At 38.9% G+C, this 62,550-nt stretch overlaps 6 protein-coding genes and 1 non-coding gene across 9 annotated transcripts; 4 read left to right on the forward strand and 3 right to left on the reverse strand.

The window, feature by feature from the left end:
• Positions 1-8,464: 8,464 nt before the first annotated feature.
• Positions 8,465-18,396, forward strand: LOC131314876 (uncharacterized). 2 transcript variants are annotated; one of them, XM_058343787.1, is made up of 8 exons: positions 8,465-8,989; positions 10,673-10,733; positions 13,352-13,581; positions 14,183-14,387; positions 15,382-15,513; positions 15,643-15,743; positions 15,853-15,971; positions 17,962-18,396. In XM_058343787.1, exons 1-8 carry the CDS (start codon positions 8,621-8,623, stop codon positions 18,050-18,052), a joined length of 1,308 nt encoding a protein of 435 aa, XP_058199770.1. In that variant the 5' UTR covers positions 8,465-8,620; the 3' UTR covers positions 18,053-18,396. The 2 variants fall into 2 exon arrangements, with proteins under 2 accessions (XP_058199770.1, XP_058199771.1); XM_058343788.1 differs by having other exon boundaries at positions 17,986-18,396.
• On the reverse strand, positions 9,606-9,713 carry LOC131315387 (small nucleolar RNA snoR100). The gene has a single exon (XR_009196721.1). It is a non-coding gene; the product is annotated as a small nucleolar RNA snoR100 (small nucleolar RNA).
• A 1,310-nt stretch (positions 18,397-19,706) lies between the features above and the next one.
• On the reverse strand, positions 19,707-31,845 carry LOC131314872 (receptor kinase-like protein Xa21). Of its 2 annotated transcripts, none has more exons than XM_058343784.1 (5): positions 31,437-31,845; positions 28,866-29,153; positions 28,316-28,344; positions 20,547-22,518; positions 19,707-20,369 (listed from the first exon to the last, which is right to left on the reverse strand). In XM_058343784.1, exons 1-5 carry the CDS (start codon positions 31,747-31,749, stop codon positions 19,990-19,992), a joined length of 2,982 nt encoding a protein of 993 aa, XP_058199767.1. In that variant the 5' UTR covers positions 31,750-31,845; the 3' UTR covers positions 19,707-19,989. The 2 variants fall into 2 exon arrangements, with proteins under 2 accessions (XP_058199767.1, XP_058199766.1); XM_058343783.1 differs by having other exon boundaries at positions 28,316-28,371.
• A 134-nt stretch (positions 31,846-31,979) lies between these two features.
• On the reverse strand, positions 31,980-32,342 carry LOC131314084 (LRR receptor-like serine/threonine-protein kinase EFR). The gene has a single exon (XM_058342576.1). It carries the CDS (start codon positions 32,340-32,342, stop codon positions 31,980-31,982), a length of 363 nt encoding a protein of 120 aa, XP_058198559.1.
• Positions 32,343-36,646: 4,304 nt separating this feature from the next.
• Positions 36,647-43,513, forward strand: LOC131314875 (probable LRR receptor-like serine/threonine-protein kinase At5g45780). The gene is made up of 11 exons (XM_058343786.1): positions 36,647-37,115; positions 37,615-37,747; positions 37,941-38,012; positions 39,566-39,709; positions 39,816-39,887; positions 39,979-40,038; positions 40,678-40,751; positions 40,827-40,973; positions 41,064-41,402; positions 41,625-42,016; positions 42,885-43,513. The coding sequence occupies exons 1-11, from the start codon at positions 37,016-37,018 to the stop codon at positions 43,203-43,205; spliced, it is 1,854 nt and encodes a 617-aa protein (XP_058199769.1). The 5' UTR covers positions 36,647-37,015; the 3' UTR covers positions 43,206-43,513.
• Positions 43,514-45,832: 2,319 nt separating this feature from the next.
• LOC131314873 (pentatricopeptide repeat-containing protein DOT4, chloroplastic) lies at positions 45,833-49,315 on the forward strand. Its single transcript, XM_058343785.1, has one exon. It carries the CDS (start codon positions 45,934-45,936, stop codon positions 48,568-48,570), a length of 2,637 nt encoding a protein of 878 aa, XP_058199768.1. The 5' UTR covers positions 45,833-45,933; the 3' UTR covers positions 48,571-49,315.
• A 6,207-nt stretch (positions 49,316-55,522) lies between these two features.
• On the forward strand, positions 55,523-58,879 carry LOC131314085 (uncharacterized). Its single transcript, XM_058342577.1, has one exon. It carries the CDS (start codon positions 55,523-55,525, stop codon positions 58,877-58,879), a length of 3,357 nt encoding a protein of 1,118 aa, XP_058198560.1.
• Positions 58,880-62,550: the final 3,671 nt, after the last annotated feature.

The following is a 62,550-nucleotide window of genomic DNA, read 5'->3' on the forward strand; positions in this document are numbered from 1 at the left end:
GCGGGGTAAGGCTCCCAGAGTTAAAACTTATATTCATATGACACCTAATTTTGAGCAATATTGATGTTATTAGCATAATAGTTACTCATAACCTTAATAATTTTGGTTTAATTTTATATTCTCATTAGTCGATTTCTTTCATGAATCTATCTATACTATATACTAAGTAAACGTAATTTTCAAAAATAAAATCGAGCTCTCTCCTTGACTCTCTCTCCTATGTGGCATTCTCTAAATGAAACTCTCTCATTTTCTACACTTTTCAAAATACGAAAATTGAAATATAAGAGGTTAGAAAAAAGTTTTTAAACTTCTTTTTTTCATACTCAAACATTCTCCCATTAAAACTTTTACATTTAACACTAAATCATCATAAATAACATATCAAGACTTTACCCTTTGCTATATATAACATTAAACAAAATAGATTTTTTTCCGTTCCCGTGCATAAGCACGGGCATGACGTTTGTAAAAAATAAGCACTTTTCTGTTATAGTAACCTAAAAAACTAAACAAAATTATTCATATACTTTTACTGCATTAGCCTAGAAGCATTTCAATCTACAAATATATAATATATTGAAAAGAATTTTTTTTATGATATACTAAGGGTACGTACGTGGTGCCACGCAATCTGGCCCCCTTAGACCAAAATTCTGAGTCGTGGTGCCATTTTTTTCTAAGAAAAAATTGAGAGGAGATATATAGTGACGACTTTGGAATGTGAGAGCAATTTCAAATAACCAATCAAACCACTTGAAGGCAACTACGGCCCGGTTTCCACTAAGTTTTCGGCAACAACTTATGCCATTTTAGCATCTTATTCACACTAATTAACAAGGAATGTGATTTTGGCACTCCACTTTTAGCCAATGGCACTTCACTTCTTATTTTTTTTCTCACATGATCAAGATACAAAGTGAAGTGTCAGTGGCTAAAATTAGAGTGTCAAAATCAATTTCCATTAACAAGTTATTGGTTAGTGGAAACAACTTGAAAGTTGACAACAATTTATTGATTAGTGAAAATAACTTAATATTTTTTAACAACTTATTGGTTAATGAAAAACAACTAATGACTTGTCAACAACAAGTTATTTCTCAAAACTTATTTCCGAAGTTCTTTCCACTTGGCAAATTGCCGTCTGATTCCGGTCAAATAGTGATTTAGTATGACAATCGAACGACTAGGACGATGTCAAAACCTTTTGTTTTAGCCTTTGGTGGGAATGTTTTAAGATCGATAATTTTTTAAGACTGCTAGTTTGGCCTAATTTTTATTGTTGAATTAATGTATACTTGTAAATTAAAAATGATAATCAAATAGTCAAGTTGTTTAAAATATATTTTGGACTTGATGCCAAAAAATATATATTTTGAACTTCTCACTTTCTATGTCAATTGGACTAAAAGCCGGAGTTTATTCTTTTCTTATTTGGACTTATTTTGAGGGGGTTTTTTTATCAAAGGAAACAGCTTCTCGACAATTTGCTGAAAATCTGCACGCGGTGTATTTGGATCTCTTTCGGCCACTTGCCGAACCAAATTCGATAATCGGTTTTGCTCATATTGTATATCTCATCGCAATGCACAATTGTAGTTTAACAATCAAGTTCATTGGAGACCAAATAGTATGTGAACAGAGCAAAAAAAAGGAAAATCCTATGTGTACCGACCATTTTTGGACCGAAACCGTACCGACGGCCGCGCGCGGCCGTCTCCGGCCACCGGACGGCCGATCCGAGCCGTCCAAAAATTTTAAAAAAAAAAACCGAGGGGCCCAACGCGGGAATCAACGTCATCCGATGTGTGTAGGGTACTTGATCTAAACACCCTATTTTTCGTGTATATATGTATACACGAAAAATAGGGTGTTTAGATCAAGTACCCTACACACATCGGATGACGTTGATTCCCGCGTTGGGCCCCTCGGTTTTTTTTTTTAAAATTTTTGGACGGCTCGGATCGGCCGTCCGGTGGCCGGAGACGGCCGCGCGCGGCCGTCGGTACGGTTTCGGTCCAAAATGGTCGGTGTATATAGCAGTACTCATTTTAAATTACACTTGGATGTTTTGACAAGATCTACAGTTTGGACAGAACGGATCATTGAATTAGGTCTGAAAAATGACCGGAAAAAAAACCCAAACTCGACAGGGCCACCGGGTGCAGTTTCTCTGCAAACTGACGAGTAGCCTTGGCCCTTTTTTCTACGGCTCAAGTGATATGAGTGCCTGCTACTACTACAACTATTTTAGATAAGGGAAAGAGAGAAGAATTTTACCGCCAGAAAATTGTGATTGGCAGGGGGATTATAGCTTTTCCACCACGCACAATTCCATCATCTTTTGAGCAATCTGTTTCCACGAGAACCTGTGCGTGGAAAAAGAGGAGTTTTCCACGAGAAAGTGTGTCAAGCCAGTCCGCCATTTTCTAGCCTAACATCGGTTTTATTCAATGATCGGATACGTTAATCTTGTAGATCTTGTCGAGACGCATAACCGTGTCAAAAGTGTTGAATTCAATTTTCGTTGTGTATCTCTCACTGTGGCTGAACCTAATAAGTAGTATTATAGCTTGCGCGCGGGTTGAGTGAGCGGGAGCGTTCTTTAAAACCCATTACCTGCAAACTATTAATATTCGCGAGAGCGCAAGAATTGATAGCGCGATTGCATGACACATTAAAGAATTATTATGCGATTAAGGACTTGCGCTCCCAAACTTTTGAAAATTGTTTTCTCTATCTTTTCTCCACCATTTTTTAGTCATGTGAACCGGGCTTTACAAAGCCCAGCCGAAGCCTTAATAGGGAGGTTAAGGCCGTTTCCTCCTAAAATTGGAACTTCTCAACTTCAATCGGACTTTTACTATGGTGCAATAAAGTCAGCCAGATGGTCGGCCCCGATTCGGTCGGAGACACGTACACGTTGAAAACACTAAAATAACCATTGGAAGTACTGAAAATCAAAAGTCAATTATATTATAGTAGTATTTGACTTCTAAAATAACCAATCAAGTTCGAATTCCCGTTCAAATAACGTACTAATCCGGTTCAAAAAAAAATAAAATGTACTAATCTCTTATATCCGGGGATGGACCAAGGGCATATGGTGGGGTGTCACGGCACCCTTGTTTTGCTATTACCAAACATTGCATATCCTATAAATACATATTCAACAAGTCTGTTGATACAGACAAAACCAACACAGATTGCGCACAGTTTTTTTGTGGGGCCCACTACGGGTCCTGCAAAAAACGATCCGAGCCATTCATCAAATGTAGAACATTTTTTCAAGGGCTTTCAGGAGACAATCAGCTCAATCCGACACCTATAGATGCTCGATTCAATCATCTAGCTTTTCATTTTCCTAAAATCTGAATGAAAAGTTAGATGATTGGATCGAGTATCTATAGGTACCGAATTGAGCTGTTTTTTTTAGGAGACCCTTGAAAAAAATGTTTTATATTTAATGAATGGCTCGGATCGTTTGGTGGGTATCCTTAATTCTCTCATCTCGTGATAGTTTTATCAAGAATGTTGTGTGTACAACGGTTGTGCAACAAGTTGTGGCACAATTTTGCATATCAACCGTCTAAAAAAAAAATCGACGGTCCAGATTTTAAGTATACTCTTGAATGAATCCTAACCGTTAATTACAACAACGGACGGTAAGCGATCGGTTGTGTTCCTCTTGTTTTGCAAGTAGCATTTTTGTAATTTTATCAAGAAAGAGAACCTATATTAGGTTGTGACCTACGGTTTTTTCCAACAAGTTTGGATTTTACATTATCAATACAAGAAGCAGGCTTTAAGTCATCAACTGTACATGTATATAACTATATATATAGGTGAATTTTCTAGTGAAATTTTAATCTTGCATCATGATATATTTCTCATGCTTCATCTTCTTAAATTTTACACCCCTAAAAACAATTTTTGGTCCCGCCGTCGCTGGTATGGTCATAAATAGTCTTACCATTTTTCTTACTTCTCAATTGTTTATGGATTTGATTAATAGGATGATGCATTATTTACTATAAGTAAGTACTTTCTTAAAACTATCAGTCCTGTTTTTTTGAGCAATTAATTATTCTTATTACTTAACACTTTTGCAAAAAGAGCATGATAACGTGCATTTATTAGGAAAAAAAAAAAAAAACTGGGTGCAAATAGCCTAAACTTAAGGGATAATTAATTGGACCCACAGATGGTTCCAGTATTGATTATACGTGTCCCAGGAAATGCACCAAATCAAAGTGAAAGTTGACTTTAAATTACGTACAAACGTGTAGATTTGGCAGCAGAGAGTTGAAATAGTTTCTGTTTATCACAACTTAATTGAGAGAGATAACAAAATATTGTTTTATTGGTCAAAATGGATGTAAGACGTTTAAGAAATTGATGAGATGTCCATCGATCGATCACTTGGTTTTGGAATGCAATTTCACAAAATATAATCTATCGCAATCTCATTTTCTGATACGAGGCTTTTATTTTTCTCATTTGCCGATGTGTACGTGACTCGTCTATGCAAATTATAGGTTGGGACATCGATAAAAATTAGGACAATTCGAACAATAAATGGCTAGCTCTAACAGCCCTTAGGCTCCGTTCAGTTGCCAGGAAAGTACGGAAAAGGATGGGAAAATCAACTTTCCCATGATTTTTGTATTGTTCAGTTGGTAGGAAAGTAGTGGGAAACATGTTTTTAAGTTTTCCCACAGGAATTACTTTCCTGCAAAAGTGATCCTGCAAAAAACACAGGATTTTGCGTCGCGGGAAAAGGAAAATGAGTGAACACTCACAAAATTTTCCCGAAAGTTTCTTTTTCCTGACAATTGAACAATTAAACCTTAATTATTCTTGCAAAATTCTTTTGTCAAATGAACACTCACAGGAAAATAATTTTCTTTTTCTTTTACTTCACCTCACTTCACTTTTTCTGGGAACCAATTTCCCACACAACTTTCTCGACAACTGAACGGAGCCTTAATATATACTCCTTTTTTTTTTTTAAAGTTGAGAGGTACTGGTAGTATTCATCAAAATATTCTAATTGGGGAAGGTTGGGAGTCTACAGATCGGACATTCCAACAAAAAGAGCATATAAGCGCATAAATGTACCACCCTGCTGAATGAGAAGAAACCACCCCAAAGGAGGACACAACCCCCCCCCCCCCCCCCCCCCCTCGAGAAGGACGACAAAACCCCCCAAAGAGAGGATATTATTAAAACAAAATAAAAGAAGCACCGCCGAGACATCCGCTGTCACTCTTTCGTAACTACCTTGATAGACTCGTAACCACCACCTCTGCTTCACAAAATAGGAACACATCATTGAGAGGAGGTTGCCTAGCAAACTCGGTTAACAGTGTCGGGTCATAGATCTGAGAAGATGGAGGCTGAGAACAGTGGTGGACAACATCTTACCTGCAACCACTGAAACCAAAGCCCCGAAACGTCGCTGGAAAACGATCTGGCTGAAAATTCTCAATGGACACCCGAACTTCAATTGTAAGATTAAGATATATATATATATACACACACACACACACTCTACTCAAATAAATACCATGTTCAAATAATTTGATTTTTTCAATGGACGACCTACTTATCAAGATACAAAATGAACAACTTGAATCGTCAAATGAACTACGTTGAGTCTCATTTTACATCATGAGAAGATCTTAATGATATGACAATTTGAAAAGCAATTTCTCATGGTTTGCTACATCTTTTGAAATGTCTTTGGTGACACGAGTCTTTAAAATTCAATTATAATTTGATTTTTTTGACTTTGCTACCTTCGTTGGAGATGCCCTAATTCATCTGTCTGTATCATGTTTAGAAACTTACTTCCTGCACCACCAATCTCAAGCCCCATAGAAAGAGGGTTGTGATCTATCAGACGACTCAGACATATATATCTCTCACTATTGATTGAAATTGCATTGATTACGCAAGGATTGACTAAGAGCATCTCCAACCCATACTTCATTTCTTTATTTTGGAGGAAAAATATTCTCCAACCCATCCTCTAAAACTCTCCTCTATTTGGGAGGATGAATTTTGATCCTCTAAATATAGAGGATGAATGAAAAAATAGAAGATCTCCTCCAAATATGTGTTGGAGTTGAGAAATAGAGTATTGGGTTGGAGTTGAGATAAATAGTACAATCCTCTAAATCTACTTTTCAAATAAAATAGATTAATTTGATCCTCTCAAATAGAGATTTGGAGGGTGTTGGATTGGAGATGCTCTAAGAATAGATTTTGTTTGGAGGGCTCACCCACACTTTGACTAATTTTGAAAATTTTAAATTAGTGAGAAGGAAAATCTCTAGTGGCCTCAAGAATTCTTTGTCTGCTTGTGATAAGAGTTAAACCTGCAAAAAAATTTAGTAAGTTCCTTGCATGCTATCTTGCTCACATAATTGGCAAAGAATAGCTTTATTTGCTTTTAGAGCATCTCCAATAGAGTTTACAAAAACTAGCTTCAAAATTGTACAGTACTTTGCTATATTTCTACAAATTTGATGGATGAGTAATCAAATGCGCACTCCAGCAGACTCTACAAAGTTATTACATTATTTTTATTTTTATTGTTATTGTTATTAATTTTGAACATAATTTAAAATATTATGCATACTTATCGTACATTAACCATTTACTTCATTATTATTGTACTTACATACCTATATGTTTATTTTACACATATTATGTATATATTTATAGTATATACATATTTATTTGATTATGTATGTGTTTATAAACATAATATTTGTATCTTATATTTACATAAAATACTATAAAATTTGTTAATTTTTTATAACTATTACTACAATTCATATAATCATATAAGTTTATATCTATAACTATTAAATATTATAGATATAAACTTATATGATTATATCTATATTTATATTTAACGCATGTTGATATTTATACTTGATATTTATACATAATATTTTATAATTACAATTCTGTTTTCATAAAGTAATAATTGATAGTATAACATTGGTATACATATTTGTAGATATTACATGTATAATGTATTTGGATATATTATGCATATTATGTTTATATTTATGTATTATATTTGTTTGTATATAAATTATACTACATGTTTATTTATGATATACCGTATATGATTGTATATATGATTAAAGAATCAATAGAATATTATACTTTAGTTTGAAGGTTGGGTTAAATTAGTTTGGTGTTTTTTTTTGGTCAAATGGAAATTAAATTAGTTTGGTGTTTGCTACCACTACTGAAGTACCTAAAGTCTGTCAGAGGTAACAAATTTGGTGTTTGTTACCTTTGATGGAGATTCTCTTAGCGGCATTAGAAAATATAATTGGCAGACATAAAACACATCACGTTATTTACTACAAATATGAATCCAAATAATTAACGAAAAAAAATTACAAACTGGCGCAATGTATTGGAACTGATAAGAATATGAATTATTATTATTTTTTTTTCACAAAGAATGAAAAAAGGTTAACACGATCAAGTAAGGGAAAATGACGGCTCAGGACGTGTTTTGATAATTAATATCGCCAAGGACATATAGAGAACATTTCTTACTGAAAATGTCCTTGACGGATATTAATTATCAAAATACATCACAGCCGTCATTTTCCCATCAATTAATCCATGATTTTAAAGTTGTTGATGGGCCTGAGAATGCCATCTTCAATTGGGCCGAAATCCAAATGTGACATTTTTTTTTATCTGTAATGTGACATTTGATTGGAATAAATTTGCCTCACACAACTTAGGATGTGTTCTAAAAAAAAAAAAAAAGATGGTTTTCCTTGTTGTCTAAAAGGCTGAAGCAAAAAAAAAATTACAGATTTTGAAACATGTCATTCTCCTCACATACATCAACTAAAAGTTCATTTAATGAAAATAACTTATCTAAAGTACTTAAGTTACAGATAAACTTTTAAAGAAAAATCAAACCGTAATTTGGGTGGGAGGCTCCACTATGCTATGGGATTCAAGGCATGTGTTAAAATTTTGAATCTTCGACAAATTATTTTATAATATTACCTGTGCTAAATAATTGTACAAAGTTGAAGTAAATAGAAATTTACATAAATTTCAATGTAAGTATATAATATAGCTCAGAAAAATATAACCATACTCTCTATAATTTTTTGATAAAAGGAAACATTATATAGAATTCCGTATAAACACTTTCATGAATTTTAATACACTTTTATAACATTTCACTGAGCTATTTTTAGCATTTTTTAATTTCCACGGCCTTGAAAGGGAGGTACTACTATTCCATTTAAATTTTTCAATAGACAACAATTTTGACATTTTACAATTTTTGATAACCACACTGTAATATTTTTTTAATACTAAAAAGTAAAAATAAAATAAAATTATAAAAACTGGAGTAACAAAATCAATTACCTTTGTAAATGACTGCTACCAAATTACCATTGGAAACTCCAGTCGTGGCAATAGGGTTCTCTTCCTCTTTCGCTTCTCCACACTGTAAACAGGTTCCTCTCCGCATCCCTTTTTCAATTCGATACAGCTGTTCCCTCCCCCCCCCCCCCCCCCCGGCTCTCTCTCTCCAAATTCAGGAAACCCTAAGGTCATGGCGGCACGAAGAGGAGAATCGGAAGGCATCAATCTAATCTCCTCCACATACTCCGACGACGACGACGAGATGGAAGACATTCATCACCAACAAGAACCCCCAATCGAAGACGACGCCAACGACATAAAAACCACCACCACCACTCCCAACGATGACGACGATACAAAGAGCAATAGGAGTAACGACACGCCTCCGCTCTCTAACGGCACCGTGTCTCGTCCGTTAACCCCGCAGCAGCTCTCTCTCTCATCCCCGCCGCAGCCCCCGCAGGCGGTCCTGGTTGCGGATGCGAGTAGAAGTAGAATGGGGAGGCTCACTATCGTTGATTACGGGCACGATGAGGCGGCTTTGTCCCCTGAAGCTGAGGTACTTCTTTGTTCTCCGTGTTTGGATAGAAGTTTGTTCATAGGAATGTTTGTTTGGGATGGAGGGGTTTGGATATATGTGATAAAAATTGGATAACTCATTTTGGAGGGTTTAGGGTGTGTTCCGCTAAACTAAATGCTACTGGCTAATGGCAATAGTCAAGTTGTTTACCCTAAATGATATTTGGTTGATGTATGTGAGGAGAATGACCTGCTTAGAAATCGGTGTATAGTCCATGTAGTTTAGCGGAAACGCACCGTGTGAGAAAACAAGCAAATGCGGTTTTACACCAAGACTCACCATTAATGGAGAAATATAAAGTTGTCATTTGTGTGCTTTTCTTATTGAATCTCCCAATCCCAATGGGACGGAATGGATTTGGCTTTACTTATTCGATAAGAATTTTTCAAATCTAGGTTTGATAGTTGTGTGTATGGGTTAGGGGCCAATATTTGCTGATGGATTTCAACATTGATTTTGGGAGCTTTACCACTACAACAGAACCCACGTAGTTTGGGGGTATGGGCTGGAGAAGATTGGAGACAGGCCTAACCTTTGGCAACATGCACAAAGCGGCTGCTCTCATAATACCATTGAAACAGTGGCTCCATATACCTGTTTTGTTGCGGAATTATGCCCTCAAATCAAAGCCAAATGGCATCAGAGAGGGCATGTCTAGAGACCCAATTCAATTTCTGTGCACATTACCTTGCTTCCTTCATCGATAGTCCAGAGCATTGGTATGCACAATAGTTTGGGACCTTTATTGTGATGGAATATAATAGGTAGTATTTAATAAGAGTGATTTGGTTTTCAAATCTTTCGTGTTCTGTATTCTAGTTGTAGAAGGATTTGGCTGCGGTAATTAATAATTATCTGATACCTATCATCCATTGTCCATCCTACTTTACAAGTTACCTAGGGCATTTTTAAGACCACCTGGTGTTATTGCAGAAATTGAACTCAGAATCCTTCTTCTCATCTTCTGGAGTCCTGTATATCTATCCAAAAAGGTGCCTTATTTGGTATTAGGGATTTGACTTTTCTCTTGAGTTTTTGTGGCAACCAATGATGATCCTTGTTGATTGAGTAATATTAATGGGTAAGAAGGACGGATACGGACACGGGTCACTGACAACGAAGACATGAGTATACGTTAATACTCTGAAAAGTAAGACACATGTATCATGCGGATCTATTAAATTAGATATATTCAACCAGTTAGTTAGGTATAGATATGACCATAAGTTTGCGTACCAAATTTGCGTAATAGATAAGATACAATAAACAATGAAGAATCTAGACGGACATAAGACTCGAGTACTCCTTAAACGTAGCCTTTGAATTTCTCCCATACTTGATAGGAGCCGAAGGTTGAACCTTCCTGAGCCAGAGATCTGCGAGACATTGTAACTGAAGTTCAAATATGATTATTTAGCCATAACACTTCCTGAGCCAGAGATCAACTACACATTCTAAATATGATTAGCCATTACCATACCATTTTTCCAACTTGTTTAAGACAATGATATGCCAAATTCCAACCTTTCGGGAATCACATCTTAGTAAATGTCTATGATGCGTTGATATGTATTGATTTCTTAGTCATAGACACCTAACTGCCTAAGATATATCAGACGTGTAATTTGTCGGTTTTCATTTTTTGGTGCTGGTTGATTGCAGGAGGGGGAGATAACAGGCACTGGTGTTGTCACGATTGGTGCCCAGCTTCAAATGACTAATGGTAAGGAAGGCTCATGTTGGACAATTCATTTGAACACAGTTAAATGTCGTTACATAGTTATGGAGAACTGCGTGTCCGACCCACTTAAACTAAGAGTAATTATTGAGCCATATTTTATGTGTCCGCTTTAGTACTCATCTGCGTTATAATTGTTGTGAATAACATTAAAGTAGAGCATCCGTAAACACAACCTTTCGACAGATATTATGGTGTTCACGTAGTGTTCGTCATGGGGAGCATCCGAAAACACAGCCTTTCAACAGATATTATGGTGTGCACGTAGTTTTTGTCATGGGGATTATTGGCCTACAAGTTATAATTATATATTTCAGTCCAAAACAGAAATATTTGGAACTTATTGTCGATGATATAAGCCATCTACATTGACAAACAAAGAGGTATCCAGAGACATAGATACTCGTACGAGTGAAAATAAACGAGAAATTAGCATTGAGCGTCAATTAACTTAACATTATATTTCGACGAAATACAGAGATAGCATGGCAATAATGCAGAGCTCACCCTGATTTGGCCACTTTGTCTTCATCCTCATTTTGTGGCTATGAAGAGAGACCATGCACATATCAGTGGAAATCGAAAACCATTTGGGAACTGCTGGAGCTACTGATTAACGGATGGTCTTGCAATTTTATCCTTTAGTGAAAAAGATAGACATCACCTCGATTATTAGAATGGTGAAATTTTGGAAGTAGTAAAAGTCTTCACAACGTCGAAATTGGGAGAGACCAATTTGCCTTGTCCCTGTATCTATTGCTGGTGGCGAAACTAAAAGTAGAACTACGGTTAACATAAATTACATGGAGAGAAGATACCTAAATGTTTCCATTTTGATATGTGAGATAATGAGGATAAGTTCAAATTTGATGGAGAGAGAATCTAAAAATTTCCCTTTTCTTTTGTGATTGTAAGATTCCTGATGAATATTATAGACACCCCAATTTGGTTACGTGAATGAACTAAGCTCCCCACCTTGGGACCCAATGATGAAGCTAGTCCCTATTAGCAAAGCAGTGCTCTGGCAGAGCCAAAGGAATAACTAAGACAACCTTGTTGTGCAAGGAAATCCCTTCCAAACCTTTGAAACACAAAATAAACCCTTGAAAGCCCGGAAAAAGCCATGGCCATCACTTTGATATGACAGCCGTTTAGTTGATTAAGCGGTCGCGTGTCCATTTTGGCACGTGCGCCACGGTCGTCACTTCTTTTCCTCATGTGTGTTACGGCCGCGTAAGGGAGTCTTTTGACACTTTATGAGGCCACGGCCATGTGTTCTTTCCAGCAGCCTCTTCCTTATTTCCACGACCGTGTGTCTTTCTTTAGTGTATGAATATTGGATGTATACAGATATATGCTAATAAGCGTGAGCATTTCAGAGAAGGTCACGTGTCCTTGTCCGACATGTGTCGGACACTGACACTTCTGGTACACGTGTCCTATGCTCTGTTTTTTGTGTCCATATTTAAGAAACAAAAATCTTAATTTGGATACATGTCCGACACTTTTTTTTTTTTTTTGCAATTTCTTCAACACTTGTTTGGCGTCCATAGCTTAGAAACTAAGAAATATGCGATTGACACTCCTTGGAAACTTGTGAACATGTGATCATCAAAATTTTATAGTTTGGAATATAACCTTTGTATAGTAATTGCAAACTGTCATCCTACATTTTCAAATTACATGCTACATAAACTCACATAAGAGATAAAGCATATGATTTAATAACTAAAGCACTATAATGAGTATTGCTATTCTTTACGCACTTATGGAGTCCTGTGAACATGTAGATTCTTCATAACTTAATCTTTATGCATTTTTTAAACTTAGGAATTAAACTTATGGGAATGTATAGGCATAACCATAAATTTGGTTTACTTAAATTCACTTTATCCATGACGTGTCCATGTCCATGTATGTGTATCTGTGCTTCATAGACTCCTGAAGCTCTCTTTTCCAGTTGGATACTGCTTTCTAATTTTTTCTGGTAGTTACAATGGGTTGGAGTTCTGCGAGGATTTATCTTTTTGGTGATGGTGTGTTTCTTTGTTGGTGGAAGGCTGGAAGCTATTCATCGTTCAGTAAGTACTAGCTAATAACAAGCCGTACCCACTGTTCATGGGCACTTATCTTCAGCTTTGGTGACAGAGATTTCTTTTTTTTAAATGGATCTATTCAACTTCTATGTTGTGGAAGCTTTTTTTTTTTTTTTTACCCTCCTGAATGACCTTGCTTTGTATGATGATTGATTGGCAGTTTTTGGATTCTATTATGGAAATTAACCTTCTTTTGTAGTGAAGGGATAATTTTTGTAGTGAAGGGATAATTTTTGAGTCGTTGACGCTTGGCAGGGTAAATAAAATTGTTGAATTTTCAACTTATGATATGGCAGCCAGTGTTTTTGAAATTAAAAGTTTTTGCATGATCATGCAGAACATTCATATTTTGGTTTACTTTTGGTGCGTACTTGTATAGTCGGGTAATTCATACTTTTTTGGAATGGGTAGACTCACTTTTAGCTGATGGTATTAGAGAAGAAAGAAGTTTTCTGTGAGAGTCTGCTTTATTTTGTCTGGATGTTTACAAATTGTTTGCATTTATAGTTGATATTCAGGAACCATCTGGAACAACGCAGACGCCTAGCACCCAGGCAGTTACTCCTCAGTTATCTGAACTGGATGCATCAGATTCACACTTAATCAACTCTACTGTGAATGAATCACAATCTGTGGAAGTTTCGGTTACAGTTTCTGTGGAAGTGGTTGAGGATGTTGATCCATTGGACAGGTTTCTTCCCCCACCACCAACAGCTAAGTGCTCAGATGAACTTCAAGTAAGTGCCTTTCTGAACTGGATTTCTCCGATTAGAAGTTGCTTTTTGAAAGATTGCTTTATCTAAAGGGCTTTTGATTTTACTAAAAAGATTAAACAATTGCAAACCATTGTTTCATGTTTGAACAGATGCAGTAGTTTTCATTCCGTCAGTCGGGTACTTATAATTTGTCGTTAAGGGCTTGTTCGTTTTGGGTTTTGAAGGAGGTTTGAGTGGAGATAGATAGATAGAGAAAATGTATTGGGGACCGTGTGCAAGGGCTTTAAAGCCCCCAAACGAACAAGCCCTAAATGTTTTCGTCAGGAGCTGTTTTGACACTTAACTTGCTATATCTACCCCTAAAAAATTAAGCGAGTTGCTAGCTAATTTTATGAAAAACACTATTTAAACTGAATGGATGTTGGGTTTTTGGCCGTTGTCATTTGAGTTCCCTTGGTCGGCCAGACCTTCCAGAAATCAGGCAATTGATGTTCCTATCTCACAGCAGTAGTTATTGGGAAGTGCATTCTAACTATTTTTATAGCTAGATTCAGTGATATTTAACTCGTTGTAAAATATGGATACTCTAAGTTTATTGTAGTTCATCCTTTTCTAAATGCAGAGAAGAATCGAAAAGTTTCTCGAAGTGAAAAAGCGACGTGGGATAAGCTACAACGCGGAAGTGCGCAATAAAAAGGAATACCGGAATCCTGACTTCTTGCTGCATGCAGTGACATATCAAGAGATTGATCAGATTGGTTCTTGCTTCAGTAAAGACGTATTTGATCCTCATGGATATGACAAAAGCGACTACTATGATGAAATAGGTCATTAAAATTTCCTCGTGCTCTAAAACAACCTCCTCCTCCCATCCCATTGTATTGCCCAACTATAGACGCATATGCAAACACCCAATGGACACATTGCACAGCATTGGTCTTCTGTTAGATGTGCATAGCATTTGTTTGCCAGATTTTTATTTCACATGTTGGGTTTCTTGGGTTGGCATGTGTTGCTTGATTCTTGGGTTCTTAGTATTTGATTGTCATGATACGATAAAATGCTTTTAGTATGCGAAACTGGCTAATGTGCTTATGATGCTATTGCTAGTAAAGTAAGGAACAAATGGGTTCACAATTCTTTTGAGTCAAAATGTTGGAGGAGGTGTCCCTCTGTGGATGCTCTCCTGTTCTGTTTTTCCCTTTGTGAGACAACTAGATCATTAAAGGTTGTTTATTTGTCTCGACTTTGGCATTGTCATCTTTGAGATTGCACGTGTTCTCTCTCGACTAGCTTTTCTGATTGTCTTTGCGGCCGCTCTTATCATTGTTTGTTTGGCCTAGACTAAATTCAACTTGAGAACATTTTGATACCTCTGTCAAGATTTATAGAACAAGAATAATGGTGCTTCTTTTTCAAGTTGACTGTCGTACTCATATAAATGATAAATCTATAACCCTGTGAATGATGAATATATGATGGATAATAGTTTATAGTGTTGATTGTGAACCCATAGGATAAGATTGGATCTCAACAAAGGAATAAAAATGTTCAGAGAGGCTTTATGCATCATAGACAAGGAAATATACGAATATGAAGGAGACATATGACCTTCAACATGAACTGAAACAATCAAGTAGTTGAACAGGAGCTATCCTGTGTTCTTTGCCTTGCGTGAACTTCACTTGTCTAATTGTGTAGGATGAGTTGGAAGACTACAGACACTCCCGATAATAGAATTGGCCTTTTCCTATATTGGATAGTACTATATTTTTGTGAACGTAAAATTCACGCCCTCATGGTTTATATTTATTTTATCAGAGGCTGATATGAAGCGTGAAATGGAGAGGAAGGAACAAGAAAAGAAGAAGAATCAAAAGGTTGACTTCATTACAGCTGGAGCACAGCCTGGAGTGGTTGCTCCATCACCAAAACTAAATATCACAATAGCAGGTTTATGAAGGATTCGGTTTTAATTTTTTTTAAGTGTTTTAAAAGTACTCGTTTTTTGGCTGGTGGTCTGCAGACTCTGCGCAGCAAGTCATGACCTGACATTTCTAGTTGTATTGTTATCATTCGCAGGTTTATCAACTGTGGCTGCTGGTGGGTTGCATTCAGTAACAGCTGCAGTTGATTCTATGACTCGGGATGGTAGGCAAAATAAGAAGTCAAAGTGGGATAAGGTTTTCATCTAATGCATTAACGCTGGCTCATCAGCCAGCCACCTTGGGTGCTACATGATTCTGGTATAACTAGTATGGATGAGTAATGTTGTCCATCATCTGGTTTCAGGTGGATGGTGATCGAAGAAATGTGCTGCCTCCTGGAGGTCATGATTCTGTATCTGTAACTGGGGCACATGCAGCATTATTAACTGCTGCTAATGCCGGTACTGGTTACACTGCTTTCGCGTAAGTTCTATATTAGCCTTGTACATGTCTGTATTTGCAGTTCTCTTTGGTAATTCTGGGTCTTTAATATTCTTTGTTCAATTTAAGTTTGGTCTTCAGTTCAGGGACAAATAATTCTGCAGAACTGTCGCAAATACTGCGCCAGAACCCTCAGAAATTGTGTTCAGTGAAGCTGCTAGAGTTAACTATCAGCCTTGAACGTATAGAAAAAAGAACCACACCATACCTAAACTACCCCTGTAACTACATGCCAACGCCAAATAATTTGAGGGGTGCTTTGGTCAAGTAGGACACCCATGGCAAGCCACCACTTTTTTTCTTTTTGTTGCAAGTTTATTGTTTAAATCTTAGAGAGAGTACGAGGTTGCCATTTAACATATAAATACGAATAGGAGAAATGTGGAGACTTCTTTGAACTGAAACTTACTTGCTTGTTAGGCTTACTATCTTTTTGGGTTCTATGCGAGCATGACTCTGTTGAACCAAAATTTTGGGATTGGGTTTATGTTTCGCAGGTTCTATCTACGTGGGTTAAACAATATTATTCTATAAGCTTTTATTCTTTTTTCGTCTGGGGAGCTGACCAATTTACTTTATCAGCAACTGAGCAACCACGTATTCTGCTTTGTAGCTCTCATTTTTAACATCGACTCCCGCAGTTTACGGATGGGGTGACGCATTTCCAAATGGTATCTGTACTAGTAATGAGGCCATTCTATTAGGTTTGCTTACGTTTAGGATTTCATTGTTTTTTGGGAGTCAAAACTTTTGTTCCCCCCTCTTCTTCATGTCAGAATTTGCATATTTCATTTGGCTGTCTTGAACAAAATTTCGTAAGGTTTTAGATCAATGGCCTTCTAGCTCAACTGGTATCCAAAGAAAGGTTTCAGTTCTTCCTTACTGGAAATAGTATTACCTCTTTTTAGTTCTAGCCTTCTTGGTATGGTAAAGTTTGTTTTGTTTGTAGGTTTGTTGTTTCTTTTCCTTGTGTTGGACAGGGACACATCACCTTCTTTGAAATGTCTGTACTTCTAAGCTTGCCAATATTAGTAAGCTACCACATGTCCCAAGCATGAGTCAAACCTTGCATCTACAGCTCTATAGAGATTTATTCAAACTGCGTAATCTAAGAGCTGTTGGGAAAGTCCAGGTTAGCCAATTTTAAAATAACGTTAATCATAGGTATGTCGTCAGTTGTCGTACGCTCATGTGTTGAATGAACGAATCAGCTTCTGAAGGGAAGTGAGGTGCAATGGTATGATTAGGTACATCCATGCTGAAGAGTCGAAACTTAAAGGATTAGGTACGAGCTCTAGGGTCAACGATTGAATAGGAGAACTTATTCTTCGTTTTGGTGAAAGTAGGTGAAATTGTAGCTGCTGCTTGAACAGTGTGACAAGTGCTAACTGTTAGATTTGTCCCACATCGCTCATCTAAGCCACCCAAATTTGGTTAATAAATTCTAGAGGCTACTCTACCTATAGCCAATTGGTTTTAGGTTAAAACCCTCCAAGAAATCTAACATGGTATCAGATCTAGGTCTTGGGTGGCTTCACCTGTCGTGGGAAAGTCTGTCATCTCTGTCGTCCATGTCAGTCAGTCAGCTCCTAGTCGTCACCTCCATGTGCATCCGGGCTGCACGTGAGGGGGAGTGTTAGACTTGTCCCACATCGCTCATTTAAGCCACCCAAGTTTGGTTAATAAATTCTAGAGGCTACTCCACCTATTGCCAAATGGTTTTAGGTTGAAAACCTCCAAGAAATTTAACACTAACCTAAGAGAAAAACCATCTTGTGACTTTCCTATCATTTATCAACTTAGAATTGGCAAAATTATAAGTGTAGTAAATTTAGGCAATCATTCTGTTGGCATCTTGATCCACGCTGGTTTCTTGCATTTTGAGTCAAGGTTGTCAGAAAATTTAGTGATCTTGTTTTGCATTGGCAAAAACTTTTCTTATAGACGATATTTAGAAGCTCAGAATGTACAGTATTGTTTGGCATTTACATTGCAGGCAACAAAGACGACGTGAAGCAGAGGAGAAAAGATCTAGTGAAAGGAAGATGGATAGAAGATCATGATCCAATTGATTTTTCGCCCTGGCTGTTTGAAAGTGTCACACATCTACCTATCCATGGATGGAATTGCTGTGAAAACACCGCATCCTTAGAACATGTCCTTTTGTATATGGGGGGATAGTTGACAAGCTTATTGCTGCTGCTTTTTTTGGGAGGTCTTTCTAGTTAAAATGTGGTATACAATTAGTTATAGCTAGGTACTATGGGTATCAGTGGATTAGCGATCCCTCTATTGAGTAGGCAAATTGCTTTGTATTCACTTCCTTGTTCATAGATTAGAAGGCGAGAACACTAGTTTAATCTACAGTGGAGGCGGCCGTTCAGTTGCACTTCAATTCTCTCTCTTATCAAGTGAATAAACTCAGAGAATGGTATATTTTTTGGTACACCTGAAATTAAAATGAAACAGAAACACAAAAAAACAAACTAGGTAGGGGCTGAGCAAATGCTACTCCAGCAACATCTGTGGTTAACTTGTCCAGAAACTCGCTTAGAGAAGTCATCAACGTCATGAGATGAGTCTCCCGCTCAACTCCCATTTTAGCTAAACAGTCAGCTACTCGATTTCCTTCCTGAGGAGTATGGCGAATGGAGCTTGTACCCTGGTTCGGCATTCTCCTGCAATCCTCAATCCTGTTTGTGTATGGAGAATTTTCTGGACGTCCTTAACTGATGGGAGTCACCGTAATCTGAGAATCTGAGTGAAGTTTCAAAACAGTATTAATGACCAAGGATGATCTTCACGCCATTGGAATCCCCCAACTTCTGCTTCTAGACTGGTACAATCTTTGAGAATGTGTGTATTTCATATGAAAGTGGGGGGTTGATTTTGACTACTTTGACAGACCAGATAGGTGGACCGCCTTGACAGAGTGAGTCCAAGGAAAAATTATTAGTGGTCTTAGGGCATTGTCACGTGGTATCCCAACAGTCTTATCCATCACATTTATGTGGATTAAGCGCATGGACTCTATAAAAATGTGTGGTGGATAAGAGTGTCGGGTCACCACCACATGGTGGCCCAATACCATTGAACAAGTATTCGAATCCAAGGGAGGAGAAAATAAGTCCAAGGGTGGAGAGTCTAAGTGCAATGATTTTTCTCAGTGACCAAATATGTTCTGATCTGGAACTCGACGTCACATTAATAACTTTGGGAATTCTTATTGTGCGAAATCGTAGAGCTCCAGTCAGAGGGTATTCTAGGCACATTAATACCTTTGGGAATTCTTACTGTGCGAAATTGTAGAGCTCCAGTCGGAGGGTATTCTAGGCGACAGGCAATGGCGGATGGAGAACTTAATGGCCGTCGCGAGGAGATAGCAGAGAAGCCGATGAAATTGTCAGGCGCTGGCGTGGGAGAGGTGTGTACTGCTTTGATTTGGAGGTGCGTGAATGGGGATTTTGTTATGGATTTGGATTCCGTTAAGGAGCGTGGAGTGTATATCGGAGGTTTCGTTTGGGAAGCGTCGTAAGGGTGGGAACAGTGCAGGAGGGAAGTGTCGTATGGAACTTGGGTGGGCTAGTTATTTCATTTGCTTTGGAGGGTTATTTTGGGAAGGAAAGTTGTGGGATGGCTTGTAAAGTCCAGTTCTACTGGTAGATGCTGAACTGGTACAGGACAGTAAAGCCACAAATTACTAGTAGATGCTGAAAATGAAAATACAGTCATAGTACTGAATTAATAAAGGAGGAAAGTCTCAAATTCCTAGAACATAGTAGTTGCATATTTCGAGTCCCTCGAGGATTAACTACAATAGATTAACTTCATAGACGAGTCATAGAAACAACCCTCTTCACTTGCAGTAAGGCTGCATACATTCAACCATTTACCAGACCCTGCAATAACGGAAGCCTCATGCACTGGGTAGTTTTCTCTTTTCGTATACTCCTATTAAATTTCTAGAAACATCTTGAAAGGAAAAGGATGAAACCAAAAATCAAATTCTTACAACTTCTTGTGTTGTTTTGGCCTGAGCGTTTTTAAGAAACTCAACTCTAATCTTTGTGAGGGTAGTGAGGACATCTTTCACGTTGACTCTTTGTTCTGGTGACTCCGCGCAGCAGGATACAGCCAATTCCATGATGGATTTTACGCAGTGCTCCTTGACAGTAAAATGTTCATCACCCCTCCTTAGCATATTGGCATCAATGACATCAATTACTGCACAATGCAATGACTCTTTCACCCACTGCCTTAAGCTCATTTCTGCAACAAACATTTCATCCACCGGCTTCTTCCTTGAAAATGTTTCCAACAACAGTATACCATAGCTATATACATCACCTCTAGTCGATACAATTCCTTCTGATCCGTACTCTATATGTAACACCATTTGGTCGTTAGATACAAATAAAACTGAACATAATAGCAAGAAAGGATGAAATTCTAAGAGAGCCTCAAGTAGACTAGACACTGAAAAGAACAAAAAAGAAAAAAACAAAACAAAGAGAAAACCTTACATGTTGGTTAAAATCTGCAAAATAGTAACATTACCTGGTGCAATATACCCGATTGTAGCTAGTGTACTGGTTTGTGCTGTGGACTCTTGGTTGCGTAAAAGCTTTGCGATGCCATAATCACCTAGATGTGCAACCATATCCTTATCAAGCAAAACATTACTTGGTTTAACATCACAATGAACCACAGGTGTCAAATGACCATGATGAAGATATTCCAATGCGGAGGCAACATCAATCATTATGTTCATTCTTTGTAGGATATCCAGACAATAGTCAGGGACATTATGCAACCACGTCTCTAGAGTTCCATTGGGCATGTAATCAACCATCAAAGCCTTGAAATCAGGGTTAGAACAGCTGCCAATGACCTTGATAAGGTTCCGGTGACGTGTATTACGCATTACATCACATTCAACATCAAAACTCCTTAGTGAACCTTCAATTTGCAAATCAAAAACTTTTATTGCAACCGTCAGTCCATCAGAAAGAGTCCCTTTGTATACTGATGAAAAACTTCCTTTACCAAGTAACTTGTCTTCTGTGAATCCACTAGTTGCTTGAAAAAGCTCTCGGTATGAAAACCTTCTTCTTGTTGTCACAAGAAACATATTATCTTGATTTGGAATTCTTGCCTTTCTTTTTTGGCACCTTGTCAACACAAATACTAGCACCAAAGTGATCAGTATTACTGATGCAGCAATTGGTAAAACACATCTCAGTACAAGCATCTTTCTTTCTGTTGGTCGTTTACGGGTATGAGGACATGGTGGAACTTGAAACTGAGGCAAACCACATAGTGCCTTGTTTGACATGAAGGATAGAGCAGTCAAGTTTGTAAAAGGTCCATGTTCTGGAATTTCCCCTTCCAGCTTATTGAAAGACAGATTCAGATACTTAAGATACGAGAGCTTCTCGAAGGATCCAGGAATTGTGCCAGACAAATTATTTCGAGACAAATCCAAGAATTCCAAACTTGTCAAACTACCAAGCGACTGAGGAATAGGACCTTGGAGCCTATTCTGAGCTAAGGAGAATTCCGCCAAGTTTGGGAGGTTTCCAATTGAGCTTGACAACTCGCCAGATAATTGATTCCTGGAGAGATCGATTACAACTGCAACATTCAACTTTTCAATTTCGGGTGGCAATTCTCCACTAAGAGAATTTGAAGACAGCTTGAGAACCAAAAGATCTTTAATATCCCAAAGCGACAAGGGTATTACCGAAGTTAATCCATTTGACTGTACAAGGAGTTTCCTTAGGAAGGTAAGATTCCCTATGCACGTTGGCAATGACCCATAAAGCTGGTTTCCACTTAAAAATAGGTAACCCAAGTTCTTCAAGCCACATAAAGTGTTTGGGATGGAACCTTGCAGTTTATTGCCTGCCAAATTCAGATATTGGAGCTTCTGTGATTGTCCAACCGTTGCAGGAATTGTCCCAGATAAGTAGTTGTCTTGTAGACTTAAGGTCATCAAGTTGCTCAAATTACCAATAGCTCCAGGAATGTTGCCCATAATTCCGCAATTATCTCCCCAGAAAATCTCAAGATAGGACAGATTCCCAATGGTGACTGGGACAATATCACTAAGTAGGTTATACGAAACAATCAACATAATTAGGTTTTTGCATTTCATTAATGAATTGAAGGAGTTGTGCTGTGACATAGAAGATTTGCTTGTCAAATAGTTCCATCCAAAGTTGATCATCTGAAGGGATTCTGAACTACAAAGTGTATCAGGTATAAATCCAGTGAATGAGTTGGAGGCAAGGTCCAGGGCATAGAGTTTAGAAGCATTTGAGATAGAGTCGGGGATTGTTCCGCTCAGTTCATTTTGGCCCAGGTAAATTTCCCTGATATTGGGCGACCAACCACTGATACTTGGTGGAAGATGGCCTGTTAGATGATTCATTGCAAATGATAGAAGCTTCAAGGTTGAGATATTGAAGATATCTGATGGTAACACCCCAGTTAGACTATTATCAAACATGTCCAACCCCTCTAGGCCAAGTTTGTAGTGCTAAACCAGAGTCAAACCAAGCAAACACAAACACACAACACAGAGAAACACAAGGATTTACGTGGTTCCCCAATAATCGGGTACATCCACGGAGGGGCAGCGGATTCACTATATTTACTGGAGGAGGATTACAACAATCACTCAGACTCACACAGTATTGCCTCACAATCTACTCGTGTATCACTCTCTTCTCTCTGATTTCTGATACAACACTCTGAACCAAAGGTCTCCATTTATAGCCAGATGAGACCCTGTTCATTTGCCACGGTAGTCTCCCTTCATTTTCCACAAAGGAGGCTGAAGGATACTGGAGGATATCAGTCAAAGATTTGGGAGGCTCCTTGTCTGCTGAGCAAATGCAGGCATGGGTTGGAGCCACAAAAGTCAACAATCTCCACCTTGGCGACAATCATTGAATCAACACTGCCCTCTGCGCCCTTAGGCGCGCACTGCTCGAGAGATGTTGATCAAGTCCAAGCAATGTTGGAACTTGATCCCTGCAACCACTTTGGTGAGCATATCCGCAGGGTTATCTGCAGTCGGAATCTTCTGAAGAAGAACATCCCCTTCCTCTACAATCTCCCTAATGAAATGAAACCGAACATCGATATGCTTGGTGCGGGAATGGTGAACCTGGTTTTTCGCCAAACAGATGGCACTCTGACTGTCACAAAAAACCTCCACGTTTTCTTGAACAATTCCCAAGTCCTCAATCAAACCATGTACCCAAATAGCTTCCTTGAAAGCCTCTGTCACTGCCATATACTCTGCCTCTGTAGTAGACAAAGCCACCGTTGACTGTAACGTTGACCTCCAACTGATTGGCCCTCCAGCAAGTGTAAACACATACCCTGTAGTCGACCGTCGCTTATCTAGGTCACCAGCATAATCGGAATCCACGTAACCAACCAAATGCTGACCAAGTTTTCTGTTTCTCTCGTACTTCAATCCAACATCCACAGTACCCTGAAAATACCGTAGAATCCATTTCACAGCCTGCCAGTGCTCTTTCCCTGGATTGTGCATGTATCGACTGACCATGCTAACTGCATGTGAAATGTCCGGCCTCGTACAAACCATAGCATACATCAAAGCTCCCACAGCATTGGCATAAGGAACCTGAGCCATTTGCTTCCGTTCGTCTTCCTTCTGCGGCGACATCGATGCACTAAGTTTAAAATGAGCGGCCAAAGGTGTACTGACAGGATTGGCTTTCCTGTCAATCCCAAATCTCTGCAACACTCGCTTCAGATACTGCGTCTGAGTCAAACAAACTGTGCCTTTCGCCTTGTCCCGCTGAATTTCCATGCCGAGTATTTTCTTTGCCTCCCCGAGATCCTTCATGTCAAACTCCTTACTGAGTTGAGCCTTCAGTCTGTCAATCTCCACCTTGCTCTTACATGCAATCAGCATGTCATCTACATATAAGAGCAAATAGACAAATGATCCATCCGGGAGTTTGCAGAAGTAAACACAATGGTCAAAGTGACTTCTTGTGTACCCCTGCTCCATCATAAACCGATCGAAGCGCTTGTACCACTGTCTCGGCGACTGTTTCAACCCGTATAGCGACTTCTTCAGTTTACAAGCCCAATTCTCCTTTCCTGCAATTCTGTAACCATCTGGTTGAGCCATATAGATCTCCTCATCCAGATCTCCGTGTAGAAAAGCGGTCTTGACATCGAGTTGGGCTAACTCAAGGTCAAACTGTGCTACCAATGCAAGCAAGATCCTGATCGACGAATGTTTGACGACAGGGGAGAACACCTCGTTGTAGTCGATCCCCTCTGTCTGTGCGTAACCCTTGGCTACCAATCTTGCTTTGAACCTGACTTTCTCAGATCCTGTACCTTCCTTCTTCGCATAAACCCACTTGCAGCCAATAGATTTCTTGCCCTTGGGAAGTTGAACCAAATCCCATGTCTGATTCTTGGAGAGTGAACCCATCTCCTCATCCATTGCCTCTTTCCACTTGTTACTATCTGTACACTGCACTGCCTCCCGGTAAGTGGAGGGGACATCATCGTCTGTCACTGGAAGTGCATAAGCTACTGTATCAGCATATCGAGCAGGTTTCCGGATTTCCCGCCTCGGTCTGCTGGTTGCAATGGATTCTGGCTGCTGTGGTATTTCCTGTAATGAAGCCTCCTCTTCAATAATGACATCCTGATCAACGGGTTGATCCTCAGGACGGCTGACTGTCTGAACAGTCTTGGCTGGAACAAGGGGAGTCTCAACCTCCACCTGTTCTGAATGCTCCACCTGCTGCTGGGCATTCGGCTCCACATTCTCCTTGGAAGGAACCTGCTGTAACATAGCAGATTCGTCGAAAGTAACATCCCTACTTAGAATCACCTTCCTGGACTCGGGACACCAGAGCCTGTATCCCTTAACACCTGAAGTGAAACCCAAGAAAACAGCTTTCTTGGCTCGTGGATCTAACTTGGACTCAGTTACATGATAGTAAGCAGAACAACCCCAAACATGTAATGAATCATAATCTGTAACTGGTTTCTCAAACCATACCTCCATCGGAGTTTTCCCTCCGATTGCTGCTGACGGTAAACGGTTGACAAGATGGGAGGCATATTTGAGAGCCTCACCCCAGAACGCCTTGCTAAGCCCGGCATTTGACAACATGCACCGAACTTTCTCCACCAAAGTACGATTCATGCGCTCTGCTACTCCATTCTGCTGCGGCGTCCCCGCAACTGTGAAGTGTCTGACTATCCCCTCCTCCCGACAGACTTGGAGAAAAGGATCTGACTTGTACTCGCCACCGTTATCTGACCTCAGCTTCTTGATTTTCCTTCCTGTCTGCGTCTCCATCATTTTCTTCCACTGAAGGAAGATTGGAAGGACCTCATACTTGTGCCTCATGGTATAAACCCAGACACGTCTGGAGAAATCATCAATAAATGTCACGAACCATCATTTGCCTCCCAAAGTTACATTTTTGGTCGGCCCCCAAACATCTGAATGAACATAGTCAAGAATCCCCTCTGTGCGGTGAACTCCAGTGCCAAACTTGACTCGAGTTTGTTTGCCCAATATACAATGCTCACAGAAGCCAACTTTCCCTGTCTTGGCCCCTTTCAACAAGCCTTGCCTTACTAAACCCTGTAAGGCCTTCTCGCCAGCATGCCCTAAACGCATGTGCCATAGCTTGGATGCATCGTCTTCGTCTGAGCTAGTAGTAACGGCCACTCTCCCTGTGACTGTGCAACCGTCTAGGAAATACAAGTTTCCTTTTCGGCTACCTTTCAAGACAATGAGCGCCCCTCGAACTATCTTTAGCACTCCACCCATCATCGTAATCTTGTATCCTTTCACATCAAAGGCTCCAAGCGAAATGAGATTCTTCTTCAAGTCCGGTCTGTTAGCACCCTAAACGTCCCATCATGCAACTTCAAACGGATTGAACCTATCCCTTGGACTTTGCAAGCGGTGTTATCGCCTAGCAAAACAACTCCTCCATCGAGATCTTGAAAACTCGAGAACCAGTCCCTGTTGGGACACATGTGGTAGGAACATCCCGAATCTAGTATCCACTCATCTGAATGGTCAGGTGATGATGAAACTAATAGTGCTGACTCTAGATCATCCTCTGTCTCCTCTGCAACATTTGCAGCTGGTTGTTTGTTCGGACAATCTTTCTTCCAGTGCCCCTTTTGACGACAAAGGGCACACTCGTCTTTCCCCAATCTTCTCTCTACAGACTTCCCCCTTGATTTTGAGCGAGACCTCCTTCGCCCTCCACCACCAGTCCTCCTAGTGTCGGTTCTGCCTCTTGTTGTCAAAGCTGATGCGGACGGGTCACGGTGAGCTTGCTGATCCCTCTTCCGTACCTCGTTATTCATCAAAGCATTTGAAACGTCATTAAACTTGATTTCTTCTTTACCGTACAATAAAGTAGTAGTCAAATGATCATAAGTATCAGGCAATGAATTTAACAACAGTAAAGCTTTATCCTCATCTTCTATGAAAACGTCTAGATTTTGCAAATCAGCCAAAATCTTATTGAAATTGTTCAAGTGTTGGTTCATAGTCGTACCTTGCACATACTGGAACCCGTAGAGCTTCTTCTTGAGATACAACCGATTCTCAATACTCTTCGTCATGTACTTGTTTTCCAATTTCTCCCATAGCTCTTTAGCTAACGTTTCCTTCATCACGAAGTATTTCTGATCCTTCGTAAGACAAAGTCTGATGGTGCCACAAGCTTGGCGATTAAGCTTTATCCAATCCTTGTCTGAAATGTCGTTCGGCCTCTCCTCTAACGTAATATCCAACTCCTATTGATACAGAACATCCAAAACTTCGCATTGCCACATGCCGAAGTTACTTGTTCCGTCAAATTTCTCCACCTCGAACTTAGCATTGGAAACCGTATTCCTTTGCCCATAACTGCTCGAAGTGACCTTGGGATGCTCGGTATTCTTCTCTGCAGACGAAGAAACTTCCGAGGTCTCCTTAAACTCTTCTTCCGCCATTAGAACTCCTTAAACTCCACCCACGTGAATATCCGGTGCACAGAAAACACCAAAAACGCGCTTTTTAGCCAACCAACAGACAAAACACCAATGTCGGAGCTGAGTTACGGAAAACAGAGTGCGGCGTTGGATCCGGAACGTCGAGAATAGTCAGGAACGACTACTCACTTGCGCAAATCAGAGTTGAAATGGCTCCAAAATCGCAAAATAACACCTTCTGGAATATTCCTTGGATCAGAGAATATTCCCTCTGGTTAGGACTGACTGGACCTGCTGACTCAGCAATAAATGCTGACTGGGCGCTAATGACTGGGCCTTTTTGCTGATGTGGCGCACACCTGGCGCTGACGTGGAAAGACACGTGGCTGAATACGTGGCTGATGACTCAGCCTCTCTGATGATGTGGCAGATGACGTGGCTGATGACTGGGTGACACGTGGCGTGCTGCCTGGCGTAACCTTCTGGCCTTCTGAAGCTTCTGGATCGATGATGTCAAGCTGACATCAGCGTCTCTAGGTGAGCCAGTAGCACTGGATAATTTCCCCTGGCTTTGACTAGTCAAAAACCAGCACCTGGTTTTCTTCCTTACAGATATTAAAGTAAAAAAAAACTCTGTTTTCTGAAAAGATAAAAAAAACAGATCCGGCGAGCAGCAGCTTCTTTCACGCTCAACCGTCGAACGGAGCGTGTGACCTCGTTGTTACTCCGTTTCCGATGGGTCTTGGTGCGTTGGAATCGTCTCGCAAGGACGCACAAGACTCAGTGGTCAAACGGATTCTTGGATCAAAAAAAAACGTGGCTCTGTGACTCGGACAGAACACGGACTGAGAAGCAGAGTCGGAAACTATGGTGGTTTTTGTGTTCTTGGTTCTACACTACGTGCTCTGATACCAATTGTAGTGCTAAACCAGAGTCAAACCAAGCAAACACAAACACACAACACAGAGAAACACAAGGATTTACGTGGTTCCCCAATAATCGGGTACATCCACGGAGGGGCAGCGGATTCACTATATTTACTGGAGGAGGATTACAACAATCACTCAGACTCACACAGTATTGCCTCACAATCTACTCGTGTATCACTCTCTTCTCTCTGATTTCTGATACAACACTCTGAACCAAAGGTCTCCATTTATAGCCAGATGAGACCCTGTTCATTTGCCACGGTAGTCTCCCTTCATTTTCCACAAAGGAGGCTGAAGGATACTGGAGGATATCAGTCAAAGATTTGGGAGGCTCCTTGTCTGCTGAGCAAATGCAGGCATGGGTTGGAGCCACAAAAGTCAACAAAGTTTGACAATTTCTTGTGGTATGGAACCTACAAAACAATGTTGCCAAACAGAAGCTTGGCAAATGTGATTCAGCTACGTGGACATTCTTTCTTATTTCTCCTAAAAGAATAAGCTCCTCCATCAGCAATCCATAATTCATCCATATTACATTTTTGGTTCTTGTATTCTCAAGATTTAAAAAAAATATGGCACACAAGAAATTACAGGTTGTGTTGTTTTCTATCGGTAACCACAAACAAATGGGTTTTTGACAAATAATCATCCAATTTCTTCTCTTTGGAAACACGGGTAAAAATTACATAAATTTAGCTCAGTTTACTTGAATTTTGTTTGCCTATCTTTTCCCTCTGTTTTTCTCTATTTCCACAAATCAAGATCTAGACACTGTAAAATTTTAAGTTCGAAAAAAAAAACTAGCACGAAGATCTGAAGCCAGTGTGGTTTAGAGTTAACTTCCTCGGTTAACTTCGTTGAAACTGGCTGCCACAGAAAGATTTTCTAGCATAATCTTTGATCGGACTAGGTAGAAAAGGGTCATAGCTTGTACCTGTAAAGTTGTTGCGGGACAAAGAGAAGTCCTTAAGCGATGTACAGTTTCCAATGCTGCTTGGTAAGCTTCCGGTGAATTTATTGCCAAAGAGATAAAGTCGTTCCAGCAATGGAAGGCGATGGCACATATCCATTGGCAAGCTTCCAGAAAGGGTATTGTTTGCAAGACTGAGATATTTTAATGAAGAGATATTGAAGATAACTGGTGGAACGAGACCCGTAAGGCCATCATTTTGCATCCGCAACACCTCGAGTTTAAGTTGGCCCAATTGCTGTGGAATTTCACCTGCAATGTCAACAGAATTCCTGTGTAATTATAACGCTTCTAAACGCATAAACAAAGCTATAAACCACGTCTACCGAATTCATGAAATATATCTTCATCTATATCTAGCTACTAATAGGTCAGTCTAAGATGTAAAAATTCTTTCTTTTGCAATTGTATGATTTTTTCTTTTGTATTTGGCATCAGTAGGGTTAGATGAGTGGTAGCAAATGAACTACATGTACGGGTACGAATACTTACCAGTAGGATACTGGTCCGGTTAGACAGCAAAACTTAAAAAAGGGTATGGGAACGGCTAGGGTATGGCCGAAACAAATGTTTTTCTTTAATTTAGGTAATGAAGTGGATGTAATAATTGGACTTAAGATCAAGACAATAGATAACACCAAACTCAAGGTACGAACTAGAGTATAATGTCATTACACAAGAGAAACTTTAGACTAGAATCCTTAATTCTGCAAGCATGCTAAGCATAAAAAAAGTGTTGTCTAGTTAGCTTCATCTCTGTGTAGAGTATGATGCTATTCTGGAATCAGGATGAGGTAAAGCTTGGCCAGGGTACCACAACTTCTAGCGAGAGGAATTTGATACGTGTTTTGCGTACCCAGTACATGATTGTGTAGAAGTACCATGCAAAGTACCAGTACTAATTAAGTGCGTTACAGGTACTTGTGCAATATGCATGGTTTTAGAAGTGCCCATGCTTCATTGGTGCAGGTCGCCACCCAAGTCACCAAACTCCTAGGACACGTAAATAAAAACCAAATGCTCCTGAAAATAGTGTTAGCACAAAAATCCAAGAGGTTCCAGCAAAAATTTGCACTAAAACTAAAATATACACCAATAAATGTTACTTTGGGTTAGAGGACCCAAACCTATGGTTTACTTTGTCCATCTTAAAATTCAACCATTTCTACAATCACAAACACTCACATAAGTGTGTGGGCTCCACACACACTGCTGCACCACTAGTGGGTGGGGAGCCTATGCTTATGTGAGTGTGTTGTGTAATTTGTTTGTGCAAAAGTTTGTGGTTTTAGAATTTTTAAAATTTGCACTTCATTGCTAATATCACTGAGAACTTCAGTGGTGAATATTTTGCCAAAGGAAGATTAGATTGAGATTCCGTCCCACATCCGATAGGAACAGGGAATTGCAGTGCCATATAGTATGTAGTAAGAACTTTGGGCCTAGCCTTTTCTCAAGGAAACTTGTGAAAAGCAGAACCTGTACTGGGGCATCTCCAACTAATGTTCGGCTAAATAATTCATCCTGAATTATTTTTTGTTCTTATTCAAAATTTTTCATAAGCCAATTTTTTCATCTTTATTCAAAAAAATTTGGATTTTGTTGGTATTTTTTTACTTTTAGATTTCTTTCATCATGACGAAGTAATAATTCTCAAAAAATTGACGAAAAACTAACAAATGCGAATTTTTTTAATAAGGACCAAAGCCGAACAACTAAACCTTAAATTTGCATGTTAGAGAATCGATCACTTAACAGAAGCAGACACGTATACCTGGATATAAGCTCAAAAAGGTATGGGTTCTAAAATTTGTTGCTTAGAGAACCATTATAAGAAAAAATAAATAAGCAGCTACAAATACATCAACTAAGGTTGTTCGGTTTAATAAGCCAATTTTCAAATTTTTTTCGCATTTGTTAGTTTTTTGTTAATTTTTTGGGGATTATTGCTTCGTTATAACAAGAGGAATCTAAAAAACAAAAAATTACGATCGAAACCCAATTTTTTTGAATAAAGACAAAATAAGCCAATAAGCCAATTTTTTCGTCTTTATTATTACCTCTATCCCAAAATGTTTGTCCGGTTCGCAAAACGAGAACTTCAAAATAATGCATTTATTTTAAAAAAATTCAAACTTTTTTCATAAATTAAAAGAACTCAACGATATCTAGTGAATTATGGAGAAAGTTTTAAATTTTTCTTGCAAAAATTGTATTATTTTTACGTCATCGTTTTGCAGACCGGACAAATATTATGGGACGGAGGGAGTAAAAAAAATTGAATTTCGATCGTAATTTTTTTACTTTTTAAATTCCTCTTGTCAAGTTTATAATGTTAGATTCCTTTCCATAGTTTTTTCTTGCTAAGGATTTTCCACGTATATCGTTGCGTTCGTTGTTTGGTTGCTTTCGTTTATTTGATTTGTTTAGTTATTGATTGGTAAATCGTTGATTGAGATTTAAAAATAGCAAATCTATAAACCTAGAAGAGGTAGGATTTTTCAACAGCAACTAACAATAGATACAAAATCGTACCTTCCAAGTTGTTACGACCAAGATACAGCTTTTTAAGCATTGTTAAGTTGCCAATCTCCATTGGTATGCGTCCTCTGAAGTTGTTGAACGACAAGGACAGAGTCTGAAGTTCTGAGCACCCGCTTAAACCAGATGGAATTTCGCCGTCTATGTTGTTCCAAGGTAGAGCAAGGGCTTGGAGTTTTGAAGGACGATGGCACACAGTTGCCGGAAGATTACCGGATAGGCCATTATATGAAAAACCAACAATTTCCAGCGTTGAGATGTTGAAGATGCTGGCTGGTATTGATCCCGTAAACTGGTTATATTCCATGACTAACTTTTTCAGGTTTTGAAGGTTACCAATCTCCGGTGGAATTTTCCCTTCGAGGCGATTGCCGTATAGATTAATGTCCTCTAACTTCGAACTGTTAGAGAAGAAGGAAGGTGGGAAGGTACCTGTGAAACTGTTATTGCTAAGATACAAGAACTGAAGCTCAGGCAAGGCACCCAACCACGGCGGAATCGGTCCTCCGAAGTTGTTCAATACCACACTGATGAATCTCAAGCGACGAAGATTAGCCAGCTCTTTGGGGAGAGGAAACCATTGTTTGTAATGTCGAGCCGAACAAGAAAAGAGAGGTTTCCCAAGTGCGGAGGGATAGTGCCCATCAACCCCATGCCACGGATATTCAAGGCTACGACTCTTTTGTGCCGAACACCGCAAACAACTCCGACCCAATTGCAAACCGAGGAGCCAATGGTCCAATTGTTCATCAATGCGTGGTCCGGGTCGACGGTTATTTGGGCTTTCAAGGCAATGAGAGCAGATTCATCAGTGGTGATGTTGGGTGCTGCTGCTGCCATAGCTACAAGACTGTGCAACAACAGCATTGGAACAAACCCAACAAAGAAAGTTTTCTCCATGATTGTGCAATCATAAGTTAAAGCTATGAGTCTTACGTACGCAAGGCTGGCTAGATGTATGTATATGATCATACTTGAAAAAGTGCAGAAAATTTTCCTTTATTCTCTTTTGGGTTGTTTTTTTGGTTGAGGATGGAAGCATGACTAGGTCAAGAAGTACTATTTGGATTTTTATTGATGGCATAAATGAGTAGAAATAGTAGTTAGTTGTCACTAGCAGGTTCAAAGTGAAACATGACTTCCGACGAAAACGCCTACTGGCCAGGTTGGAACATCCGAATATGTGCGAGAAGGATTAGAAAGAGTAAATTATAGTAATTAATGGTATAATGTACAAAGTTTTTATGCACTACAGTTTTGGCACAAACAAAAACAATTTTGACATTATCAATACCCTTCGGAGATACTCTATAAATTATTTTACCTCCATGTCGTGTAGGCTTGGAGCTCTTTTTTTTTTTCTTTTTTAGGTAAATAGGCTTGGAGCTCTCTACAACCTAAACACGTAAACATATTCATTTGGGAACATGTGGTTTGGACCAAAGTGTCTCGTTGATTCCGTGGAAGACCTTAAGGCTCCGTTCAAGTGTCATAAAAGTTGTGTAGGAATGTTAGTCCTGAGAAAAGTGAAGTGAAGTAAATGAAAAGAAAATTTACTTTCCTGTAAGTGTTCGCTTGACAAAAGAATTCTAAAAAAAACAGAAGTAAGTTTGTTCATTTACGAATAAAAAAGAAAAGCAAGATGAACCTCAAGGGGTATGATTCTTACGCAAGGCTGGCTAGATGTATGTATATGATCGTACTTGGAAAAGTGCAGAAAATTTTCCTTCCTTCTCTTTTGGGTTATTTTTTTGGTTGAGGATGGAAGCATGACTAGGTCAAGAAGTACTATTTGGATTTTTATTAATGGTATAAATGACTAGAAGAAGTAGTTACTAGTTAGTTATTACTATCATCTTTACGAGAAACTTTTATGTATCCCGGTATACGAGAGAGTTGGTATTCCCTCCGGGGAGTTTCTAATTTTTCGGTCATTTTTCGATAACATTTAGATGATCGGCTCCGTTCATTTTGTAGAGTTTGGCGAGAATCTTAATCGTACTAAAAATCGTGTTTATCCGACTTTAGTAGATACATGACCGGCACACGTGAAAATTGCAAAAAAACCAAAACTGGATTTCGATTCAGTATGTTTTTCGACCCAGTTTTGATTTTCTTCAACAACGCATCCTACTATGTTAGTAATATAACTGTTCAAACAATTGGGTTTACCATAGTTGGCTACTCATGCACACTTCTAATTAGGAGGTTAAGGGGTCGAATCTAGTCGAAGGCAAGAACTGATAATCCCCCATCTCCCCTTCAAGGAGGCTTTTTCTTTATTTCTTTGCTTTTCATCGGACTTATTTCGTAGACTCTCACATAATTCATATAATATCCTATAGTTTGTACTTTATAATTAATACATGATGTAAATGATCTCTTCTATTTTATATTGCTTGGAAAAAAAAATGACGGGTCCGTTTTATCCACCGCATTTATCTCTTTACCTCACAGAGGATCCGTATTTGGAACCCAACTACCATATGGACATAAATGTGGAGGACAAAATGGACCCGTCATTTTTTTCCCAATCAATATAAGATAGAGGCTCCCAACTACCATATGGACATAAATGTGGTGGACAAAATGGACCCGTCATTTTTTCCCCAATCAATATAAGATAGAGGCTCCCAACTACCATATTGACATAAATGTGGTGGACAAAATGGACCCATCATTTTTTTTCCAATCAATATAAGATAGAGGCTCCCAACTACCATATGGACATAAATGCGGATGATAAAATGGACCAGTCATTTTTTTTTCCAATCAATATATTATAGAGGCTCTCTTTTTCCTAGCTGGGTTTTTGTTTCCCCTGTAGTGCTTAAAAATCTCTTGTATTTGGATTCCCATTTTTGTAATTTTGCTCCTTAATAAGAGATTTCGCAGTTCAAAAAAATAGTTCGTGTCTTCCTATTCTAACTCTTTTGTAGAAGTTGATGAAATTTTAAACATGGATTAAAACTTTCGTTGGGTGGATTTTTGGAATTTTTGGTACATGCATGGACATAGTTGTGCCAGTTGAGAAAAGGGTTTTGGGCTGAAATGGAAACTGAAAAACGGAGAAGAAGACAGAGATTTTCCGTATGGGTTCCGTTTATCTAAACCACGTCGGCTGAGCACAAAATTACGGGCAGCCCACATTCTCATGTTCTGGACCGTTGGATCTCTTGGTTTAATGGGTGTCACTCTCTCATTAAAACCCTCCCATGATCTTCACAGAAAAATTCTCACAAAAACCTCCAAATACAAATGCTAATTGGACCATATTAGTGCCATGACGTGGCACAACTATTACATTCCAAATCTACATGTGCACAGCAGTTTCGGGGATCCGGAGGCTGCAAGTAGCTCCCTGTAGAGCGCTGCAAGACGTATTTGGATCGTTCAAAAGGTTTTTTAGTTTTTAGTTTTTATAAGTGAACCAAAAATATTTTTAGTTGTCCAGATTAGATTAAAAACAAATTATTTCCGAAAAAAATGAAGTCTTCTTAGAACTTTTTCAATCCAGACTATTAATTGCCAAAATAAACGGTTCTGATGCGAAATCTACGTGAGAAGTGCTTTGTAGCATTTCGGGTCCCTGTTTCAGAGCCTGTGTGCTTTGAAATCTAGTAACTGCGTCGTTAAGGCCCCATTCTGGAGCTAGAAAAAAGTCCTTATTTTTTAAGAAGACAGTTTCAAGCTAAAAAATTGTAGGTTTATTGAAATATAAAAATATGCAATATGAATCTTATTTGAAAGATCTCGATGAGATCTTTTATACGATGCAAAAAAAATTGAAATATTATTTTTTATTTATATTATTTTTAAATTTAAAAATATGAAATAAACTGCTTATTTTTTAAGAAGGTTTCTGAAACGGAGCCTAAGTGGCTTTCCCAAAGTCCCACGCATTGGCAACATCTATTTCCGCGCCAATGAAAATTATTGGCATTTTTAAGTTTTAAAGTCCAGGTAAATTACATTCACCTTCCTATTTCCTTGAACTCCTCCACTTTATCTGAAATAACACTAGCCTCCCTGTAGGTGAGTAGAGTGTTGAACTATATCTCATATCGCCCATTTAAATTATCGAAACATTGTTTATAAAATGTGAAGTTACCCTACCTATTGTTAATATGAAATCATTTGAGAAAAATCAAATTTTGCATTTTTTTTTTCTAGGTGCAAAATTCTACCATGATTGATGTACCCATGAATTCTAAAAACTAAGCCGGAAATGTTATATACACGCACCGACCATAGGTGGCACTATACAGAGGTGGCTCCACATGGAACAAACCATGGTCAATTGACCACCCTTCCATAAAAAACTTTATTAGAATACACATAATAATTTTGGTTTAGCTATTTTTTGAACACCCAATCGTAAAAAGCTTGAACACCCAGCTCAAAAATAATTGAACATTCGTCCAAAAATAATTGAACACTCAGCCCATAACCCAATTACAACCCATCAATCTAGGCAATTCATATTTGAATACCTAATACATTAATTCAAACAAAGCTCACAATCATAATAAAAGAAAGTTGAAAAATAGAGGGAATAAAATAATCTATTGGGGTAAGTATTGTGTTCTACATTCTCTCTCCATGTTCATTATTGATATCCTAAATATGTTTATTTCGTATTTATGACATTAATTGCATTAGTTTTTTTTTGTTTGATTAGCTTATAGAATTATGGACAAGCTTAAAAAAATTCAACTACGTTCCAAAACTCCGCTAACTTCCTTCGAATTCTGGTCTACCATAGAAATTCTCTATCATATCATTCTATAGAAGAACTTATCTTCAAAAATGTCCGCTCCAATATATTCGTCCCAATATCTTTTAACAAGGCACTAGTAGTTTAATACATAGTTTAATGTTAGAACAAAATATGACATATCGTATATGACAACGGTAAAATTTACTCTCCATTCTCAAAACATTGTTCACTACGCAATAGGAGAACATTGAAAAAAATGATTTTTTGTTGACAAACATATAAAACTATATTTTTAAGTTCTAATTTCGAGCGGTAGATAATTTTTTTCTCCCAAAAGATCTTTTTTTTTACTACAGTACTATTTAATTATGCTAATATTTGAGATTTTGTATGCATATTGTTAGTTTATCGATGAGCCAGTAGAGTTAAAAGTAATATCTGAACACCCTATTATAAATTTTTAGAGCCGTCACTGGCACTATAGCCACAACGCCAAACGGCTGCAAAGCCATTGATGGTCACATCTGTGGTCGGTGAGTGTACCTAACACTGCCGAGCCGTTCGGGTCATGGAGTTGGCTCGGGGAAAGATACATAGGATCCAATTCCGTCCACCAAGTCACTCTCGAGTTCAGTCTCGACAAACGGCTCGCGTTTTCATACTGTGCAAAACATATTCAAACGTTTCTTGGGGAACTTCTCGAGGCACAGATTCCCTTTCCAAAAACATAAACCATGAATCCAAACTCCCAACCCCCACCCAAGTACTTCAATAGACCCATTAAACAGCGCCAAAAAGAGTATTGTCAGTGCCAAAAGCTTGAATCTGTCTGGTCGTCACTCTCAACAGTCCAATGAGAGTTTTGGGGGAATTTTCGTTGCTTCTTCTCTTTTGGGTTACTGCCGTTCGAGGTTCTGATAGTCTTCTTTCTCCTAAGGGTATTAACTATGAAGGTAAATCTGGCAAATAGTTACCCACGAAACTTTCTTTCGTTTTCTTGTTTTGGATGGGTTTTGGTACTGCTAGAAATCCTTAAGGCTTTGTTTGAAACGTATGGAAAAGAAATGAAAGGAAAATTAGAAAACTTTCCCCCTTGTTTGATTTATAAAAACAGTGAGAGAAAAATAGGAAAACCAAGTTTTGAGCACAATATATTTTCCTCGTACTTTCCCCCTCGTATTTTAAACCCCAAATTATCAGTTTTCTTCAACTTTTTGAATGTGTGCAGTAGCTGCATTTTTGTTCACATCAATGCAGTGGCTGCATTGATGTCAATGAAGAATAAAACTAGGGATGAATATCATTCCTACTTCTGGAATTTTGCTGGGAATCCTTCAATTGGATTACTAAAGTGGTGTTTTTTTCTTTGGCTGGTTTTGATACTGCTAGTGGTAGATTTCTTGAATTTGCAAGGCGCTTCTCATTTTCTAGAAGTTGCTATATGTGTGGCAGTGGCTGCATTGATGTCTATGAAGAATAAAATGATTGATGAAGATCATGTGCTTGATGGCTGGGACATAAATTCTGTTGATCCGTGCACTTGGAACATGGTTGCTTGCTCTCCTGATGGCTTTGTGATTTCTCTGTAAGAATTTCTACGTTGTTTGGAGTCCGAGAAAAACTAAGAAAATTTAAGTAATTAAGTTTTGCTTCATTGGATTTGATTGGTTTTATGCTATGCTGTTTGGATTTGGAATATTATGCACGCTTTTTCTCATTGTGAGAATGGGATTTTGACTTAATTTAATTAATTCCTGTTTTGGGTTTCTTGTTGCCAGTGAAATGGGGAGTGTGGGATTGTCAGGTACACTTTCGCCAAGTATAGGGAACTTGAGTCATCTTCAGGCAATGTGAGCCCATTTATCTCTTTGCATTTGGTATCAATTTTTTGTGTTATTCAGTATTACCAGTGACAATTTGGAGGCATCCAACCTAAAATTAATTGGCAATAGGCAGAGTTATAAGCAATATGTCGTTGTAGCTTGAGTGGTTTGGAAAAGCGAGCAGGACAAGTCCACTACTCCCCTGTTTGTGCAGTCAGTTGCTCGTGGAGGTGACGGAGTTAGACAAGCCGAGAGGAACAAACTTGAGCATAAAGTTCGCTCCCGTGGCCACCCAAGACCAAACTATGATACCATGATACAATGTCAATCATCCCATGATATTAACTTTGTAAGGAAATGGACCCATAATGTATATCAACGTATTTAACATCGTCCATAAGGGCCTTTCCCTTTCCCTTTTGTGATCGTGCAATAATCTTCACTTATATTTCTTTAGTTCAAATCTGAAATTTGTCTTATAGTTCAATACAAGTGATCTGGTACTTTCCACCATGAGTTAATCAAGTCCTCCGGATTAAGATTTGAATGTGATGCCTTTTGGCAGCTAAAATTTAAAATAAGACGGAGAATATAATGTAAAATCTGATGTAGGTGACTTCATCTAGACCGCTAGTTTACTTTCAATTTGAGTTTCCACATCCTGAATGTGTAATGGATATTTCCAAGGGAATGTTGCAATGGAGAGGCTTGGGATCCATTTACGTGTGGCTAAAATATTCAATGAACCAATTTTCCACAATAATTTTTTCTTGAAATTCCTCTTAAAAAAAATGTTTATTGCTTCAGTTTATTTTGAATGGCTAAAGTTTTGAAAATGGTAATGTCTCATTATCAAAAGATGAGGGAAACAACCGATACTTCTGTAGGTTTTTTTTTTTTTTTGATAACTCAGGTGTCCGGGCCAGCTTATGCGCACCTCGACTAATCCTGGGGCCCCAATCCCACAGCCCACTTGCGAGGAGTCCAATTAAAGCCGAAGCAAAGCTGAGACCTCAGAAGGGAGCAAACCTCTAATTCCCAAGCCTTGACCACGGTTGACTTCTGTAGGTATTATAGTATCTGTAGTTAGAATGTCGATGTATGCTTCTGTTTATCCTCAAACTCTTTGCCTTGTTGCCTTCTACTTCAATAGAGTACATTGTTCTACAAGACCAAACCATCACAAGAATGAAAAAGAAAGAAACACAATGATTCACACCTTAATCCAGTCTTCTTTCCTAAGTTTTTTCAAATGTTAAATTTCCCTAATGATTGTTCCTCTTCTGAGACATCGTTTCTTGAATACCTAAAACTTATTTACAACATAGTCTGACTTTCTTCATTGCTGCTTCTCTGACCATATAAACACTACAGAAACCATGCTCCATGTTATATAGCTGCTCTTGTACCAAGGAGCAGTTTATCTATGATTTTATGGCTCAGAGAGGCATTTTCCGAGGATATGAAATACTGTTTTTTTCTATGTCAATGCATGAATTAGATCATTCAAAATTTTCCTTATAACGTACCACTTCTGTGGATTCAATGAATTCATTCAGATTTTAGTGGTGTTCTTCCAGGTTACTGCAGAACAACCAGTTATGTGGCCCTATTCCATCTGAGATTGGGAAGCTTTCAGAATTACAAACTATTGACCTTTCTGGTAATCAGTTTACTGGTCAAATTCCGACATCTTTGGGTTTCCTGACGAATCTAAATTACTTGTGAGTGCAGCTCCAACAGTTCATTTGGTATCCAATTTTCCAACTTGTTTAACAATTGCTTTTCATCATCTATATTTGAGATAGTTGTTCTCCATTCAAATTTCAGGCGGCTTAGTAAAAACAAGTTATCTGGAGAGATTCCAACAGCTGTTGCAAATCTTACGGGTTTATCATTCTTGTATGTATTCCATTGCTTGTCAAATTAATTTTATTATTGAAAATTTGGATACGCAAACAGATGCTGAAAGTTTTTTAAAATTATGGTATAGGGACTTGTCATTCAACAATCTAAGTGGTCCAGTGCCGAAGATACTGGCTAAAGACTACAGGTGAGCTATTTAGCTGGGCTTCCATCGTCAAAAATCTGGTGCCAACTGTATTTCCAATTTTGAGTAGCAAATATGTAAGAGGATCGATGCTCTACAAGCCAAACCATTGAGAAGTGAGCACGCTCCTAAATAGGATGGGAGCTTCCACATTAATCACAAGGTAGAAATTCGAACTTCTCTTTGCAAACATATGCAAGGAAAAAGAAAAAGACAAAAGAAGAGAGATTTAGGACTCTCGTCTCATATTTGACTTATCTATGAGTTTAATCCATGAATTTGGTATAAAAACTATATTGGGCCGTCTTTTCTCACTCATGTTTATTTGTAATAAATATTTATGTACACGCTCCTTTCAGAGCTCCAAACTTAGGATCTTCTACATACCCCCGCTCCCGCTTTTGCTCCGCTCCCGTCCCTGCTTCGTGCAACTATGCATGTCGCCCATTCCGATCAGTGTTTCGAAAAGGGTTCAATCAAAATGATAAAGCAATGGGGACTCTTCCTATTAATTTAATTTTTGGTGTTAAATTTTGACTATGGTTCACCGTGAACATTGTTCTTACGCATTTCCAAGATGCACGTCAATCTTTTCCCTTTATCTTGTTTTCAGCAAGTTGATCTGCATATATTTCATTGTAGTATCACAGGGAACAGCTTGCTCTGCTCTTCATTATCAAAGCTAACTTGCATTGGAGTCACAACACCTGCCAATGGTAAGATGCATAGAGCCTATTTAGGTTTAGGTATTGCACTTTTTTGACTAACATAAAAGGTCTTTTCACTGGCAGACACTAGTTCACATCGCAAAGTCAGCAATCATCATCGATGGGTAATTTCTGCTGCTATAGGAGTATGCTGCACAATGTTGGTTCTCATCATGCTGCTTGTCTTCGGGGTGCATTGGTACAGATCTCGTCTTCTATTCCCATCATATGGTATGGTACCTCCTCAATGACGAGTTTACTTTTTCATGGAGCAATATGATGAGATGTTTTGTAAGACTCTGATCTCATTTGGACGTGCAGTACAACAAGACTATGAATTCGACATCGGTCATCTGAAGAGATTTTCATTCCGGGAACTGCAAATTGCTACAAGCAATTTTAGTCCTAAAAACATCCTAGGACAAGGTGGATTTGGAGTTGTCTATAAAGGTTATCTTCCCAACAGAACAGTGGTGGCAGTCAAAAGGATGAAAGATCCAAATTTCACTGGAGAAACCCAGTTTCAGACTGAAGTTGAGATGATTGGCTTGGCTTTGCACCGAAACCTTCTGCGTTTGTATGGCTTTTGTATGACAGCTAATGAGAAGTTGCTTGTTTATCCGTACATGCCAAATGGGAGTGTTGCTGATCGCTTGCGAGGTTTGTTTTCATCTGCACTCCACTATGTTCCAACTCTGGGTAGGATACTAGTTTAACAATTTATAACTGGGATATAACACATTGCATTCTGACGAGGGCATAAGATGCATAGGACCGAGTTACTATCATTCCCAATGTAATATAGCATTTTGAAACATTGTGTCCAAATACGTACAGATCTTGTTCTCCTTGGCTTTCTTATTGAGTTCGTTCCTTTGGCAGATACCTGTCAGGAAAAGCCATCTTTGGATTGGGACAAACGCATGCACATTGCCCTTGGTGCAGCTCGTGGGCTTGTATACTTACATGAGCAATGCAATCCCAAAATAATTCACAGGGATGTCAAAGCTGCAAATATTCTGCTTGATGAGAGTTTTGAAGCAGTCGTTGGGGATTTTGGTCTTGCTAAGTTACTTGATCTTAGAGATACACACGTCACAACTGCAGTTCGGGGTACTGTTGGACACATTGCTCCCGAATATCTTTTAACTGGACAATCATCTGAGAAATCTGATGTCTTTGGCTTTGGCATATTGCTTTTGGAACTCATAACCGGGCAAAAAGCGTTAGATGCTGGAAATGGTCATGTTCAAAAGGGAATGATCCTTGAACGGGTAAGTTTTTTATGTTGATGTCTGGATTTTATTACTTTTTGTCTGGATTTTATCAGATAGATGATAAGGTGAGAGAAAATAGATTATATGTTTTGCACATGTCTGTCGTAGATCAAACGATGCGTTAATTAGGAGAAGTGATGTGGTTGAAGGTAGCATTAAGGGGAAGTGTAGACCCAATTCGACGTTAGAGGCGGTAGTCCTAAAGGATGTAGATTTTTTGAATATCATGGAACACAATGCCCTCAACAGAGCTCAATGGAAAAGCTGGATTCACACAGCCGATGTCAATTGGTTGCAACTTAAGGCTCTGTTTGGTTTGAATTGGCTTTTGTGTGACTGCACACAAAGTTTTCATTTCATGTTTTCAATATAACAAACTTTTTGGCCATTTTATGAATCAGCTTATGCGGTTTATTTTCAATTAATATGTCCTCTGTTTATTCATCTACTACGTATCCCCAGAATTAATTACCTTCTGATGTCGAGCTTCTACTAGGATTCCTTCTTTAAACGACAAGCTTTTAAGTTTAACTCACTGTCCTCATCTTTGCTTCCCTAAGCAGTTCTCTTTCCGGGTTTACTTGTTGCTTTTGCAGCTTGAGATACACTCACCTTTTGTAGTTCTGGTAAATATGCTGTTGTCTGAGACAGAATTCCTAGATAATTTCAGGGGATTCCTTGGATTGTACAAAGGTCGTCGGAGAGAGGGAGAGGGACTGTGAACACGTGTTTGTTCATCTGCCGCCACTGTTTGTATGCAATTGCAAAATTTGAAGTCTATCTTCCCTGCTTAACTTCATGATGTATCTGTGCTTTCCATATCTTCTGTGAGTGACATATTGTATCATTGTGTCGAATACTGCAGGTTAGGACCTTGCATGCGGACAAGAGACTGGACGTTCTGGTTGACAGGGATCTGAAAGGATGTTTTAAATCTGATGAACTAGAAAAAGCTGTAGAAGTCGCCCTTCATTGTACTCGACCAAACCCCAACTTCCGGCCAAAGATGTCAGACGTTTTCAAGGTTCTAGAGAGTATTGCTGGGAAACCAGGACATACGGAAGAATCACAAGGTGTAAAGAACAGTTGTGATGGACAAACTTGTACTTTCTCTCAAAACTATGGTACCATCCGTGAAGAATCTTCCTTCATTGTAGAATCAATCGAGCTTTCTGGACCCAGATGACAGACTTGGCTTGAAGTCGGATATTTGTTCTTTAGGCTGATTCATGCCTTTCCAGCATCTTTATATGTTCTGAGCTGCCTAAGAAACCATGTCCAGTGTACATAAATTGAACTGCTTATATTCCTGGGGGGGGGGGGGGGGGGGGGGGGGGGGGTGATTTTGCACACTTATCACATTTTTTTTGTTTAGGTTTGCTTGTACTTGGGAAATTGTGGATGATTTTGCGATGGTTGCCGGTAAAAAATTGCTGCCATGCATGCACTTGCAAAGACTGAGGTACAGAATGGATCTGCATGTTTCCTCTCTTCCAAAGTTCTCTTTTTGTGCCTCAAAACATCGATCTGTTGTTGTCACCCATGTTCCGCCTTGTTTTACCCAATTTGCACTTCCCAATTCCTACACACTTGACATTGTGCAACCTCATTCGGTTGCCATATGCTGTAATCTCGTACCCATCACACACGGGTAGGTATTTTGCATCAAAATGGCCTCTACGAATGTGTGCGTGCGTGCGTGCACGCATTTACTTGGAGAAGAAATTCGGGACTGTCGAGGGAAAGATGAGCATGTGGGAGACAATGCTGTTTTGACACCCGAATCTAATCCCAGTAAATCTTGTTCTTACTGCTAAAAATCTTGTTCCTACTGCTAAAAATGTGACTCTCCAATGGTAAGCCATTTCATCAGCCAAAAAATGGCTCAACCGTTTCATGATTTTTAGTTAACCTCGACGGTTTGGTTGAATGGCTACCATGCAGCAACTAAAAAGCTTACTCTAGAAACTTTGTAAGGTTTAATCAGGTCAAACATTTCAAACTTTGAAATTAGAAATTTGTGGTCCTCATAAATAAAAAGTTATTAATCGAGACGCACAAAAGCTAATCCGAACACCAATCATAAATAAATACTGGAGTAATTGTTATTTTTAAGTTTTTTCAACCCATGTCTCTTTGCTAAATTAAACATTTATTTTCTAAGCCAAAATGGTAGAAGAAGAGGTGACGGATTATAACAATCTCCACTGCATGTGACAATAAAGATTCCAGATCCGTGATGGGCTTCGTGAGGGACCAATCACCCCAGAGTTTTCTACTGCCCATCATGGAATAGTGAGTCGTAGCCGGGCTTCATAGGATGACAACATTCGAGGAGATGTTGTCTGCACGACTCAAACATTGGACTTTTTTGACCACCCGAACTAATTGGGTGTAAGCAAGTACAAGCCCTAGTGGTGAGGTGTGTGCAATTTTATTTTGGGGGTCAAAATAGAGAAGTATGGTTCCCATCTTTGGAAAACTCATTTTTCTCTCCGTACGTTTTTCAATAATTTTTTTTATCTAACCATTTTCACTCATTACCACTCATTATATCAAAAATATTTTTCAAATACGGAAACTGAACAAAGACATTAATTTTCTCTCTTTGTCGGGGTTCGAATTTGGATTAGTCAGTTCGGACTCCGCTCCTGGCTCCTTCCTTATAGCTCCGTCCGTCCTCTGACGATCAAGTCAGATCTAGAGAGAAGAAGATAGGCCTCGGGTTAGGGAGAAATAACGTCCTCCCTAACGACTGTTTGGCCATGACGGGAAGAGCGTCAATGGCCTCGGGAGGGAGATAGGCCTCGGGAAGAATATAGACATCGGGAAGAACATGAACAGTGCAATGAACAATGTTATTTCATGCTTCAGACGACCAAACCGGCGTTTTCCTCCAATTGTCGGGATCTTAATGGTGAGAGAATTCCGGTTCCTTCCTCCGTTTGCTCCGTGCCTCCGCCGGTGGACCTGCAACAAGTCACTAGGGCTGTGGAAGCCCAGTAACCCTCCGACGATCAAGTTAGATGTAAGGAGAGAGGTTTAGGACTAGGGTTTAGGGAAGAATGACATACCTCTTTAGGTTAGAGTCCCTTTGTATTTATAGATCTTGGTTTGCTTAGCCTCCAAGTTAGCGCGTGGAGATCACGCTCGGGTAACTGCCTCGGGTGACGTCATAGATGACGCACCGGATAAGGTGATTACGGAGCACATGGCCAGGTCAGCCCTTCGCGAGGATTCTTCTCGATGATGTGTCTCATTAGGCGCAGGAGGCTTGTTCGGGAGCCCTCGGTGCTGTGTTTCGGGGGTCGGTATGGAGCCCTCGAGTGCCCTCGATAATGTCTCTGGGGTCGGTATGGAGCCCTCGGTGGTATGTCTCTGGGGTCGGTACGGAGCCCTCGGGTGCCCTCGGTAATATGTCTCCGGAGTCAGTACGGAGTCCTCGGTAATATGTCCTCAGGTTCGGCCCTCGGTAATATGTCTCCGGCGTCAGTACAGAGCCCCATTTATCCGGGCCACTGCACTCTTGTTTGGTTTTTTGATGATAGACTAGGATAAGTTTCAAATACAAATGCAAATTATTCTCCGGTTTTTGTTTAACTTTCCCCATTAGTATTTCCTTTCTATTTACGTATTTCCTGAAGTTTTTTCCGGTAAGTATTTATTTTTATTTCCTCAAGTTCCAAACAGTATAAAGTAAAAACCCATAGGAGAAGCACCTGAATTACGTGAAGAGGCAAATATACCATACCATACTACTACCTACTGGAGTACTACTTATGTACTGGAGTTTATTGTAGTACATCTCTGCTTCATCGTGCACAGACTGTTTCTCTGCTCGAGACTTTCCCGCGCCTTGCATTATACCAATTCCACCACACACACACACACACACACACAGAGAAGGGAGCACCATGTTATTGTTAACAGAAACTACATCAACAACTATGCGGGTCTCTCCACAGCACCACTGTCCTGGACAGAATTCTCTCACATCTCAAAACGGGTTTGTTTCCTTCCCAAAATCTTCAACAACTTCTCGTGCAGTATCTTCCGACATGGGTAATCCTCATACAACTCTTCCACCTTCTGGGTCTTTCAAGAAACCCATAAATCAACCAATTACGGACTGCAACACCCAAATTCGCAAGTTTTGCGAAGTGGGTAATCTTAGAATGGCCATGGATTTGGTCTGCAATGCTCAAAAATCTGAACTTGAGTTAGCAACCTATTGTTCAGTCTTGCAGCTGTGTGCTGATTTTAAGTCTCTGGATGAGGGTAGGAAAGTTCATTCCTTTATTGATTCTTGTGGCATTGAAATGCAGAATGCTTTAGCCCCAAAACTTGCCTTTATGTATCTGAGTTGTGGAGATTTGAGAGAGGGGAGGAGGGTTTTCGACAGGATGGCGAATGAAAAGGTTTTCCTGTGGAACATGCTGCTGAGTGAGTATGCAAAGATTGGTAATTTTGAGGAAAGTATAATGTTGTATGAAAGAATGGTAGAGTTTGGAGTTGAGGCAAATTCGTATACGTTTTCTTGTATTTTGAAGTGCTTAGCAGCTAAGAAAAGTGTCGTGAAAGGTGAACGGGTTCATGGGTATTTGCTGAAATTAGGGTTTGGTGCTTATAATACTGTTGTGAATTCTCTAATTGCATTTTACTTCAAATGCGGGAGAACAGAAAGCGCACGCAAGTTGTTCGATGAATTGTGTGACCGAGATGTGATAACGTGGAATTCCATGATAAGTGGGTATACAGCCAACGGCCTTGCAGAGAAGGGAGTTGAGGTTTTCATTGATATGCTTAGGACGGGAATTAGACTTGATTTGGCCACAATTGTCAGTGTTCTTGCAGCTAGTGCGAACGTCGGTGTCATTTCATTAGGTAGATCACTTCATGCTTATGCAATAAAAGCTGGATTCAACAAGGAAATCACTTTCAACAATACTTTGATAGGCATGTATACGAATTGCGGTGATATTGATGGTGCGTCTCATATTTTTTACAATCTAGGGGAAAGAAGTGTTGTTTCATGTACTTCAATGATTGCTGGGTATGCTCGAGATGGTCTATCAGACAAGGCAATCGCATTATTTCATGAAATGAAAATGGAAGGAATTAAACCCGACATCTTTAGTGTTACGAGCATCCTTCATGCATGTGCTTGTAGTGGGTCACTGGAGGATGGCAAGGAAGTACACAATTATATCAGGGAAAATAATATGGACTTAGATGTGTCAGTGTCTAATGCTCTCATGGACATGTATGCAAAATGTGGAAGCATGGAAGATGCTCTATCTGTTTTTAGTCAGATGCTTATTAAGGATATAGTGTCGTGGAATACCATGATTGGCGGTTACTCAAAAAACTCCATGCCGAATGAAGCACTTCATTTGTTTGGTGCAATGCAGCAAGAATTAAAGCCTGACATTGTAACATTGACCTGTGTCCTTCCCTCTTGTGCTAGCCTAGCAGCTTTGGATAGAGGAAGGGAGGTTCATGCTCATTCGTTGAGAAATGGCTTGGCTTTCGATAATTATGTTGTTAATGCACTTATTGACATGTACGTGAAATGCGGTGCATTAGTCCTTGCACAGTCACTCTTTGACAAGACCCCTGTAAAGGACTTGGTCTCATGGGTAGTAATGGTTGCTGGATATGGAATGCATGGTTTTGGGAGAGAAGCTATTGCTGCCTTTAAGAAGATGAGAAAAGCAGGCATTGTGGCTGATGAAGTTTCTTTCATCTCTATTCTCCATGCTTGCAGTCATTCAGGATTACTTCATGAAGGATGGAGATTTTTCGATATTATGAGAAACGATTGCAATATAAAGCCCAAGCTGGAACACTACGCTTGTATGGTAGATCTTCTTGCCCGCTCCGGGAAATTATCAAAAGCGTATAGGTTTGTTGAGACAATGCCTATTGAGCCCGATGCTTCTGTCTGGGGTGCTTTGCTCTGTGGCTGCAGAATCCACCACGATGTAAAGCTGGCAGAGAAAGTAGCGGAACATATATTTAAATTAGAGCCAGATAACATGAGGTATTATGTACTTATAGCGACTATCTATGCAGAGGCAGAAAAGTGGGAAGAAGTGAAAAAATTGAAGGAGAGGATTGGCCGACGTGGCTTAAGAAAAAACCCATGCTGCAGTTGGATAGAGATCAAGGGAAAACATCATATCTTTGTTGCTGGAGATAATTCCTACCCACAGGCCAAAACGATAGATTCCTTAATAAAGGAGTGGAGTACGAAGATGAAGGCCGAAGGTTATTTTCCGAAATTGAGGTATGCTTTAACCAAAGGAGAGCACATGCAGAAGGAAACACCTCGTTGTGGCCACACGGAGAGGCGGGCGATGGCTTTTGGCATAATGAGCTTTCCACCCGGAAAAATCATACGGATCACCAAGAACCTTAGAGTGTGCAGTGAATGTCATGAGATGGCCAAGTACGTGTCAAAGAAGGTTGGGAGTGAGATTGTCTTGAGAGATTCCAATCGCTTCCACCATTTCAAGAATGGGTCTTGTTCTTGCAGAGGTTATTGGTGAACTTTGTGGGATTATATTAGCAGGTCAAAACGCAGAGGTACCCTCATACAGGTTGATTGGTAATTTCATTTTGGATTGCCACAGAAGTAGATAGATCATCCTCCTTTCCGAACTAACACGTTCGGTGACTGTTCGGTTCCGAACAAACATTTTACCTCTTTCAGACACTTGTTACGCTGCATATGTGAAATCCAGAGAGTTCAACGCTATTTTGGCTCGCCTTGTGGGCTGATTGAAGTGCTGTATTGTGTTCTAAAACAAGGAATTAATCGCAGACTAATTGTCGATTAATTGTTGGCAAGGCCTATCCGATTAGGTCCGACTGATGATTAATTGCCTACTCATTAATATGAACCAATTAATCGCTCGAAAGTTGCCGACCGCCCTATTAGCGCCTAGCGACTTTTAGAACATTGCAGTCCAGGCATGAAACCTCCAAGTTATAATGAGACACGGGTGACCTATTTGAACAAGGAGGTGACCCATTCTAATTAATGATTTAAGGATCACAGAAAGATTGGGGAAATTTAGATGCTCTATAATGGCGGATGGATGGAGTGCTAGGAATGGGAGGGACTTCAATCAATTTTCTAGTGAACCGTCAAGAGGAACAATGTTTATCGAATCCATCGATGCCTCAAGCTATTCTATGAATGGACAAAAACTGTTTGAAGAGTAGTCCGTCGGCTAATGTACTGGCCAGTTAGAATCTCATCACTTCATAAAAAAAGTTCCCAGCTTGTTTTGTGTATACTCCTCCCGTCTCATTTTCATTGTCCATTATTCTGTTTGTCTCTTTTATGTCTTTTACTTACTGTATATCTTTTAGTGTGGATCTTGAAAAATATGCAATATGGATCTTATTTGATAGATCTCGATTAATTTTATAATACAAAGTTTTTAAAATTATGAAAAACATTATAGATTAAAAAATATAAACAATTAAAAAATGACACGCAATTCAAAAATAGACAATGAAAATGGGACAGAGGGAGAATTTAGTAGTAAGAGTTAAAACGTTTGTATTTTGATTCATCAACGTTCTAAAAATCGGAATTAATCGGCGATTAGTTGTTGGTGGGGCCTATCCGACTAGATCCGACTAATTGCTATGTGCCGATTAATCGCCGATTACAAGGCCTCGAAGCTCGAAGGTGGGAGACCGCCCGAATAGCGTTTGGCGACTTTAACCACATTAGTATATTCATGCTTTCTTATAGTTTAAACTTCTAATGGGAAAGCATTTAGAAGTAAAACAACCAGATTTATTGGACCATGCGGGGCCCATTGTATTGGACTTGATTTTGGAAGATATTTCGAATAAATCGCATCTTAATTAAGGTGGTTTTCGAAAGGGCCATTACAATGAATGGGTTTTATATATGGCCTACTTAAAATGACGAGGCATTTTACAGGAGGCACCAAATTGTTAAGCAAGCAGAAACAAGAGTTGCAATTGCTTTCCTCACAACAATGCTAGTGGATTAAGATAATATACGCATTAGATTTGTGTCGATGTCGAGGATGATTAGAAAATCCTCCTTCGGATCGATGAATGGAAGGGCAAGTAGCATAATTAGATGATCTTATTTTATTTCAATTATTGGATGCTTTTATTTTCTTGAATTTGACGTTTTAATTCTTTTCCGTGCAAGTTTGACTTTTGCTAGATGGTTTTTTATTTTTTATTATGGATTTTCTACATGGTATACAACCAAAATTCATTATCTTAGTGTCTATTATATGAAGCATTGGTTTATGCCATTTTTGTTGTTTTTTCTTGCCAAGTACGCCTCGCTTCAATACAGCCAACGCATCGCCTTGCACCTAGACCCCAACAAACCTTTGGTCTCGCCCTTCATAATTTCGGTTTCATCCTAGATGACCCCTTGTCACGCATTACCTTCCTTTTAGAGACGATTTACCACCAGATAGCAAACATCCTTAGCACCATATATAACTGGAACAAGCAGAATGTGATAGTGTCCGCCATTGCACTCCTCATTTAATGCAGATTGAACCATATGAATTGTTTCTTTTTGTGCATTGCGGACAACTGACGTACGTAACAAAGAAAATATCAAGAACAATTGCAGCAAGAGCCAATTGCGCAGGTCCTACACCACCACGCTTCACCTCCCTAAAAAAGGAAGAGCAATATTAACTTTGTACTAGACAAAAGGGTGACTGAAATAAAAGGCCAAAACACAGTAGTAGATCAACAAAAGAACCGTATAAGATGACATACCGGCCGTCAACAGTTGTCAGGCGTCGCGGGAGTTGCTTTCCAAATGACCATCTGTTTGTACCACAATTAAGATTTTTATTTTTGCCCGTCGATTAGGCGACACGTGGCAGGGGTAAATATGAGCAAATGTGAGGATAGAATGGACTTAACTTAATGATTCAGAGTGAAGGTGAATCGATGGTGAAACTATAAAAAGTCTTGTCCATCGATTAGCCTCCACGTGGCGTATTCCTGCGGCATTTTGGACCGTCGATCGGGTGACAGGTGTCAAATGGACGTGGATCCCATGATTCCACGATTGAAGAGGATGGAAACCGCAATTAACAAGGCAATTTTCTCAACGTGGGCATGATCGGCAGTTGAAGGAGGTTCATAATCAGAATCCGAGAAGTTTTCAACTGCCACTTTGGGGGGAAAGTTTTGAATTCAAATGTAATGTGAGGAGGCCTATTTAAGTACAAGTTAGTAGCAGTTTCAAGGACACACAAACAACGCCAATCAGGCCTTTATCTTTTCTTTTCTAGGAGTAGAATTAACTTGTAATTGTTCACTCAATCATCTCGATTGTTTGTTCTTCTACCTTGAGGGTTAATAAAGTCCATTTTGTTAATCTTCTTCCATACTTCATCCACTTCATTGTTTGTTTCCAAAGAAGTCCTGAAATACGGCAAGGAACCAAACTCCACTTTTCACATCCACATTCCAGCAAGCTTACGATACAGTTTCCCGTCGATTCTCCGTCGATTGGAAAGAAAACAAGAATTTTTGGTAACAATTTTTGGCGCTAGAAGGAGGGCCCATTACTAATTTGGAAGTGAGTAATGGCACCAAAGACTAGGAATCAATTGCCAACAGATGGCAACAATGACAATAATTCTGCCAACACTAATGGTGGAAGTGATGCAAATGGAGTCAATACTGGGAATCCGGACCAGAGAAGTCCAGAAGTAGGCCAACCAATTGGCCTAGAAAGTGAGTCACGTGACTTGGTCCAAAAATTTGCGAGGATTTTAAATGATCCAGAAAGTGAAGTAGCCAAAACTCTGATGGCTATGTTTAAGGCAGCAGTGGTTCAAAATCAACCAACGGTGGAAGTCCCAGTTAACGTAAATGTTAACCCTGGACAGACCAGTGGATATGCTAACCGTAGTACTGAAATACCTACTACACAGGTATTTGAAAATCCAACTTTTGAAACTGTTTTTTCCGGCATGAATAGAGTTCCAAATAATGTTAGCAATGGTCAAAACCAGAGTTTTTATCAAAATTTACCAACCACTGTCCCTATAGGAACAGAGACTGGGAACATTGGAAATAATGCCCATTGAGGGCAAAATGCGTATGCATGTATTTTTAGGAATGATAATAGGAATATTCCAGGTATGGCTAGTGGTGATCCAAATCTTTATGGGTATGATCCACCAAACGTAAGAAGACAAGATTATCCATATGGATATGATATTAGGCCTAAAACTCTTGTTCCTCCAAATCAAACTGGAAGAATTCAAGAGCCTTATTTAAGGGCTCAACTCACGAATATTATGCAAGACATGTATGGCCCTGGATTACGGAGAATCGAAAAACCTATGTTTAGAAAACCATATCCAAATTGGGTTGATAATGTGCCTTTTCCTAGGCATTATAGAATCCCAGATTTAGTTCTTTTCAACGGAGAAGAAAATCAATCAACAATAGAGCATGTTGGAAGATTTTGCCTGCAAATAGGCGAAGCGGATTTGGATGAGGCTCTGAAATTAAAATTGTTTCCTCATTCTCTTACTAGAACTGCTTTTTCTTGGTTTATTAACTTGCCTCCAAATTCTGTTCATTCATGGAGGGAAATGGAAGAACAGTTCCATACTCAATTCTTTAGGCATGCACCAGAAATTTCAGTAGCAGACTTGGCTAAAATCAAACAAAAGCCTTCAGAGTCTGTTGAACAATATATGAACAGATTCAAAAAGATTAGGAATCAGTGTCATTTTTACATCCCTGAATCTGAAATAGTAAAGATAGCCCAGGAAGGGTTAGATTATGATTTTAAGAAACATTTTACTGGAACTGAATTTAGAGATTTATTTGATTTTACTTCCAAAGCCATTGGATATGAGGCTATTCTGATGGAAGGAGAGTACAGGAAAAGCAAATCACTTGGAACATATTATCAAGATATAGAGGGTGATGTGGAGATTGATGTCGCCCAAGTGATTGGAAAAACACCAATTGTTTGTGATACTTTGACAAAGGCTGAGAAGCCTGTGAATATGCCCTCATCTCATCCTAACAGGAGAAATCAAGCTAATTTTAGACAATACTCATTTGATTTGTCCAAAGCTGATCAATTGTTTGATGAACTAATTAATCAAAAGTTCTTAACTTTGTCACCAGGGCATATGATCCCTCCTGAAAAGGATAGAAAAGGAAAAGATTATTGTAAGTGGCATAACTCTTTCAGACACAATACTAACAACTGTGTTACATTTCGAAATTGTGTGCAGGATCTGATCCAGAAAGGTCTGTTACAATATGCTAAGGGAAATAAAGAAGTGATGGGGATTGATATTGATCCTTTTCCCTTGGTAGAGGTCAACATGGTGACTGCCAGAATGAAGAAAGGAAAAATGGCATCTCACATTGAAAGAAGGATTCAAGAAGAAAAGGAAATTATGGAAGGAGAAGAGGAAGTTCAGATGAGGCAGAAGTTTGAAAATTATTTTTGCCTAAGATGTGATGAGGAAATCAAAAAAGGGGAAGAGGTTGTTGCAGAAAAAAAGTACAATGGTACCTATGCTAAAGGTTCCATTAGATTCAATACCATGGGAAGTAGTGATTTGCAGATCTATGTAGGACCAAAGTTGATTTTTGAAGGTGAAGACCCTGGAATTTTTATACCCTCTGAATCACTCAAATGGTATGGGGAAGATGATGGACCATTCCTATTTAAAGGATATCCTGTGATTCCAGCATTACCAGGGAAGCCAGATACGGGCCTAATATATCCACCTTCATTTATGAATGGAAGGGGAAGAGGTTTCTACCCAAGAGGTATGAAATCAAGGGGAAGAATGCCTTTTGTCAAAGGTGGATATCAAGGGAGGATGGTAATTCCACCAAATATGGAGCATCATGGATGGGATACAGCAAGACATCCTAAATTCCCAAGTGTAAGGGAATTTGAGCCCATTACTAATACTCAGAAAAGAAGGTTACAAAGGAAGATTTCAGAAAGAGAAAGGAGAGATCAACAGGTGATGATGGATTCAACACAGTGGCCTGAAATGAAGGCTAGAGCAGTTCTAAATCGGGCAGCTCCCATGGTATGGACTAGAGAGTCCACTGCACCAACTGGAACAGTGCCTAAACAACAGGTAAAGGAAGCTGAAAAACCTGGGGGGCAAACAATCAAACCAGCCATCACCCAAAGGCTTAGGGGGCAAAGCTCAAGTGTTTCTCCTGTTCTATCAATTAAGGAGCAAAAGGCAGAATTCAAGAAGAGTTTAAAGAAGAAAATGGCAGAATTTCAACAAGTATTGTTAGAAGATGATGAGGATGATGATCTTCTGTCAGTTAACAGTTCAGACATGATGAAAGAAGATTTCAAAGATGACAAGAATGAAACAGATTCTCAAAAGTCTACCTCTTTTGGTCAAGCATTGGATACAATCCAATTCGGGTCAGTCTCCCCTACTAGAATTCATTGCAACATGATTTTAGTTTTGCCTAAAACTTTTCAGGCAAAACCTAAACAACCCACAAGCTTAGAAGGGGATGTTGAAGACAAAGCAGATGCCATAGTAAAAATAAGTGAGCAAAAGGAAGACTCAAAAAAGAAGTCTATTCAAATTGAGAAAGACACAAAAGGAAAAGACGTGGTTGTCTTGAGGGCTCCCGAAAATGCCTTGGTCAGGCATTTAAGGCCATTATATATTATGGTTCACATTAATGGGCAACCTATTAATAAGGTTTTGATTGACAATGGAGCTATAGTAAACATTTTGCCTTCGAAAATGATGAAGATTTTGAATAAAAATGAGTCAGACTTGATTCCAATAGAAGTGACAGTTGGAAACTTTGCAGGAGGATGTTCACCTGCTAAAGGTGTGATTTCTTTGCAATTACAGATTGGAAACAGAAAGATGAATACTACTTTCTTTGTTATTGATTCTTCTTCCAATTATAATGCCTTGTTAGGCAGAGATTGGATTCATATAAATGGGTGTGTTCCCTCTTCTTTACATCAGGCATTAATATTTTTGAAACAAGGAGAGGATAAAGATATCGACGGTATGGAAATTTTCTGGGCAGACAAACATCCATTTAAAGCAGATACCAACAATGTGGAAGCAGGTCTATATGATGAAGACTTATGGCCAATCAAGGAGGAAGGTTCAGAAGTGAAATCGATGGGAATAAGTATTACTGAAAGCCAATTCCTTAAATACATTACTGATGGTTTTAAAGAAATAAGTGGAGATTTTGTTAGACCTAACATGATACTAAGGTCTAGTGGTTCTACATCAAAGGTTTCCCATGATCAGTGACAATCTAAGTCATGTGAATGAAGAGTTAGCTACTTTAAAAGCTACTTTTAAGAGATTATTTTCTTTCATTGTATCTAGGAAATTAGAGGCTGATGAGCCTATTTCTTGTAATTGGGCAGACTGCGTAGTTGATGATAGTCCTTTGTCTGTTAAGGAATTAGCTATGGAAGATCTTAAAGCTGCGCCTGCTAAGCTTGATGATTATAAAGCAGAAGTAAAAGATCCATTAGAGGATTTTAATGTAGGAACAGGGGAAGATCCTAGAATTCTTCATGTATGTGTTGCTTTACCTGATGAAATGAAGGATCGTTTGAAGTACTTGTTGTTAGAATTCAAGGATTGCTTTGCTTGGGATTATCCTGATATGCCTGGTTTGAATAGATCATTAGTTGAACATAAAATTCCTATTAAAGAGGTCTTTGTCCCATATCAACAGATTCCAAGACAGATGACACCTGAAGTTCAAAAAGAAGTAAAGAAAGAAATGGAACGATTATTTAAGGCCAAATTTATTAGGCCTGTTAAGTATGTCGAATGGATTTCAAATATTGTTCCTGTAATCAAGAAAAATGGCAAGGTTAGAATATGCATTGATTTTAGGAATTTGAATACGGCATCACCAAAAGATGAGTATCACATGCCTGTTGTAGACCATTTAGTGGATGCAACCGCAGGCCATCGATTTCTTTCCTTTATGGATGGTTATTCTGGATATAACCAAATATTCATTGCAGAGGAAGATACACACAAAACTGCATTTAGATGTCCAGGATATATTGGACTATTTGAATGGATTGTTATGGCGTTTGGATTAAAGAATGCAGGAGCAACTTATCAAAGAACAATGAATGTGATTTTTCATGACCTAATTGGAAGGTTTATGGAAGTTTATATTGATGATATAGTGGTAAAATCACATACATTTGATGAGCATATAGACTATTTAAGACAAGTCTTGGTGAGAATGAGACTATATAAGCTGAAAATGAATGCAATGAAATGTGCTTTTGGAGTTACTGCTGGAAATTTTTTGGGATTTCTGGTTCATAAGAAAGGGATTGAGGCTGACAAAGATAAAGCAAAAGCTATAATAGAAGCACAGCCTCCAACAAACAAACAGGAACTCCAACAGTTTCTAGGACAGGTAAACTTTCTTAGGCGATTTATTTCCAATTTGTCTGGAAAAACTCTTGCTTTTTCCCTACTCTTAAAGTTAAAATCTCAGAAAGATTTTAAATGGGAAGGAGAACATCAGAAGGCATTTGAGTTTTTAAAGCAATCGTTGGTAAGGCCTCCTGTTTTGATGCCACCAATAAATGGAAAACCTTTAAAATTATACATCTCAGCAGGACACCAGTCGATTGGTTGTCTTTTGGCTCAAGATAATGAAAATGGACATGAACAAGCCATATATTATCTTAGTAGGAGATTAAATGAATGCGAGATAAAATACAAGCCTATTGAGAAGCTATGCTTGACATTATACTTTTCTGCCACCAAGCTAAGATGTTACATGTTACCATCGACGGTATATGTGATTGCACAAACGGACATCATCAAATATATGTTAACAAGGCCCATATTAAGAGGTAAACAAGGAAAATGGTTATTATCTTTAATAGAGTATGATTTACAGTATATGCCTCAAAAGGCAGTAAAAGGGCAAGCTTTAGCTGACTTCATAACTAATCATCCTAACATATTAATAGAAAAGGATGAATTTGAGATACATATGGTCGAAATAAAACCATGGAAGATGTCATTCGATGGCTCCAAGACTGACAGAGGAGTTGGAGCAGGTGTAGTTTTTACATCCCCAAAAGGAGAATTCTTACAGTTTTCTTTTCAGTTAGATGAAAACAGGATTCTGACCAATAATCAAGCTGAGTATGAAGCTTTAATTATTGGATTAGAGATTGCAAAAGAATTGAATATTAGGTATTTAAATGTCGCAGGAGATTCACAATTGGTAATTCGACAAATAACAGGTGAATATAAGTGCAATCATCCTTTATTAGAATTACAATTACAGAAAGTTAAAATTCTAATAACATATTTTGATGAAGTGCATTTACAACATGTTTATAGATTGGAGAATAGTGATGCTAATCAGATGGCACAAATTGCTTCTGGAATTAGGATTCCAGAATGGCAAAGTGAAAAATTAATAAAGGTCCAAAAGAGATTCTTGCCTTTCTCTATTGAAAGAGATAACAATGATTTTGATATTATGGAAATAAATTTGGTTGATGATTGGAGGGTTCCAATAAGGAAATTTCTAGAGAACCCAAAAGAGAAAATAGACAGAAATATAAAGCAAAGGGCCATAAACTATGTTATAGTAGGCAATGATTTATTCAGAAAATCTTCAGATGAAGTATTATTGCTGTGTATTGATAAATCCCAAGCAATGACGGTTATGGGTGAAGTTCATGAGGGAACTTGTGGTTCTCACCAGTCTGGAGAGAAAATGAAATGGTTACTCAAAAGATATGGCTATTATTGGCCAACAATAAGAAAAGATTGTATCTCATATGCTAAGGGATGTCAGAAGTGTCAGCAATATGGACCTATTCAAAGGGTTCCAGCTTTTCCTTTACAGTCAATTGTTAAACCATGGCCTTTTAGGGGATGGGCAATTGATATGATTGGAGAAATAGTTCCTCATTCTTCTCAACAGCATGAGTATGTAATGGTGGCTACGGATTATTTTACAAAATGGACAGAAGCTATCCCATTGAAGAATGTAGCACAGAAACAAGTAATTGATTTCATTGAGGAGCATATTTTCTGTCGATTTGGTATTCCTGAGACAATTACAGTTAACCAAGCATCTGTGTTCAATGGTCATGAGGTAATGACTTATGTTAACTCATATGGAGTTAAAATCTTGAATTCTTCTCCTTATTATGCCCAAGCAAATGGGCAAGTAGAATCTACAAATAAAATTATTAAGAATACTTTATCTAAAATGATAATTGACAATCCAAGGGATTGGCATAATCTACTGTCAAGAGTGTTGTGGGCCTATAGGACTTCAAAAAGGGAGAGCACCAGGGCTACACCATATGAGTTAGTATATGGCCAAGCCGCAGTTTTACCCGTCGAAGTTAATATTATATCTCACAGAGTGGCTAAGCATTATAGCCCAAACAATATGGATTTTGAGGAAGCAATGTATCAAGAATTAGATGGACTGGAAGAATCTAGAATTGATGCTTTAAACAACATACAAGCACAGAAAAGGAATTTAGAAAGAGTCTACAATAAAAGAGTCCATGAGAAATCATTTGCAGAAGGTGATTTGGTTTGGAAAGCAATTTTGCCTTTAGATAAGAAAAAGAAAGGGTACTTTGGTAAATGGTCCCCAAATTGGGAGGGACCATTTCGTGTGTTAAAAGTTCTAAGAGGAGGTGCTTATCAGTTAGAATCTATTCTTGGAAATGTCCATGAAAGAACAATCAATGGAAAGTATTTAAAGGCATATTTTCCATCCCCTTGGGAGTTAATTGACGAATGAAAACATAAAATCGACGGATGGACAAATAATTCAGACTTGAACAGACCATCACTTGAAAGCCTATAAATTTAGGCTAAACTTTTCATTAGAATAAAACAAGTTACATTTCCTGTTCATAAAAGGAAATAAACATAAATTTCCTATTTAGAAAGGAAATTCAGGCATTGATAGGGTTTCCCTCAGCATCAATCCGAATGATCTCAAAATAATGTGGGAAACTCCAAGTAACAAAAACATGGAATTTTTCCCAAGCATAAGTCAGGAATGAATGCTCTTTGTCCCTAGCCATTGCATCTGCATCCATCTTTATCTTCTTATCTACCAATGGCCTCATGGCCATTACACTCTTTTCAGCTTGAGCCAAGAGGTGAGCTCTCTTGTGGTTTTTCTTTCGAAGCCAGTTTTGATGCTTTTTGAACAGAGCTTTTGAGGAGTTTGGTGGCAGTTCCCATTTGGAGTAATTTAAATCTAACACTTTGTTATGAAGTTTAACCACTTTGTCATGTTGAACTTCATAATCAACCCAAAAGGGATCATAGAAAGCAGCAGTGCTGGTCTTCATCCAAAGCCTTATAAGAGGCAGTGCAGATTTGAACCCATGAAGATGGGTAGTAATGAGGCTACTCTCATAAAATTGAAGGGTTTCACATGCCCATAAGAAGTTCAAATAGGGGACATGTTCCTCCAGAATGTGAATATCCAAAAAAGCAAAAGCAGCCAATAGCTCTTTGGCTGTAGTTTCATCAGAATCTCTATAAATCGAATACCCAACGTGGGCTTGAGATAGTGGAGGATTATACCTTAGATTCCCTAACTCTTGAAACCAATCAGGGTTCTCAGGTAGGGGGGAGATGTCAGGTTGGTCATCAGAAAAGCCAACAGGGAAAAGTGGCTTTCTAACCATTTCTTTCCAATAAGCTTGTTGATTTTTGGCCCTCTTGAAAAGGGATTCATGATTCTCCAAGCTTGGTTTGCCACCTGCCTCTGCCAGCTGAAATGGCATTGGCCTATATGGCATAGAAAGTAGTGAATCCAGTAACATTGCCTGGGGTTCGTCTCTGACCCAGGGAAATTGATAACTGACTTTGACGTGTGAACGTCGAACACTCGAATTAGGATATAGAGGAGGATCCTCCATTCTGACGACAACCCTTTCAGTGGGTGGATTGTTACCCCAAATGGATGGAGGGTTAGAAGGCAAAGGATCATCCCAGCCTGAAATGGCTGTAGTGGGAGAGAGTGGCCGATCGACGGTATCAAAAGAAGGCGAGGGAGTGTTTAGATCGATGTCCATAGTGCTAATTTGACTATGAAGATGAGAAGTCAATTGAAAAGAAAGGGATCGATGTGTAATCATTCCACAAAGATCCAATTTATAAGGAAAATATGAACAATGGTTCAGTTTCCAAGCAGTTAATTAAAAGCAGTTATTACCCATGATCAGCCCCCACTAACAGGAAATGGAGGAAATGACGGTTGGTATTTTCCATGGTTTGTGATTGATTTATACCATCGGTAAAGAAGGAAATGGTTAGCCACAATTTACATCAATTACCAAGAAAGGGAATAACTTTGGTTAGTTGGTTTCGTGATTTCCTATGAATTGACCCTATCAGTGAGTTTATTTCAAATTTTAAAAGAAATGAGTAAGCAAGGTTGAGTTCCCCTATCGATTAGGGACGTGAGTTGCTAAGAGATTCTTGTAATTTGGATAAATACAGGAATAAGACAAACAAACTTCGAAATTAATATCAATATTTCAAGAAAAGAAGTGTAAAAGCCTGCAAACAAGGCTAAACATTGCAAGAAAATACAGAGTTCAAATTAATGAGATGCCTGAAACATAGAGGCCAAAATGATAAGTTGTAATATACAGATTAATCATGGGTTCCTGAGTTTGGCTTCTAGGAGCAATTGGGAGAAATAGCTCCACTTGCTATTGGTAGCATTGTATTTTTCCTGATATTTCAAAAGATCAGTGTTGGCCATAGCAATGATGGCCTTAGTGCTTTGCTCATCACAGGAGACCTTGGATAATTCTTGACTGATCAACTCTTTGCGTGATAATAAGATCTTTTGTTGATTGTCAAGCTGACTCAAACGAGCAAGAAGGGCTGCCTTTTCGTCCTCAATCTGTTGCAACTCATCTTTCAATTGATGTATATTGTTCCCCATTGTGTCCAAATTAGCTGAGATGGTTGCAAATTGATTAAGGGTATCCTGTTTGCTCTTCATTTCTTTTTGACAGTAGGCTGCTACTGTCAAACTCTCCTTTACGATTGAGCCAAATTCTTCAAGCTTGATTTGCTCAGACAGTGGGAAAACTTTCTTGGATATCAAACAAGTGATACAGCCAGAAAAAGCTACAGAGTGTTTAGTGGCAAGCTCCAACAGTGGAAGTTCAAGTAGCCCGAAAAAGGTTTTTATCTCATCTTTTGTTTCCTCACTAAGCTCAGATGGTGGTGGAGAAGTCAGAGATTCAGAAAACTCAGAAATGGACTTGGAATAGAACTCAGAGTATTGCTTGGTTTTAGTCAGCATGAGGTCCAAGTCAGAGTTTGATGAATTAGTTGGTAACTCAGCATCAGCCCCATGGGCAGGTGAGGAAAAAGTTATTGGAGTTATAGGGATAAGGATCAACTCTGGAGTGAGGGCTTCTCTTTCAACTTGCTGTTGCCCTGAGGATTCAGTAGCCTCAACCAATAGTTCTACGGGCTCTGACATAAATTCTCCTTGGATAGGAGAACTAATTCTTGATTGATCAAAAGGAGGCTCCCGTACTCGGTCTCCTTGAGTAGGAGAGTGGATTTCTGGTTGCTCAACACTAGTAGTTCCTTGTTCCAGAAGGGGATCAATTCCCAGAGTCACAGGGGAATTAGGTGCTGAGCTCAAGATGAGTTCAGTAATTGGATCAAATGTTTGAACCTCTGGAAAGGTTGATTCGTGATCCATTTCAGAAATTTTGACATGTTCATCCGAAATTGGTGCTGGACATGTTAAAGGTAAAGGGATATTAAATGGAAGGTCAAATTGAATAATAGAAGAAGAAATTGACAGGAATTAATTGGTTTGTAGTCAAACCTTCCTCTTTACTGCACTCATCCTCTGATTGGGGTGCCAATTGAAGTCTCCTCCTTGTTTTCTAAACATGAAAGAAATAAATCAATGGAGGAGTAACATATGATATCTATAGCCCAAAATTGACAGAAGGATGAAATTTTTACCCTTTTAAATGTCACCAGAGTCTCAGAATCTTCAGCAATTTCTGGAGAACTGGCTTGTCGATCGAGCAAGTCAAGACCTTTCATTGCATCCGCCATCAGTGGGGGATTGTGCAAAGCACTTCGAGCTTGAGAAGTCCTGCTTCCTTTCCTAGAGGGAAGTGAAACCTCAGGTTGCTTCCCTTTGTCTTGGCCTTTTAGGCCTCTTGAGACATAAGCTTCCTTAGGAACAAAAACAATGAGAAGTAGTTAATAAGGTTTAGGACTCTATATCTACAAAATAAAGAGGGATGATGTTATGAAAGATACCTGATGAGGATTCTTCAGGATCAAGTCTTAAGAGACAGTTGCTCAGATCTTTATTGAAGATGGTGGGTTTAATACAGTCCCAAAACAATTTGAATTCCGAAGTAAGGGAAGGTCCGGCCACAAAACTTGCTAATTGAAAGC

This window comes from Rhododendron vialii, chromosome 13a (assembly GCF_030253575.1).
Source record: "Rhododendron vialii isolate Sample 1 chromosome 13a, ASM3025357v1".
Taxonomy (NCBI): domain Eukaryota; kingdom Viridiplantae; phylum Streptophyta; class Magnoliopsida; order Ericales; family Ericaceae; genus Rhododendron; species Rhododendron vialii.

What these genes read in the sequence shown, in the direction of transcription:
- LOC131314876 (XM_058343787.1), top strand. Translation starts at nt 8,621, where the DNA reads ATGGCGGCACGAAGAGGAGAATCGGAAGGCATCAATCTAATCTCCTCC. An exon ending in CCAGCTTCAAATGACTAATG is followed by an intron (nt 10,734 to 13,351) that starts GTAAGGAAGGCT and finishes TTGCATTTATAG; the next exon opens with TTGATATTCAGGAACCATCT. An exon ending in AGTGCTCAGATGAACTTCAA is followed by an intron (nt 13,582 to 14,182) that starts GTAAGTGCCTTT and finishes TTCTAAATGCAG; the next exon opens with AGAAGAATCGAAAAGTTTCT.
- LOC131314873 (XM_058343785.1), top strand. Translation starts at nt 45,934, where the DNA reads ATGTTATTGTTAACAGAAACTACATCAACAACTATGCGGGTCTCTCCA.
- LOC131314872 (XM_058343783.1), bottom strand. Translation starts at nt 31,749, where the DNA reads ATGGAATATAACCAGTTTACGGGATCAATACCAGCCAGCATCTTCAAC. An exon ending in TGGTCGTAACAACTTGGAAG is followed by an intron (nt 29,154 to 31,436) that starts GTACGATTTTGT and finishes TTGACATTGCAG; the next exon opens with GTGAAATTCCACAGCAATTG. An exon ending in AATCGGGTATATTGCACCAG is followed by an intron (nt 20,370 to 20,546) that starts GTAATGTTACTA and finishes TGTTACATATAG; the next exon opens with AGTACGGATCAGAAGGAATT.
- LOC131314085 (XM_058342577.1), top strand. Translation starts at nt 55,523, where the DNA reads ATGGAAGATCTTAAAGCTGCGCCTGCTAAGCTTGATGATTATAAAGCA.
- LOC131314875 (XM_058343786.1), top strand. Translation starts at nt 37,016, where the DNA reads ATGAGAGTTTTGGGGGAATTTTCGTTGCTTCTTCTCTTTTGGGTTACT. An exon ending in AGTCACAACACCTGCCAATG is followed by an intron (nt 40,752 to 40,826) that starts GTAAGATGCATA and finishes TTTCACTGGCAG; the next exon opens with ACACTAGTTCACATCGCAAA. An exon ending in AGGGAATGATCCTTGAACGG is followed by an intron (nt 42,017 to 42,884) that starts GTAAGTTTTTTA and finishes CGAATACTGCAG; the next exon opens with GTTAGGACCTTGCATGCGGA.
- LOC131314084 (XM_058342576.1), bottom strand. Translation starts at nt 32,342, where the DNA reads ATGGAGAAAACTTTCTTTGTTGGGTTTGTTCCAATGCTGTTGTTGCAC.